At 41.2% G+C, this 72,089-nt stretch overlaps 2 protein-coding genes, 1 long non-coding RNA gene and 1 pseudogene across 4 annotated transcripts; all 4 read left to right on the top strand.

Moving 5' to 3' along the window:
- The first annotated feature begins 1,617 nt into the window (after positions 1-1,617).
- On the top strand, positions 1,618-2,143 carry LOC147634372 (uncharacterized; annotated as a pseudogene).
- Positions 2,144-22,799: 20,656 nt separating this feature from the next.
- Positions 22,800-23,587, top strand: LOC147634371 (uncharacterized). The gene is made up of 2 exons (XR_015266889.1): positions 22,800-23,138; positions 23,455-23,587. It is a non-coding gene; the product is annotated as an uncharacterized LOC147634371 (long non-coding RNA).
- A 9,943-nt stretch (positions 23,588-33,530) lies between these two features.
- On the top strand, positions 33,531-35,081 carry LOC147634370 (plasmodesmata-located protein 8-like). The gene is made up of 3 exons (XM_086805514.1): positions 33,531-34,343; positions 34,669-34,797; positions 34,920-35,081. Exons 1-3 carry the CDS (start codon positions 33,542-33,544, stop codon positions 34,940-34,942), a joined length of 954 nt encoding a protein of 317 aa, XP_086661640.1. The 5' UTR covers positions 33,531-33,541; the 3' UTR covers positions 34,943-35,081.
- LOC147634369 (putative LRR receptor-like serine/threonine-protein kinase At1g56130) lies at positions 35,058-36,825 on the top strand. 2 transcript variants are annotated; one of them, XM_086805513.1, is made up of 5 exons: positions 35,058-35,255; positions 35,337-35,547; positions 35,657-35,909; positions 36,073-36,223; positions 36,321-36,825. In XM_086805513.1, the coding sequence occupies exons 1-5, from the start codon at positions 35,058-35,060 to the stop codon at positions 36,687-36,689; spliced, it is 1,182 nt and encodes a 393-aa protein (XP_086661639.1). In that variant the 3' UTR covers positions 36,690-36,825. The 2 variants fall into 2 exon arrangements, with proteins under 2 accessions (XP_086661639.1, XP_086661638.1); XM_086805512.1 differs by having other exon boundaries at positions 35,337-35,556.
- The last annotated feature ends 35,264 nt before the right edge of the window (positions 36,826-72,089 follow it).

Here is a 72,089-nt window from a genome sequence, read left to right as displayed (position 1 = left end):
TCCAATCGGAGATGGAGCTTTGGTGGGTTGATGCAACTCAGATACCAACTGAAAATCATCAAACCCTCAAATGGTTGTTCTCCCACACAGGTATCCCTAATATCTTTCAATCCCAAAGTAATGGAGATATGTTAATAGTTAATGGAGTCGGAAATTTCAAAGTGGAATGGCATTTGGGTGCTCACTTAAAGACTATCAAATGTATGCTTGGAATATGTAACGAGGCTAATGCAAAGTTTCCATGTAGGCATAGAGAGCTCTCCCTTCACTCCATTAGCAAAGCAGATTTCTCTTCACCCCAGTGGTGGCAAAGGAGCATTTTGGCATGACAAGAAGTGAGGACGCGAGATGGACGAGGCTAGTGCACCCACATAGAGAAGTTACATTTATGGCTTGATGGAAAGACCCAACAACACATGCCTCGACAAGATTAACGTAATCTTTTGAATTGAACAAGAGTGGATATGATGTAAGGAAAATAAATGGGAGGTGACTTGGTGGTGGGACTAAAAGTGGGAATAGGGAGAGTAGAGAGAAAAGTAAAGGGTGGGGAGACAAGATCATCTAAAAGATATGGGAGATATGCCGACCATATCCCCTTTTTTAGGTTATTAATAACATTTTTTTAATTTCACTATCCCATTTTTAAAGGCTATTAATAAAATTTAATATTTTTTTATATTAACCCATTTTCTATGTCAGGACCTTTATGAAGCTTGGAGAACGAAATCTAATTCTAAATCACAAAAATTAAAGTATAACATATACTTGCACAAATTAAAAGCATTAGCCTTAATAAACAAAATTAAATAAACAGTAAAATGGAGAATAGAGTAGAGGTTGCTGCCAACACAAGATTCGGTTGAATCTCCCCTGGATGAGTGTGACCCTTGTACCACTCACTCATATTTATCTATATTAGAAAAGGCTTTCTTTTCAAAAAGATAACTTTCAAAAATAAAGTATAAGTGCTTTTGAGTTTTTGAGCATAAAAGCTCTATAAAAATATAGCAAGATATAACTAAAAGTCTTAGGCCTACCAAAAGTATAAATTGCTATTTGATATGTTCAAAGGTATGAGGCCTTAGCCTTACAAAAATATTGATGCCTAAATATGAAAACATAAAAGGTGTTCACATGTACTCCAAAATATCTCAGTGATCCAACACATGTTCCACCCACGATTAACACATAATCTACCTGTCAATCATTGTCTTCATCCGAAATAATATTAGTCAGTGTACATAGTTGATTAAAAACATTAACCCTGATCATAACATACCAATGCATAAACACAACTGATGAAACACATTAACCTTGGTAAATGATATAAATAAAAGGCATATCCAAATAAAATATCTTGAAATAAAATAATGGGTGTCAGCCCCATAGAGATTATGACTAACCTTCCTTCTAGCTTGGGTTACAATTGACCTCAATTGCATGGATGGTAAGAGTGGATAAGATTTAGATAAGAACTCAAAAATCTTTTTAGCATCCATTTATCATAAGATACTTAACATAAGTGTTGCAATCCTAGAGGCCAGCAATCATTAGTCCTCTCCACTGCTAGCACTCTGACGGTGCGATTAATCCAGACCTTTTGCACTGCTCAAGATGGTTGCAACCTCTACAAACTTATCCAAATACTACCACATAGAAAAACTCAATGGTCCTAACTATTTACCCTGGAGTCTTTGAATAAAAATGCTTCTTGAGAAAGTAGGAAATTGGGGGGTTGTCGATGGAACTGTTGCTAGGCCTACAACAAGAAGTGCCCAACCAGATATTGATGCTTGGTTAAAGAAATACTTATATTCGCACCGAGATAATATTGTATCTCGGGGACCGACAAGTTCAACTTGTCCATCAATCCACTATGTCCCAGGACATGTGGCTACTGCTGCAACAACAATATCAATGAACCAATGTAGTTTCCCGTGTACTGCTGCATAAACAGTGAAAGGAAATTCATCACAAAAATTACCCAAATATGGAAGCCGTCATCGAAGCATGACAAGAAGCCAACGATAACCTTCACATCTCAGGCCTAACCCTAACAATAGAAATTCAAGTCACTACCTTATTAGTTGCCCTCCGACTCATGGCAATCATTCATATCAACCCATTCAACCAATGCTAACCTAATGGTTAATGAATTGTTTGCCTTAATCAGGTAGGAAGACCAATTGTTGCGAGGAAAGGATACTCCGGCCACCTCTACGGCCATGCTTGCTGGAGACTCACGGTTCCCCTTTCGATTCTGGTCTAGGCCAACCTACAATAGGCCTAACTATACAAGATCCTTCACACCACATCAAAACAACTCGTGGAGGTCGTATGGTCGGGGTAAGCCTTCATATAATCCTAATCAGTCTAGATTCTTAAATCAGTCTAGATTCTCAAATCCCTCGAGTGGCAACCATAGCCATGGATTATCATCATATAATGGCCAATTAACTTACAACTTTTGCAAGCGAAGAGGCCATTTAGAGAAGGACTGTCGCCAAACAAAAGGTGCAAGGAAACAGATCAAGATCTAGATATCATGCCAATCTAGCCGAAGCACATGAAACCCCTCCTGAGGAGTCTGACTCCCTGCAGCTATATACGGTTGCAAACACACATACCGATACCACGATGTGGTACCTGGATACGGGCATAATATGATGGGAAGACTAACATGGCTGCATGAAGTTATACACCGCTCACCTCCAAAATGGAGGTCAGAGTTGGGGATGACGGCCTCTACCATGCCCAAGGTTTTGGCAACATCAAATTACAATTGCCATCTGGAATGCAACACTCATCAAACGAGTTTATTACATACCCAGCTTGGCAAAAAAATTTCTCTCAGTAAGTGACCTCACACAAGGTGGAAGTTCAATTGAATTCTTCCACAGTTATTGCATCATCAAAGCTGTCACCATGTCTGGTGAGCATATGCGGGTGATATGCCCTCAACAAGGCAAACTATATCCTTTTGGCAAAGCCATTCTGTCTATCTCGCTTCAGGCACATGTTGCTACAGCAACTAGCAACCAACAAGTTGATACCTTGAGGTGGCATTACAGACTTGGGCACCCACACTTACAGGCAATGAAAACCCTCCAAAGGTATCATATGGTGGATGGCTTCATGAGTAGTTTTCCTAGATGATATTCTTGTGTACAGTAAGACACAGAAAGAACACATAGAGCATTTGCGTCTAGTGTTCGAGTTGTTGCGAGAGCACAAATTATTTACGAAGAAGAGCAAATGTGAATTTTTTGAAACAGAAATTCACTATCTTGGCCATATTATATCCGCCGATGGTATGCGGATGGAGCCAGAAAAAGTAGAGGCTATTCTTAAATGGCCAGCGCCGAAGAATCTCGAGGAACTGCAGATTTTTCTTGGCATGTCGGGGTTCTACCGACAGTATGTGAAGGACTACGCGAAGATCGCAGTCCCGTTGGACTGACCAGTTATACGGTCAAAAACAAAAAACATTAGTTGGGGGGAAGCCCAACAGAAAAGCTTTGATAAGCTTAAGGTGACCGTATAGCAGCTGCACCTGTTTTGACTATTGTGGATCCAAATGAGCCGTTTGTTTTGGAAACAAACGCTAGTAATGAGGCCATTGGGGCCGTACTTATGCAAAGGGGACACCCAATTGCATTTGAGAGTAAAAAGTTAGATCGTGCACAGCGTAACTACTCGGCTTACGAGCGAGAGTTACTAGCGATAGTTCATGCACTGAAAAAGTGGAGACACTATTTATATGGTACTACTTTTGAGGTCCGGACAGATCATGAAAGTCTGAAATGGCTTTCAAGTCAAAATGAACTGAAGGGTAGAAAAGCTCGGTGGGTGGAGATTCTACAGGAGTTTGACCTTCAGATACGTTACCAGAAAGGTAAGTATAACGTGGTGGCAGATGCACTTAGTCGCATGCCACAGATTAATGAACTTAGTTTCACAGTCTTCAAGAATGATTTCTTGGAGTCACTACGTGGTTTATGTGAGCACGATCCATCTTTTACAGAGGTTTGGCGCGCTGTACGCGTACGCACTTCTTAACAAACGCGACCACCTCCCTCGTTGGTACGTATTGCTAGTCCGGAGAGACTGGCCGAAGGTGCAACAGGAAGGGAAGCGAGAGTTAGTCCGGAGAGACTAGCCGTGTCTTCTGGGTATAGTTTGGAGCCGGAGAGTTCTGACGTAGGCCCTTCATCACCTTTGACTGCCACGGCTTCAAAGGGGAGTGATAAACTTCGTCGGGGGGAGAAATATGCTAATTACTCCATTGACGACGGGTACTTACTCTACAAGGGTAGAATATGTGTACCAACTATTGGTGACTTTCGGGCCCAAATTCTTAAAGAAAGTCATGATAGTCCAAGTGCGGGTCATCCTCGGATTCAGAAGACCTATGCACTAGTAAAAAGACAGTTTTATTGGCCTAGTTTGTTTAAGGACGTCCACACTTATGTGCTGAAATGCAATAAGTGCGAGGTCAATAAACATGAACGTCTTAAGGTTGGAGGACTACTCTATCCGCTGGAGATTCCTCAAGGGAAATGGAAAAGTATTTCCATGGATTTCATTACCAGTTTAAGACGAGTCGAGGGAATGACTCAGTGTGGGTGGTAGTGGACAGGTTAACTAAAATGGCAAAGTTTATTGCCACAAAGAAAACTGTTAAAACGAAAGATCTTGGTGAGTTGAGATACTTCCTTGGAATTGAAGTGGTAAAAGATCATGCAGGTACTTGGTTAGTACAGCGCCAATATGCATTGGATATGTTGGCAAAGTATGGCATGACAGGGTGTAAGTCTATGAGTACACCTTTGGAGCAAAATGTGAAGTTGCGGGCTGATTATGGCGAGGAATTGAATGATCCTTCTATGTACAGGAAGATGGTTGGTAGTCTCATATACATGACTATCACACACCCGGATTTGAGTTATGCTGTGGGGCTAGTAAGCCAGTTTATGCAGAGGAAACCACATTTGGATGCAGTGAGACGCATCATGAGATATGTGAAGACCACTGCACATTATGGTTTATTTTATGAGAGTGGTAAAAGCTTGGACATACATGGCTACACAGATGCTGATTGGGCAGGTAGCGCATATGACAGGAGGTCTACTAGTGGATATGCTTTTACACTTGGAAGTGCTGTGGTGAGTTGGAGTAGCAAGAAGCAACCTACAGTTGCTTTATCCAGTACAGAGGCTGAGTACAGGGGTGCAGCCATTGCTACTTGTTGTGAGGCTATATGGTTAAAGAGTCTCTTGGCAGATTTATGTGAGCCTATTGATGGCAAAGTTGTCATTCATTGTGTCAACATGAGCAGTATACAGTTGGCAAAGAATCCAGTGTTTCATGCGAGGACCAAACACATAGAGGTCCATTATCACTTTGTCAGAGAGAAGGTGCTGGATGGTACAGTTGATCTTCAATATGTGAAGACTGATGAGCAAGTGGCTGATATCTTCACAAAGCCACTTAGCAGGGAGAAGTTTGAGTACTTCCGGACTATGTTGGGAGTACATGGGATGAGCTTGAGGGGGAGTGTTGAGAGTCTTGATATCCCAAGGAGATCCCAAGCTCATCTACATCTTCATCGGCAGTACATCATGAGCTTGAGAGGGGCTGTTGAGATTCAAGCTCGATGTCAGTATGAGCCAGCTTTACTATGTGCTGGCACATTAGGTAGGAACATGTGTGAGACATAAATGACCGCGTGTCCAGCTGGTCATAGTGTTTGGACATTAGCTAGGGTTAGTAGAGTGTGGACACAACTCATAGTGTGTTGTGTGGATTATGGATTATGGCATTATGCTTTGTGTGAGAGTTGAGATGGCTTCCCTCTATGGTTAGGATTTGCAATATACATTAGGGTTTGCTCCTGTGTGTGTGTCTCCTCCTCCTCTACCGTTCTTTCAACAAAGAAGAATCTCTCCCTTTCATAGAGCAGGAAGTCCCCCTCCTTGGCAGTAGTAAAACAGGTCATGAGAAACAAAGGAAAGTCTAACATTGATCAAATTGCTTTGAAAAGAAGGCAATCTCAGGTAGGAGGAATGACTTCCTGAATCCCTTCAAAAAGAAGAGACCTCAAGAGTCATCAAAACCCTCACCTAAAAATCATAAGTTATGACTGAATTCAATATTTTATCCTACAATACCAAAGGACTAACTGATGGCAATAGAGCTATCATAATCTGCTTCCAAGAAGTCAAAGCTGCAGACCAACGCATCTTACCTAACGAAGGTGTAATTAGTTCTGTCGGAAGCCCCACCAATCAAAGGGAAAGGGGAAGAGGCTGACGAGCCAAAATCCAGTATCAAAGGGAAAGGGGAAGGGGAAGGGGCTGACAAGTTCTAGAAATCCCGCATCAAAGGGAAAGCGGCTGACAAGAAGTCCCGAATCAAAGGGCAAAGGCCGGGCACGCTAGGGACTGGGTCCGGACCAGCCTTTTAATTTAACCCAAATCACTTCACAGCCTTCTACGCATGGATTATTAGCCTTTTAATATAACCAATATCACATCATAGCCTTCTACGCATGGATTATTAGCCCAAGATATAGAAGGCATTGTTAGGTCGTGTAACATACCCATTGTAAATAACACTGTACTTGCTTCAGAGTTGAAAAATATAACTTAGTTTGTCATTTTTACGATCAAAAAACTTCTATTTTTGGAAAATGAGCCATTTTTGCTTAGAAATTTGTAATTTTGAATCCAAATTTGAAATCTACGCGTAATTTTACGCTTAAAATAGTTTTTTCTGAATTAAAAACGGGCACCCGGAATGGGTTTAATTAAGCTTTTAAGCCTTTAATCTGCGAACTTCCGACCAAAAATAGTAACTATCCAGGCATCTAATCAACGAATGAAACACGCCCCCATGGTTACGGGGCAAGGCCGGACATTTCCGTCAAAAAATATTTTTGACCCCCCCGGACGATGGCGGGCGGGCGGCGTGGGCCCCACCAAACGGGCGCCGCCCGTGAAAAAAACCGACAATCCGCCCGGGACACCCAAGCGTGTACACGACCTAGACGCACCCTCCAGCACACCCCTACACGTACCCCCTCCTCCCAGAACCCTCTATCCACAGGTGTCGCGCTCTCTCTCTCTTGGGGACACCTCCACCCCCATGTGTCACACTTTCTCTCTCCTCGAGACACCTCCACCCCCAGGTGTCTCACGCCCACACCCTCTCCCGGACACCTACACCACCCAGGTGTCACCTTCCCGTACCCGGACGTCCACCCTCCAGCACCTATAAAAGGACCCTCCCAGCCCCCTTCTCCAGACAAGCCCCCAGCAAGCCCCTACGCGCAAGCTCTCTCTCAAGCTCTAGGACATGTCCTACACTCTTCTCCCCCCCCGTGTGAATAGACTTAAAGTGTGCCTCTCCTCCAACCCTTGCCTTACTCTTCCCTAGGCCTCCCTAGACGTACACTCTTCTCAAGAGCTCTCCAAGTTAAGGACACCCCTCTCAATTCCCCCCCCATATGCGGCGACTTAAACTTAGGCTAAGAGGTCGTTCCTGCCCATAAGCCCGCTACCCCAAACGGACTCCGTTTTCGAATCCGTTTGAACCAGTAGAATTCTCTCTTTTCTCTCCACGCTCCCAACCTCTTATATTCACCTCGTTTTCTCTCTATCCTCTTAAAACTCTAGTGCTCCTATGGCGCCGAAACGCCGCCGAATTGAAGAACCACGCGCTGCCCAAAGAGGGAATGAAGCAAATCGCGTCCCTGCAATCGACTTCGCCCCTCTTGAAGTGAATAGGCATGAAAACGATAACCAGGTTGGTCATTTAAACAGTTTTAAGTAAAATTCTCTCTTATGAAGCTTAATGCAAAGATTCGTAATAATAGGAAAGGAACCAAGGTTAAACCCCTAGTATAGATGGCCTAAAGTACCTTATGGTTACTCTTAAGTAAAGTTATAGGAAAGTAATATTCTTGCTTTTGAATCATTGTCTTTCCGAAACGATGGTTTTTGTTAATGCGTGAATTCATTGAATAAAGGCTATGTCTCTTTTTATTGGATATACTGTTGCTTTATTGCTAACATGCAGGTACAGCTTCTCCCCCCCTTAGCTAACTCCGTGCTTGCCTGTGTAGCCGGGCGGAGGATATAGCGAGGCCGGGAGTCGGCCCAGGGCAATCCCCTCCTATGCCACTGGGAATTGGTTTTCACCACCAGGGTGATGTATATATGCTGCCTAGTTCTGTGGGTCCAGGCTAGCGCGGTGACTTAACCCCCACCTCATGAGGAGACGTCCCCTCCGAAGAGCGAGAGGGTTTGGTACAAGCGTCAGTACCTGAGGGGGTGACAGGACGGCTTGGCCCTCATCGGCTGGCTGACGACGAGGGGAGACGGTCCGTGAGGTTTACCCAGCTGGTTGAGGCTGGAAGATCGAATTCTAGATTATCGATGTAGTTGTGGTTATGGTTATGGTTTGGACATGAGTTTGGATTGGAATATCGGCCCGGTTTCAGGGTCTTTGTAAATATTTTTCACTATAAGTATGCTCGTTGATTTCAATGTTGTGCTAAGAAAGACTTTCTTTAAGGAATCAAGTGTAATTAATTAACAAAGGAATTTGTTTTTAAGTGTTTCACAGTGTGGTAGGACTTAATTAGGAAACAATTGAACGGGTGAGTGTGTGGAAAGTGGGAGAATGGATGCCCTGACGGTACCATTCTAAGGATGGGTGGACCCGATCAGTCGGGTAGCTTTCTACTAGTCGTAACCTACGATATTTAGGGAATAGTAGAGTCACGAACAAGACTTGTTTTAGGGGACCGAGCCAGCGGCCGTGCCTCATGAATACGGGGGAAAAAGGCGTTGGCTTCCTTGAACCAAGTGTGGGTCTTGTTCCATCTCCACGCACATTCCGTGCTGGAGGTTAGAATTTCCTTCAGGATGACTACGCTTCCCCTGCGAGATAGAATTAGGTCCGTCCGTTTGCTCGTAACCTCATATTTCTACGAGATCGAGGTGTCGTCAATCGGAAAATAACACGAGACTTAACTGCCTATCAAAAGGATTCCCCCGCCCTACGGGTCGGGGGTATTACACGTGGTATCAGAGCAGGTTTAGACTTGGGAGATTTTTATATTGTATTCTCTTATTGCTCTAGGAATTATTGTTAAACTAATCTAGTTATGGCTGGATGCAGGAGGACGAGATGGATCCCTATTCTCGCTTCCTGGTATTCCAATGCATGTTCATGACTGCTTGTCGCTCTTCCGAATTCGAGTTCCGTGACACTATGATGCACATTGTAGACAAGCTAACCCTTCCTCTTTACACTCGCATCGAAAGGGGATGGAACAGAACTGAGTATTGGCATCGTCGATCTACCTACTTCATCATTCGAGCTGAGCACGTCGGCAATCTCACCAACGACTTGAGGCGGATCCGTTATGCCGAGATGTTGCGGATGGTTCGCCTGTTCTGGTTTATTGGCACTCCTCGTAACACCTATGTCACTATTGATGGGAATCGCATGCTGCAGAATCGTTGGGTTTATGATAAGGTGACTCAAGTTGTATCCCCTGATAGAGTAGCCGTTACCCGTCTTTCTAGACGAGGTTTACCTCCCCTACCAGAGACTTATCGAGTTCTTGAAACCATGGGAGAACCCCCCTACTTTTTCAATGCTACCACCGCAGATCTTTATTAGGTTCCCTAGAGGACTACCATGTAAATAAATAAGATTGGATTTAGTCCAATCCTTGTAAATGGCTTGGTTCACTTGTAAATATTAAAGCTTGGAATAAAAGGTTTTGATTTTCACACTCATTGTCTTATGTGTATTAAACCGCCTAAGTGACATGATTCTAAATCTAGCTTCATATTGATAACCAGGATCGTCAACTTCTTGCTCCCAATGCATTATATACAGATACACAGGAGAAGAAGCTTCTCCTCAAACAAATGCAACCTCCCTCATTTAATGGGGCAGGTCCAAAGATTGAAAGGGATGCAGAAGTTTGGATAGAAGCCATGGACGATTACTTTTCGGCTGTGCTGGTACAAGAATTGGGAATCAATCCATGCTTGCCAGATTCCGTCTTACCGGGGACGCCAAACTTTGGTGGAAGCAATGGTGCCGAGATAAGGGCGTCACTGAAGATACCCAAACCTGGAGTGACATTAAGCAAGCTGTGAAGGGCCGTTATCTTCCCCCATCTCATGAATCTATTAAGATGAACGAGTTCTTCAGCCTCAAGCAGCTTAGCTTAACCTTGGAGGAATACTACTCAAAATTTGTCACACTTGGCAAATATGCTCCACCTATGTCGATCACTCAACAAGTGGCCCGATTTTGCCAAGGGCTAAATGAACCTTTGGATTCTCGCCTTGAAGCAATGAGGCCAACTACCTTGCAAGATGCTCTTACCTGAGCCAAACCTCTGGCTAAAGAAGTAAAGAGTGGTCAAGTAAAGAAGAGAGTCTATCCTGAGTCTAACCCAAGGGGGCGCCTTCAGAGGAATTACCAATCGAATTTCCGCCACAACACTATTGGTCAGTACCCCAATAATTTTGTCCCCCGCAGTTATGCTAATTCCACTTCAGAATCCTATGGGGACCAAAGGTGCTTTTATTGCAATGAAGTTGGCCACTTCCGGAATGAATGCCCCAAACTTGCAAGACCCTCTCTCAATCCTAGTGTCACTGCTGCTCCACAAGGCGGCCGGGTAGTTCAAGGTCGTGGGATTCCTAATAACCGCCAGGCTAGACGAGGTGGTGGTGGACGTGGTAGAGGTCGTGGAGTGACTACCCGTGTCTGCTCTATGATTGGTGAACCGACTTTAGAGATGGAAGAAGAAGAGCAAGCCACCATTCATGCAGCTATAGAACATCAAGGACCTAATCAGCAGTTTTCTGTTATCCAAGCTCCGGCTACTTATCAAGGTAGATCTTTCCAGCTTTTGGTTGATTGTGGTAGTACGCATTCATTTCTTTCTCCAAAATGCTTGCGTAAGTTACAGTTAGATCAAAAACCAGCCCAAGCAATGATTGTTGAGTTAGCTAGTGGAAAAGAAGAAGTATCCCGACATTGTGTGGGAGATCTTGAATTTGAATTGGATGGTGAATCAACCCATGGGTATTTTAGAAGCTTACCATTAGGGATTTATGATGGAATCCTTGGTATGGATTGGTTAATTGCAAACAATGCTGACATTCACTGTGCTGAAGGAAGCATCACCTTTAAGAATAGTCAAGGACAGGTAGTATCAGCCCAGGGAAAAACAGGTAAACCCAAATTTCATTTGGTCAAAGCTAATCGTCTTCTTAAGGGAGTGCGCAAGGGCCAATAGATCTTCCTTGTCAAACTCAACAAGGTAGAAGAAAGCAACCCAGATTTAGAACCCTCTTGGCTCCAGGAGTTTTCAGATATCTTTCCAGAGGAACTTACAAAACTACCCCCATCTCGAGAAGTAGATCATGGGATTGAGTTAATCCCTGGTGCTGAATCAGTTTCAAGGAGACCTTACAAAATGTCTCTTCCCGAAGCCATAGAGCTCAAGGAACAACTTAGGCAGCTCATTGAGCAAGGATTCATTCGCCCTAGTAATTCCCCATGGGGAGCGCCTGTTCTTTTCCAGAGAAAGAAGGATGGCTCGCTTCGGCTTTGTATTGACTATCGAGGCCTAAACAAGGTCACTGTCAAAAACAAATACCCCATTCCTCGCATCGACGAACTTCTTGACAGACTTTATGGATCCAAAGTTTTCTCCAAGATGGATTTAAGGTCTGGTTACTATCAAATTAGGATCAAGGAATCAGATATCTCCAAAACCGCTTTCAATACCCGCTATGGCCACTATGAATTTACAGTCATGCCATTCGGATTAACCAATGCTCCCGCCACCTTCAACCGCTTGATGCAGGATATCTTCCGACCCTACTTGGATGAATTTGTCCTTGTCTTCTTCGATGACATCTTGGTCTATTCTCAGTCAAAAGAGGAACATGAGGAGCATGTACGCAAAGTATTGCAAATACTGCGCGAACATAAGCTCTATGCCAAGAAAAGCAAATGTACCTTCTTCACTTCCCAAATTGAATATCTAGGGTTCATTGTCTCCTCAAAGGGCATCTCAGTAGACCCTGCCAAAGTCAAGGATATATTGGAATGGCCACCCCCTAGGACAGTCAGAGAAATCCGTGGGTTTCTAGGCATCACAGGATGGTATAGGATCTTCATCAAGGATTATGCCAAGATAGCTGCACCCTTAACTGATCTCCTCAAGAAGGAATGCAAGATAGTATGGTTACCAATCCACCAAATCAGTTTTAGCCAACTTAAAGCTATCCTCACCTCAGCACCAGTTCTGAAGCTCCCTGACTTCACCAAAGAGTTTGAGGTTGTCACTGATGCTAGTGGCCTTGCACTTGGTGGTGTCTTAATTCAAGAAGGAAGGCCTGTGGCTTACACTTCTCGTAAGCTTAAATCCTATGAAGTCAATTATGCCACCCATGATTTGGAACTCCTTGCAGTTGTTCATTGTTTCAAGTTATGGAGACACTATCTCCTAGGCCGTAAGTTTCTGCTTGTAACTGACCACCAGAGTTTAAAGTGGATCTTCACCCAGCCCAATCTCAACATGAGGCAAAGAAGGTGGATTGAGATTCTGCAAGAGTTTGATTTTGATATCAAATTTCGTCCTGGAAAGGATAATGTTGTAGCAGATGCCCTCAGTCGCAAATCCTTCCTAAGTGCAATCTCTATGCCAAATAACCCCATCCTAGAGAAGGTAAAGCAGGTTTCACTTCATGACCCTGATTACCAAAAGCTAGTAAGCCTGGTTCACAAGGAGGCACCCACAGAAAAGGAAAAAATATTGACCAAGGGATACACCCTCGATGATGAATGCCTCTACTTCATGCATAGGTTATGTATCCCCAAAGATCTTGCACTAAAGAAGATGATCTTGTATGAAGCTCATGATAGCCCCGTAGCAGGACACCCAGGTTATGCAAAAACCTTGAATGCCTTAAGGAGAAGTTACTTTTGGCCTGGAATGAAGAGAGATATCCTTCAATACATCAGACAATGCCTTTCATGTCAAAGGATTAAAGCTGAAAGAATCAAAATGCCCGGGAAACTCCAACCTCTGGACATTCCTCAGATGAAGTGGGAATGTATCAGTATGGATTTTGTCACAAGTCTTCCCACAACACAAGGAGGATATGATTCTATTTTAGTAGTTGTGGATATGCTTACCAAAGTCACCCATATTATCCCAGTAAAGAAGACATTTAAATCTTCTGATATTGCTCGCCTTTTCATCAAGGAAATCTTTAGGCTTCATGGATTGCCAAAAAGAATAGTCAGTGATCGGGACTCTGACTTCACTTCAAAGTTCTGGACATCATTATTCCAGGCTATTGGAACACAACTTTGTTTCAGTACAGCTTACCACCCAGAAACAGATGGTCAAACTGAGAGAGTTAATCAGGTTATAGAAGACATCCTGAGAGCCTATTGTGGGCGTGAACCAAAGAAGTGGATTCAGTATCTCTCTCTAGTGGAATTCTCTTACAATACATCCTATCACCAAAGCATAGGGATGTCACCATTCAAAGCTCTTTATGGTCAGGAATGTTTGTCTCCCTTAAATTTCTCTGACCCCACACTCAAGGTTGAAGCCTCCAGGATAATGCTTGAAGAAATGGAAGAACAAACCAAAGCTATTCGTAAGGATATTAAAGCCGCCCAGGATCGACAGAAGCATTATGCTGATACCAAAAGATCTGAAAGAATTTTCCAGCAAGGAGACAAAGTTTTTCTTCGAGTACGGCCAAAGAAAAGTTCTTTATCTCTTGGAAAATTTAGAAAGCTGAGTCCAAGGTATTGTGGGCCTTATGAAGTCATCAAATGTTTGGGAAAACATGCCTACAAACTTCGCCTCCCAACCCACCTCAAAATCCATGATGTATTCCATGTAAGCTTACTAAAGCCATATGTGCCTCATCCTGATCATGTTCTTGATGATGAACAAATTGTAATGCCAACCCAGGGAGTCCTTGAAATGAGACCTAATAGAATCATCGACTCTAGAGAAAGAGTGCTTCGCAATAGAATCCTTAGGGAACATTTAGTGGAATGGAAGGATTACCCTGAGGAGGATGCCACTTGGGAGGAAGAGTCAACCCTCCAAAAGAATTACCCAGAGTTCGTGCCGAGATGAGGACATCTCGAGTTCTTTTAGTAGGGAAGGATGTAACATACCCATTGTAAATAACACTGTACTTGCTTCAGAGTTGAAAAATATAACTTAGTTTGTCATTTTTACGATAAAAAAACTTCTATTTTTGGAAAATGAGCCATTTTTGCTTAGAAATTTGTAATTTTGAATCTAAATTTGAAATCTACGCGTAATTTTACGCTTAAAATAGTTTTTTCTGAATTAAAAACGGGCACCCGGAATGGGTTTAATTAAGCTTTTAAGCCTTTAATCTGCGAACTTTCGACCAAAAATAGTAACTATCCAGGCATCTAATCAACGAATGAAACACGCCCCCATGGTCACGGGGCAAGGCCGGACATTTCCGTCAAAAAATATTTTTGACCCCCCCGGACGACGGCGGGCGGGCGGCGTGGGCCCCACCACGGGCGCCGCCCGTGAAAAAAACCGACAATCTGCCCAGGACACCCAAGCGTGTACGCGACCTAGACGCACCCTCCAGCACACCCCTACACGTACCCCCTCCTCCCAGAACCCTCTATCCACAGGTGTCGCGCTCTCTCTCTCTTGGGGACACCTCCACCCCCATGTGTCACACTTTCTCTCTCCTCGAGACACCTCCACCCCCAGGTGTCTCACGCCCACACCCTCTCCCGGACACCTACACCACCCAGGTGTCACCTTCCCGTACCCGGACGTCCACCCTCCAGCACCTATAAAAGGACCCTCCCAGCCCCCTTCTCCAGACAAGCCCCCAGCAAGCCCCTACGCGCAAGCTCTCTCTCAAGCTCTAGGACATGTCCTACACTCTTCTCCCCCCCCCCCCCCGTGTGAATAGACTTAAAGTGTGCCTCTCCTCCAACCCTTGCCTTACTCTTCCCTAGGCCTCCCTAGACGTACACTCTTCTCAAGAGCTCTCCAAGTTAAGGACACCCCTCTCAATTCCCCCCCCCATATGCGGCGACTTAAACTTAGGCTAAGAGGTCGTTCCTGCCCATAAGCCCAACAAGCTTTTCCTACCCCAAACGGACTCCGTTTTCGAATCCGTTTGAACCAGTAGAATTCTCTCTTTTCTCTCCACGCTCCCAACCTCTTATATTCACCTCGTTTTCTCTCTATCCTCTTAAAACTCTAGTGCTCCTATGGTGCCGAAACGCCGTCGAATTGAAGAACCACGCGCTGCCCAAGGAGGGAATGAAGCAAATCGCGTCCCTGCAATCGACTTCGCCCCTCTTGAAGTGAATAGGCATGAAAACGATAACCAGGTTGGTCATTTAAACAGTTTTAAGTAAAATTCTCTCTTATGAAGCTTAATGCAAAGATTCGTAATAATAGGAAAGGAACCAAGGTTAAACCCCTAGTATAGATGGCCTAAAGTACCTTATGGTTACTCTTAAGTAAAGTTATAGGAAAGTAATCTTGCTTTTGAATCATTGTCTTTCCGAAACGATGGTTTTTGTTAATGTGTGAATTCATTGAATAAAGGCTATGTCTCTTTTTATTGGATATACTGTTGCTTTATTGCTAACATGCAGGTACAGCTTCTCCCCCCCTTAGCTAACTCCGTGCTTGCCTGTGTAGCCGGGCGGAGGATATAGCGAGGCCGGGAGTCGGCCCAGGGCAATCCCCTCCTATGCCACTGGGAATTGGTTTTCACCACCAGGGTGATGTATATATGCTGCCTAGTTCTGTGGGTCCAGGCTAGCGCGGTGACTTAACCCCCACCTCATGAGGAGACGTCCCCTCCGAAGAGCGAGAGGGTTTGGTACAAGCGTCAGTACCTGAGGGGGTGACAGGACGGCTTGGCCCTCATCGGCTGGCTGACGACGAGGGGAGACGGTCCGTGAGGTTTACCCAGCTGGTTGAGGCTGGAAGATCGAATTCTAGATTATCGATGTAGTTGTGGTTATGGTTATGGTTTGGACATGAGTTTGGATTGGAATATCGGCCCGGTTTCAGGGTCTTTGTAAATATTTTTCACTATAAGTATGCTCGTTGATTTCAATGTTGTGCTAAGAAAGACTTTCTTTAAGGAATCAAGTGTAATTAATTAACAAAGGAATTTGTTTTTAAGTGTTTCACAGTGTGGTAGGACTTAATTAGGAAACAATTGAACGGGTGAGTGTGTGGAAAGTGGGAGAATGGATGCCCTGACGGTACCATTCTAAGGATGGGTGGACCCGATCAGTCGGGTAGCTTTCTACTAGTCGTAACCTACGATATTTAGGGAATAGTAGAGTCACGAACAAGACTTGTTTTAGGGGACCGAGCCAGCGGCCGTGCCTCATGAATACGGGGGAAAAAGGCGTTGGCTTCCTTGAACCAAGTGTGGGTCTTGTTCCATCTCCACGCACATTCCGTGCTGGAGGTTAGAATTTCCTTCAGGATGACTACGCTTCCCCTGCGAGATAGAATTAGGTCCGTCCGTTTGCTCGTAACCTCATATTTCTACGAGATCGAGGTGTCGTCAATCGGAAAATAACACGAGACTTAACTGCCTATCAAAAGGATTCCCCCGCCCTACGGGTCGGGGGTATTACACGTGGTATCAGAGCAGGTTTAGACTTGGGAGATTTTTATATTGTATTCTCTTATTGCTCTAGGAATTATTGTTAAACTAATCTAGTTATGGCTGGATGCAGGAGGACGAGATGGATCCCTATTCTCGCTTCCTGGTATTCCAATGCATGTTCATGACTGCTTGTCGCTCTTCCGAATTCGAGTTCCGTGACACTATGATGCACATTGTAGACAAGCTAACCCTTCCTCTTTACACTCGCATCGAAAGGGGATGGAACAGAACTGAGTATTGGCATCGTCGATCTACCTACTTCATCATTCGAGCTGAGCACGTCGGCAATCTCACCAACGACTTGAGGCGGATCCGTTATGCCGAGATGTTGCGGATGGTTCGCCTGTTCTGGTTTATTGGCACTCCTCGTAACACCTATGTCACTATTGATGGGAATCGCATGCTGCAGAATCGTTGGGTTTATGATAAGGTGACTCAAGTTGTATCCCCTGATAGAGTAGCCGTTACCCGTCTTTCTAGACGAGGTTTACCTCCCCTACCAGAGACTTATCGAGTTCTTGAAACCATGGGAGAACCCCCCTACTTTTTCAATGCTACCACCGCAGATCTTTATTAGGTTCCCTAGAGGACTACCATGTAAATAAATAAGATTGGATTTAGTCCAATCCTTGTAAATGGCTTGGTTCACTTGTAAATATTAAAGCTTGGAATAAAAGGTTTTGATTTTCACACTCATTGTCTTATGTGTATTAAACCGCCTAAGTGACATGATTCTAAATCTAGCTTCATATTGATAACCAGGATCGTCAACTTCTTGCTCCCAATGCATTATATACAGATACACAGGAGAAGAAGCTTCTCCTCAAACAAATGCAACCTCCCTCATTTAATGGGGCAGGTCCAAAGATTGAAAGGGATGCAGAAGTTTGGATAGAAGCCATGGACGATTACTTTTCGGCTGTGCTGGTACAAGAATTGGGAATCAATCCATGCTTGCCAGATTCCGTCTTACCGGGGACGCCAAACTTTGGTGGAAGCAATGGTGCCGAGATAAGGGCGTCACTGAAGATACCCAAACCTGGAGTGACATTAAGCAAGCTGTGAAGGGCCGTTATCTTCCCCCATCTCATGAATCTATTAAGATGAACGAGTTCTTCAGCCTCAAGCAGCTTAGCTTAACCTTGGAGGAATACTACTCAAAATTTGTCACACTTGGCAAATATGCTCCACCTATGTCGATCACTCAACAAGTGGCCCGATTTTGCCAAGGGCTAAATGAACCTTTGGATTCTCGCCTTGAAGCAATGAGGCCAACTACCTTGCAAGATGCTCTTACCCGAGCCAAACCTCTGGCTAAAGAAGTAAAGAGTGGTCAAGTAAAGAAGAGAGTCTATCCTGAGTCTAACCCAAGGGGGCGCCTTCAGAGGAATTACCAATCGAATTTCCGCCACAACACTATTGGTCAGTACCCCAATAATTTTGTCCCCCGCAGTTATGCTAATTCCACTTCAGAATCCTATGGGGACCAAAGGTGCTTTTATTGCAATGAAGTTGGCCACTTCCGGAATGAATGCCCCAAACTTGCAAGACCCTCTCTCAATCCTAGTGTCACTGCTGCTCCACAAGGCGGCCGGGTAGTTCAAGGTCGTGGGATTCCTAATAACCGCCAGGCTAGACGAGGTGGTGGTGGACGTGGTAGAGGTCGTGGAGTGACTACCCGTGTCTGCTCTATGATTGGTGAACCGACTTTAGAGATGGAAGAAGAAGAGCAAGCCACCATTCATGCAGCTATAGAACATCAAGGACCTAATCAGCAGTTTTCTGTTATCCAAGCTCCGGCTACTTATCAAGGTAGATCTTTCCAGCTTTTGGTTGATTGTGGTAGTACGCATTCATTTCTTTCTCCAAAATGCTTGCGTAAGTTACAGTTAGATCAAAAACCAGCCCAAGCAATGATTGTTGAGTTAGCTAGTGGAAAAGAAGAAGTATCCCGACATTGTGTGGGAGATCTTGAATTTGAATTGGATGGTGAATCAACCCATGGGTATTTTAGAAGCTTACCATTAGGGATTTATGATGGAATCCTTGGTATGGATTGGTTAATTGCAAACAATGCTGACATTCACTGTGCTGAAGGAAGCATCACCTTTAAGAATAGTCAAGGACAGGTAGTATCAGCCCAGGGAAAAACAGGTAAACCCAAATTTCATTTGGTCAAAGCTAATCGTCTTCTTAAGGGAGTGCGCAAGGGCCAATAGATCTTCCTTGTCAAACTCAACAAGGTAGAAGAAAGCAACCCAGATTTAGAACCCTCTTGGCTCCAGGAGTTTTCAGATATCTTTCCAGAGGAACTTACAAAACTACCCCCATCTCGAGAAGTAGATCATGGGATTGAGTTAATCCCTGGTGCTGAATCAGTTTCAAGGAGACCTTACAAAATGTCTCTTCCCGAAGCCATAGAGCTCAAGGAACAACTTAGGCAGCTCATTGAGCAAGGATTCATTCGCCCTAGTAATTCCCCATGGGGAGCGCCTGTTCTTTTCCAGAGAAAGAAGGATGGCTCGCTTCGGCTTTGTATTGACTATCGAGGCCTAAACAAGGTCACTGTCAAAAACAAATACCCCATTCCTCGCATCGACGAACTTCTTGACAGACTTTATGGATCCAAAGTTTTCTCCAAGATGGATTTAAGGTCTGGTTACTATCAAATTAGGATCAAGGAATCAGATATCTCCAAAACCGCTTTCAATACCCGCTATGGCCACTATGAATTTACAGTCATGCCATTCGGATTAACCAATGCTCCCGCCACCTTCAACCGCTTGATGCAGGATATCTTCCGACCCTACTTGGATGAATTTGTCCTTGTCTTCTTCGATGACATCTTGGTCTATTCTCAGTCAAAAGAGGAACATGAGGAGCATGTACGCAAAGTATTGCAAATACTGCGCGAACATAAGCTCTATGCCAAGAAAAGCAAATGTACCTTCTTCACTTCCCAAATTGAATATCTAGGGTTCATTGTCTCCTCAAAGGGCATCTCAGTAGACCCTGCCAAAGTCAAGGATATATTGGAATGGCCACCCCCTAGGACAGTCAGAGAAATCCGTGGGTTTCTAGGCATCACAGGATGGTATAGGATCTTCATCAAGGATTATGCCAAGATAGCTGCACCCTTAACTGATCTCCTCAAGAAGGAATGCAAGATAGTATGGTTACCAATCCACCAAATCAGTTTTAGCCAACTTAAAGCTATCCTCACCTCAGCACCAGTTCTGAAGCTCCCTGACTTCACCAAAGAGTTTGAGGTTGTCACTGATGCTAGTGGCCTTGCACTTGGTGGTGTCTTAATTCAAGAAGGAAGGCCTGTGGCTTACACTTCTCGTAAGCTTAAATCCTATGAAGTCAATTATGCCACCCATGATTTGGAACTCCTTGCAGTTGTTCATTGTTTCAAGTTATGGAGACACTATCTCCTAGGCCGTAAGTTTCTGCTTGTAACTGACCACCAGAGTTTAAAGTGGATCTTCACCCAGCCCAATCTCAACATGAGGCAAAGAAGGTGGATTGAGATTCTGCAAGAGTTTGATTTTGATATCAAATTTCGTCCTGGAAAGGATAATGTTGTAGCAGATGCCCTCAGTCGCAAATCCTTCCTAAGTGCAATCTCTATGCCAAATAACCCCATCCTAGAGAAGGTAAAGCAGGTTTCACTTCATGACCCTGATTACCAAAAGCTAGTAAGCCTGGTTCACAAGGAGGCACCCACAGAAAAGGAAAAAATATTGACCAAGGGATACACCCTCGATGATGAATGCCTCTACTTCATGCATAGGTTATGTATCCCCAAAGATCTTGCACTAAAGAAGATGATCTTGTATGAAGCTCATGATAGCCCCGTAGCAGGACACCCAGGTTATGCAAAAACCTTGAATGCCTTAAGGAGAAGTTACTTTTGGCCTGGAATGAAGAGAGATATCCTTCAATACATCAGACAATGCCTTTCATGTCAAAGGATTAAAGCTGAAAGAATCAAAATGCCCGGGAAACTCCAACCTCTGGACATTCCTCAGATGAAGTGGGAATGTATCAGTATGGATTTTGTCACAAGTCTTCCCACAACACAAGGAGGATATGATTCTATTTTAGTAGTTGTGGATATGCTTACCAAAGTCACCCATATTATCCCAGTAAAGAAGACATTTAAATCTTCTGATATTGCTCGCCTTTTCATCAAGGAAATCTTTAGGCTTCATGGATTGCCAAAAAGAATAGTCAGTGATCGGGACTCTGACTTCACTTCAAAGTTCTGGACATCATTATTCCAGGCTATTGGAACACAACTTTGTTTCAGTACAGCTTACCACCCAGAAACAGATGGTCAAACTGAGAGAGTTAATCAGGTTATAGAAGACATCCTGAGAGCCTATTGTGGGCGTGAACCAAAGAAGTGGATTCAGTATCTCTCTCTAGTGGAATTCTCTTACAATACATCCTATCACCAAAGCATAGGGATGTCACCATTCAAAGCTCTTTATGGTCAGGAATGTTTGTCTCCCTTAAATTTCTCTGACCCCACACTCAAGGTTGAAGCCTCCAGGATAATGCTTGAAGAAATGGAAGAACAAACCAAAGCTATTCGTAAGGATATTAAAGCCGCCCAGGATCGACAGAAGCATTATGCTGATACCAAAAGATCTGAAAGAATTTTCCAGCAAGGAGACAAAGTTTTTCTTCGAGTACGGCCAAAGAAAAGTTCTTTATCTCTTGGAAAATTTAGAAAGCTGAGTCCAAGGTATTGTGGGCCTTATGAAGTCATCAAATGTTTGGGAAAACATGCCTACAAACTTCGCCTCCCAACCCACCTCAAAATCCATGATGTATTCCATGTAAGCTTACTAAAGCCATATGTGCCTCATCCTGATCATGTTCTTGATGATGAACAAATTGTAATGCCAACCCAGGGAGTCCTTGAAATGAGACCTAATAGAATCATCGACTCTAGAGAAAGAGTGCTTCGCAATAGAATCCTTAGGGAACATTTAGTGGAATGGAAGGATTACCCTGAGGAGGATGCCACTTGGGAGGAAGAGTCAACCCTCCAAAAGAATTACCCAGAGTTCGTGCCGAGATGAGGACATCTCGAGTTCTTTTAGTAGGGAAGGATGTAACATACCCATTGTAAATAACACTGTACTTGCTTCAGAGTTGAAAAATATAACTTAGTTTGTCATTTTTACGATAAAAAAACTTCTATTTTTGGAAAATGAGCCATTTTTGCTTAGAAATTTGTAATTTTGAATCTAAATTTGAAATCTACGCGTAATTTTACGCTTAAAATAGTTTTTTCTGAATTAAAAACGGGCACCCGGAATGGGTTTAATTAAGCTTTTAAGCCTTTAATCTGCGAACTTTCGACCAAAAATAGTAACTATCCAGGCATCTAATCAACGAATGAAACACGCCCCCATGGTCACGGGGCAAGGCCGGACATTTCCGTCAAAAAATATTTTTGACCCCCCCGGACGACGGCGGGCGGGCGGCGTGGGCCCCACCACGGGCGCCGCCCGTGAAAAAAACCGACAATCTGCCCGGGACACCCAAGCGTGTACGCGACCTAGACGCACCCTCCAGCACACCCCTACACGTACCCCCTCCTCCCAGAACCCTCTATCCACAGGTGTCGCGCTCTCTCTCTCTTGGGGACACCTCCACCCCCATGTGTCACACTTTCTCTCTCCTCGAGACACCTCCACCCCCAGGTGTCTCACGCCCACACCCTCTCCCGGACACCTACACCACCCAGGTGTCACCTTCCCGTACCCGGACGTCCACCCTCCAGCACCTATAAAAGGACCCTCCCAGCCCCCTTCTCCAGACAAGCCCCCAGCAAGCCCCTACGCGCAAGCTCTCTCTCAAGCTCTAGGACATGTCCTACACTCTTCTCCCCCCCCCCGTGTGAATAGACTTAAAGTGTGCCTCTCCTCCAACCCTTGCCTTACTCTTCCCTAGGCCTCCCTAGACGTACACTCTTCTCAAGAGCTCTCCAAGTTAAGGACACCCCTCTCAATTCCCCCCCCCATATGCGGCGACTTAAACTTAGGCTAAGAGGTCGTTCCTGCCCATAAGCCCAACAAGCTTTTCCTACCCCAAACGGACTCCGTTTTCGAATCCGTTTGAACCAGTAGAATTCTCTCTTTTCTCTCCACGCTCCCAACCTCTTATATTCACCTCGTTTTCTCTCTATCCTCTTAAAACTCTAGTGCTCCTATGGCGCCGAAACGCCGCCGAATTGAAGAACCACGCGCTGCCCAAGGAGGGAATGAAGCAAATCGCGTCCCTGCAATCGACTTCGCCCCTCTTGAAGTGAATAGGCATGAAAACGATAACCAGGTTGGTCATTTAAACAGTTTTAAGTAAAATTCTCTCTTATGAAGCTTAATGCAAAGATTCGTAATAATAGGAAAGGAACCAAGGTTAAACCCCTAGTATAGATGGCCTAAAGTACCTTATGGTTACTCTTAAGTAAAGTTATAGGAAAGTAATCTTGCTTTTGAATCATTGTCTTTCCGAAACGATGGTTTTTGTTAATGTGTGAATTCATTGAATAAAGGCTATGTCTCTTTTTATTGGATATACTGTTGCTTTATTGCTAACATGCAGGTACAGCTTCTCCCCCCCTTAGCTAACTCCGTGCTTGCCTGTGTAGCCGGGCGGAGGATATAGCGAGGCCGGGAGTCGGCCCAGGGCAATCCCCTCCTATGCCACTGGGAATTGGTTTTCACCACCAGGGTGATGTATATATGCTGCCTAGTTCTGTGGGTCCAGGCTAGCGCGGTGACTTAACCCCCACCTCATGAGGAGACGTCCCCTCCGAAGAGCGAGAGGGTTTGGTACAAGCGTCAGTACCTGAGGGGGTGACAGGACGGCTTGGCCCTCATCGGCTGGCTGACGACGAGGGGAGACGGTCCGTGAGGTTTACCCAGCTGGTTGAGGCTGGAAGATCGAATTCTAGATTATCGATGTAGTTGTGGTTATGGTTATGGTTTGGACATGAGTTTGGATTGGAATATCGGCCCGGTTTCAGGGTCTTTGTAAATATTTTTCACTATAAGTATGCTCGTTGATTTCAATGTTGTGCTAAGAAAGACTTTCTTTAAGGAATCAAGTGTAATTAATTAACAAAGGAATTTGTTTTTAAGTGTTTCACAGTGTGGTAGGACTTAATTAGGAAACAATTGAACGGGTGAGTGTGTGGAAAGTGGGAGAATGGATGCCCTGACGGTACCATTCTAAGGATGGGTGGACCCGATCAGTCGGGTAGCTTTCTACTAGTCGTAACCTACGATATTTAGGGAATAGTAGAGTCACGAACAAGACTTGTTTTAGGGGACCGAGCCAGCGGCCGTGCCTCATGAATACGGGGGAAAAAGGCGTTGGCTTCCTTGAACCAAGTGTGGGTCTTGTTCCATCTCCACGCACATTCCGTGCTGGAGGTTAGAATTTCCTTCAGGATGACTACGCTTCCCCTGCGAGATAGAATTAGGTCCGTCCGTTTGCTCGTAACCTCGTATTTCTACGAGATCGAGGTGTCGTCAATCGGAAAATAACACGAGACTTAACTGCCTATCAAAAGGATTCCCCCGCCCTACGGGTCGGGGGTCTTACAGGTCGACCATTCAGGAAGCTGTCAAAGATATTCGTTTGGACTTTGAAGAGAAGCTACAAGCCGAACTACAGACCTTCGAAGAGAAGCTACAGGCCGATTTACTGAGGACTTTGCCGTGTCGAATGGTGGCTACGAAGCGAGCTTCCTGAGGAACCATCCATGTCGAATGGCAGAATCCGGGTTAACCGAGGGCTTGGTATCGTGTTCAGGGACCACAAAGATGACGAGATCTCAGTTTATGCCATGGGTCCGGCAAGCACCAAAGATAATCTTTGGGAGTCTCATCCATTTTGTGGACCCAATTATTCTTGTAGGAGACTTCAATATGGTGGAATCTCCACAAGATAGATTCTTGAATTTAGGTCAAACTATAAGAGGTATAGAAAGGACAAGTTGGCTTGATTTGAAAGGCATGCACTCCCTTCATGACATGGCATGTGACCATGATGTCACTTGGGGAAATGGGCTGCTTGAGAACCAACCAAGAAAGGCTGCTAGATCGCTGCTACTTTTCAACAATTCTATTTAATAGTTTCCTTAACACCAAAGTGAAAGTTTAATATACCATAGCACTCTTAGACCACTATCTTATCCTATGTTCCTTCTCCCAAGGAACCCACAAGGCTAGGTATGGATGGTTCCATACAGACCCTAAGCTATTCCAACTCCCAAATTGCTAGGAGCAATCTAGATTTAATATGGAAGTTACCAAAATAAGGGCAAATAGGAGGAATCAAAAATTCCAGGAGCTTCAATCTCTGGAATAGAGAATAAATCAAGGATAGCTCTGCCTCCAATACCCATTAATTTTAGTTACCGATCAGCTTAAAAAGAGGATGAGATGTAGTGTCAGCATTTAAAAATGTTCTTTAGGGAATGGTGGTGGGCAGGGAAATTGGAGAGACCCTCTAAAGAGATGTTCAATATCCTAAAAAGGAAGACAACATTTAAGACCATATCCCAATGCATAAGAAGCACAATGGCAATCGCGATGAATCGATAGGCTGAAAACCTAGGAATAGTCAAAGATCACTTCTCTGAGGTCTTTGCTATCAGAAAAGCCCCCTCAAAAGATCGATATAAGGCTATGCAAACTATTTCTAAATGTAGGAGAAAAATGATCCCTAAGAGTGTGGCAGAAACCATGGAGTGTGACCTCTCAAGAGGGGAGATTGAAGAAGCCATCATGGCTATGAAAAACAGCAATAGTCTTGGATTTGATGGCCTACCCAGAGAGTTCTTCAAAACTTTTAAACATTTTCGTACTTCCCCCCTTCTAGAGGTATGGAAAGAATACATCACTTTTGGATCTCTCCCAATCTCCATAAATTAACGAGTCATCAAACTTATCCACAAGAGAAGGGCTAAAAAAGATATAGCTAACTGGTGACCTATCACCATGCTCTCTACAGCTTATTAAATTTTTGCCAAAGCTCTAGCCAAACCTTATCAGGCCATTTGCAAGAATGGATAAGACCTGAACATAAAGGATTTATCAAAGGAAGATTCATTCTGGATGCCATTATAGCTCTCTGGGATGGAGTTAAGTATGCCCAACAAACACAACAAGATTTTATCTTTTTCAAAATTGATTTTGAAAAAACCTATAACAAACTGCAATGAGAAAGTTTTGTTTTACTATCCCTCAAAGACATGGGGCTAGGGCCCCACTTCATTAAAATGGTGCATGTTTTGTTTGGTAATGCATGGGCCAAGGTTATAGTGACTTGTACTCTAATAGAATCCTTTGAGTTATGTAGATACATTAGACAGGGCTGCCCTCTTGTCCCACTGCTATTTGCAATAAGAGCTGATGCTCTAACATAAAGCTAAAACAATCACTTCCACTTTCATCTGTGCATGTAGAGTTTTGTCTCAGTGCATTGTTATTCTATGCAATTCTTTTGTTTATGGATGTATAACTAAAATAAACGATTCGATGCCACACATGATAATTGTATCTTGAAAAAATAGAAAGGTTGTTGTATGCCTTTACTTCCCTGTCATTAATTTGTCCCTTCATTTATTTATTTTTAGGAAGCATATGAGGTGAAACTTTAGTTTCAATAGGTTTAGACATATCTGGATCATCAAAAATACCTTCATGTGCAGAATTACCCTCTTGCTCGAAAGAGAAGTCGCCATTCTCATGGTTGAATCTTGCAAAAAAAGCAACACTTGATGAAATTTGCAAAAAAAAAAACACCACCCAACAACACCGAAACATAACCCGACTAGAAGCGATGGACCTAGTGGAGGGGAAGCTGTAATAAACAAAAACGATAAGGTTTCAGTCACTCTTCCTATTAATCTAGTGCAGGAATGGCTGAAAACTTACCATTCTAGAGCCCTAATTGGTCTATGCTATGGACCTAGGCCTCCGGCGGCACAGAAACCCTAAAATCATGGATTAGAAAAAACAATTGGTCCCTTGCATGGCTTGGTAGTCGAATGTACCCAATATTTACCTAATAAATATTTTTGCTTTGTGTTTAAAGAAGAAGGGATAGCTCTTCATGGTTTGGGTGTAGGACAATGAGTCCTCAGAAACTCCCCCCTTTCTCTCTTCCCGTGGACCCCTGAGTTCTCTCCGATAGGCACCAAACCCTCCCTGTGTCCTATTTGGGTAAAACTTTCCAATCTTCCACTGCATCTCCATCCTCTTACTAAGCTACTGCTAGAACCATTAGGAAGTCTTTTGGGGGTAAGGGCAAACTCAGAGCTTAACCCCAGGTGGCACCCTCTAGATCTAATTGAGATTGATCTAAGTAAGGAACTCCCTTCATCTCTATATATAAATGTAGGATCAGACACAATCTTAGAACAACCTCTGGTTTTCAAGAATGTGCCCAACACTTGCTTCCACTGTGGCTCAAAGGAACACTTCATTAGGAGAACTGCCCGATTAAGTTTCCCCCACCACCTCTGGGGCCCGTTCAACAACCGACCACAAAGGAGGACAGCCAAGGCTTTCAATAGGTAGGTAGAAGGGGAAAGGTATCAAATCACAATCAGCCCCCTAGGAATCTCCCTAGAAGAATCAACCATAATAGATTCTCCCCTCTTCTAGTAGATTTAACAGACCCCTCCCAAGTCAACAAGGATTCATCAAGTGAAGACAAGGATGAAGAAGTCCCGAGCACACATCTCCAGGATAGTGACCTAGAAAAGGAAGTAGAAGACATGGACTTCCAAGATGCAACAAAAGTTAATTTAAAGCCAGGCCGCTCTCAAGCTAAAGAAGAATCTCTCCCTTTCATAGAGCAGGAAGTCCCCCTCCTTGGCAGTAGTAAAACAGGTCATGAGAAAAAAAGGGAAGTCTAACATTGATCAAATTGCTTTGAGAAGAAGGCAATCTCAGGTAGGAGGAATGACTTCCCCAATCCCTTCAAAGAAGAGACCTCAAGGGTCATCAAAACCCTCACCTAAAAATCATAAGTTATGAGACTGAATTCAATATTTTATCCTACAATACCAAAGGACTAACTGATGGCAATAGAGCTATCATAATCTGCTTCCAAGAAGTCAAAGCTGCAGACCAAAGCTGCAGACCAACGCATCTTACCTAACGAAGGTGTAATTAGTTCTGTCGAAAGCCCCACCAATCAAAGGGAAAGGGGAAGAGGCTGACGAGCCAAAAACCAGTATCAAAGGGAAAGAGGAAGGGGAAGGGGCTGACAAGTTCTAGAAATACCGTATCAAAGGGAAAGCAGCTGACAAGAAGTCCCGAATCAAAGGGTAGAGGCCGGGCACGCTAGGGACCGGCCTTTTAATTTAACCCAAATCACTTCACAGCCTTCTACGCATGGATTATTAGCCTTTTCATTTAACCAAAATCACTTCACAGCCTTCTACGCTTGGATTATAAGCCCAAGATATAGAAGGCATTGTTAGGTCGGCCGTTCAGGAAGCTCTCAAAGATATTCGTTTGGACTTTGAAGAGAAGCTACAAGCCGAACTACAGACCTTCGAAGAGAAGCTACAGGTCATGTGTCGAATGGTGGCTACGAAGCGAGCTTCCTGAGGAACCATGTCGAATGGCAGAATCCAGGTCAACCGAGGGCTTGCTATCCTGTTCCAAGGCCAATCCCAGATCGTAAAGCTGCAGACCAACAACTGCTGACTCAGGATTGAAACAACTGGAGAAACTATGCATATATTTTTTATGGTTCAAAAATGCAGAAGAAGATAAATTCCCAAAAGTGGCTTGGAATGTATGTACACAACCCAAGAATCAGGGGGGTTTGGATCTGCCAAATATTACAGGCATTGCGGACCATATGGCAGCCAAGTAGATTGTTTGAAGTTTTAATATGCCAGATGCTGATTGGGCAATTCTACTGTACCACAATCTCGACCAATTCAGTTTAGCAAAGTTCCCTAGATGGAAAAAGTTACCTCTCATGACAATTTTTTTAAATCACCATCAAACCTCAGGGAAGTGCGTTGGTCAAATCAATATGGCATGCATGGAATAGAAGTAAACCAAAAATTATACTACACAGAAATACTCGAAAACATGCCCACATTTTACACTTGGACTCCATTTGGTTCTCTTCAGCGCTATCTGACAACATCTATGCAGAACAATATAAACATGCTTTTAAGCTCCATAAAAAAGGCATACAGATGTGGAAAGATATACGGAATAATTCTGAATGCAGGTGGCTTACGGAACAAGAGCTAAAATATATCTTTTGAGTTTCAGATGAAGACACTCTCCTGATTCAGAGCAGAATGTAGTTGTGGCTTGATGATAGAAAGACTCAAATCCAACTCAGGGGGGCCTTTACCCACAAAGCTTTTGCGTGGAAGACTCAAATCCAACTCAGGGCGGCCTTTACACAAAGCTTTTATGTGGAAAACCAAAATGCATCACAACTCATTTGTTTTCATTTGAGTAAAATTCTCATTGTTGATGTGTCAATATTGGATGGTATATTCTTTAAAAAGAAAGGTTGTTGATGGCTTAGATTTATTTTCCCAAGAAGCTTGACCAAAGACCCAAGACCCAAGACCAAAGACCATGATGGCCTCTAAAGGGTTCAAATTTCAGTACTGGAAGCCCTAGTTTCTTGAAACCAAAAGTAAACCAGCTGTGCGTTGAAAAGAGGTGGTGAAGTGGACTACAATCAATTGTGAGGTTGCTGAGAGAACCCTCAACCTTGGGGACATTACTTAAATTTGAAGCCCATTTTAGGCTTCAATGGCCCTTTTAGGCTTAAAAGGATGCTTCAAATTTTACTAAAGGTTGCAACTATGAAGTGTCATATTGAAGCCCAAGCCAGGTATAGGGTGTAAAAACTTTAGGGGATATAAAAGCATGTGTGTGGACGCCTATGTGTGTGTGTGATAATTCATTGGGACAAATCTCAGTCAAAATTGAGAAGAAGAGATATTAAATTTAGCTATGAAAAAGGGTAGAGATTAAGTATATCTTGGATGATGTAAGGACACATGGACCTTTACATGATTTGTATGGGATTCACTTATTGAGAGGAAGAGATAAATGTAGCTATGAAAAAGGGTAGAGATTAAGTATATCTTCGATGATGGACACATGGAACCTTTACATAATTTGTGTGGGAGTCACTTATTGATAGGAAGAGATAAATGTGCATTGGAAAAAGGGTTCCGATGAGGTCGTATAAGAGTACATTTGTCTTCCCATGGTTTTTTGTGGGGGTTAGATGTTGGACATAAGTGCAATACTTTAATGGAGACATAATGAACATCCATGTAAGATCCATTAGACGCAAGTAATGTAGTACATTGTTGGAGAAGTAATGCAATTCAATGTGAGATCCATTGGACATAAGTGTAGTATATTTTTGGAGAAGTAATGCAATTCAATAAGAGATCCATTGGACATAAGTGTAGTATATTTTTGGAGAAGTAATGTAGTTCCATGTGAGATCCATTGGACATAAGTGTAGTACACTGTTGAATAATGAACATCTATGTGAGATCCAGTGGACAAGTGTAGTACATTGTTAGAGAAGTAATGAAGTTTCATGTGAGATCCAAAGGACTACATCGAAAGGCTATGCAAGCTTGTACTTGTTGACTTTTCTTGCTTGAACTCTATCTTTTAATCTTTGTACTTTAAGCTTTTGAATGATGAAAAATTTAATTTACTTTGGCCCACAAAGTATGTGGATATGAGGGTAAGTGAAATGTTTCTACATAGATATTAATAGTGTTTGTATATGTATATATTATCTCTTCACACACACACACACACACACACACACACACACAACAATAACAACAACAAAACATATATGTGTAAAGATTTCCTTTCTATGTAAACTCAAGCAACTCATTTCAAAAGTGTGGCATTGTACTATTGCTAGCAACGTTTTTTCAAATGTACCCTTGTTCTCCCCCAATGGTGACCTTTATTGGCACTTTTAATAGCAGTGTACAAGTATATAACTTGTCAGCATACTAATGCCAAAAAGTTTACCTTGTCATTGTGAAATTGAATATCAAATTATTTTCCAAAATAAGCTTACTTTGGACCCTAGCATAGCATTTTGGGTTGCTTTTGTTAGATGAACTCATGATTATCATAGTTAGCGTAATGTGTTGAAGATTAAAACAAATCACCATCTTGAAGTCCAAAGTAAATAGGAAAAGTTTCAAAAACTTTTGGATGAAACCTTCCATTGGGCTTCAAATTCAAGGCCTACTTGGGGATTTCAAAATTGAACAAGCTTTCCAGCTTTCAAAGGTAGCCAATAATTGAAGTGTTCGAATTTCAGCACTGCCTTTGGCAGCGGGCGGGCGGCCGGGTGTCTTTGTAACATATTTTAGCAACCGCCAGGCCTTAAATTTTAAAGCCCATTCTGGGCTTCACAAGCATTTTAGGCTTCATTTGACACTTTTATAAATAAAGAAAAGGTTGCAAAAGCAGCACCTTTCAAAAATGATAAAGTGTCAAAATGAAGCCCAAGGTTGAGGTGTGGGGTTTCATCAGATATAGGACCCTAGAGGTATATATATATCCCGAGGTTTATATATGTATTGTGTGTGTTTGGCCATGGATGTGTGTCTAATACAATGACAATGTACTTTACATGTTAATACATTTAAGTCACAAGTTAATAGTTAGTCACATTTGTTACTTGTAAAAATGATATAAGGTACTAGGTAGTGTGTAGACTGTAAAAATAGCCTATTTAAGATAGAACAACGTAAGGTCATAAGGGCCAACATCTAAGTGGAAAAAAGTTTAGGATGCATTTTGGATAGGACTGAGATGCTTTCAAATTTAAAGAACAAGCTTGAATAAATTTGTATAGGATCAAGACATTTTGAAATTTCGGCATTGTTGAATTAAGCTTGAAGAGTTGTAACATGACTTCTAAGGTGCATTTTGGATATGACTGAGATGTTTTGAAAAAGCTTGATTGAAATTTAGACAGGATTGGTGAAATTCTGACTAAGCTTGATTGAAATTTAGATAGGATTGGTGAAATTCTGACTAAGCTTGAAAAAAATGCAAAGTTTGAAAAAAGTCGAACGAACCTTTAAAATAATGTAAAGTTCCAAATTGACTTCTAAATGGACCGAGGGTGCGTTTTGGATACAATTGAGATGTAAAGTTCCAAATTGACTTCTAAATGGACCGAGGGTGCGTTTTGGATACAATTGAGATGTTTTAAAATTTTTAAGACAAGATTGAATTAATTTTGGTTAGGTTTGAGGTGTTTTGAAATCTCGACAATGAAGCTTGAAAAAAATCAGGATTTGTTTGAGATATGTTGAAATTTAGAAAATGAAGCCTGAAAAAAACATGCAAAGTTGCAAATTGATGTCCGCAATTTAAACCAAGTTTTCAAAATTAAACACACATTAAACCTTAGGCTAGGCTTCAAATTTAAGGCCTGGCAACCGCTCCTTATACTTCCGTAGCATCCGACACGTCACGACTTTGAAGTCAAGACACCTCATTAAGACGCAGTCACCTACACGCCTCAAATTGCCCCTCCGTAATTGAACGCGGCCTCTATTGTAACAAAGGTCTCTTCTTCAAAGCTGGGGGCTTGAAATTTGCAGCGCTAACCCCTCGAATTTAAAAAATTTCACTTTCCTCAACGCCTTGGGTTTATATATATAATATAATATGAACAGCAAGTTCTGGAAAACAATTTTTGGGAAAAGGAACTAAATCTTTTTCACCACTAAATGAGAAGGAAATTGTTATTTTTGAGATGGCATTTTCTATGTGAACTTAGAAAATATAACTAAAACTTGTAAAATTTGAAAGGGTTTTATTTCCTTCTCATAAGAATTTGAGAAGGATTTTCCAGAAGTTGAACAAGTTCTAGACTAAAGCGAACCCGTCTTTTCCCGAACCCTGATGAACAGTCTTTTACAAAAAAGTCTATCTTGACAACTCAAAAGCTCAAAAGGTAACAACCCAACAAACCTGTCTTTTACAAAGTCTATCACAACTCAAAAGCTCAAAAGGTAACAACGAGTCTTAATGCATGTATGACCTAGTAAATCTATTATTATTTATCCTATTGATATAATACATGGCCCAACAAAAATGTACACTTTTGAACATAATTTCAGCGGCCTGTATTCCTTGTGCCAAAAATTAGTTCATTCCTAAAAACCCAAAGCACCCACATACACAGATACTTAATGATACAGAAAATCAAATCAATCTCATCAGCTTTTCCAAAACCCAATCCCACCATTGCCCTCTCACTCCTAAGTTATCCTCCACCCACCTACCAATCTTCCCCTAGAACTCCCTCAAGGCACCCACCTACCAATCTTCCCCTAGAACTCCCTCAAGGCAGGACATTCTGAGAAGGCATGTCTCCCATCTTCTATGACTGCTTTGCACCTGGGACATATTCCTCTGAAGAACCTGAGGGTTTTTTTCAGTTCTTGCCACCCAGCCTTAGGGGGGTTTTTTGCTGCGCCAGCCTTCAAATTTCAGCGCTGGTTGTAAGCGGGCGTCTGAATTATTGTGTTCTGTAACATGCAGTAGTAGTTCTGTAGCTGAGAGCGACGCTAGGGGATCGCTACCATCATCTGCAATGCTAGCTACTGACTCGTGAGAATGTCTAATCTTCCAGCGCGAGCTTTTCTACGACGCCTGATCATGGCGTTTCTTATCTGCGGGGCGCCAATATTGATGATACCCATCGACGCCCAGCTCTATCTAGATGATTTTATATATGGCTTCTGCAACACGGCTACTTATGCGAGCAACAGCTCTTTTGCTCGAAACCTTGATACTCTCTTGAGCACCTTTCCACAGCAGGCGGAGTCATCGTTATACCACACCGCCACCATCAGCTCAACTGATTCCTCCTACATTAATGCCACCAACGTGTATGCCATGTACCAGTGCCGCGGCGACCTCTCCTTCTCCGACTGCGCCACATGCGTCTCTCAGATCATCAGCGTTGACTGGTGCCCTGCATCTGTCGGGACCAGAATCCAGCTCCGAGGTTGCTATTTTCGAATGGAGAGTTACAGCTTTACTCAAGACACTAGTGATGACACGGTGCATGTGCACTCAAACTGTTCTTCATCTCGAGACCGAGACTACATTTACCAACAGAATCTAGCCATTGCGCTGAACGCCACAGAAAGAGAGGCTCCTAATAGTCAGAGTGGCTTCGCCTCTAATAGCAGCGGTGACGTTAATGGGCACAACGGTACGTCTTCCAAGCTAGCCTATGCAATTGCGCAGTGCGTAGGCTATCTCAATGCGTCGAAGTGTGCCTCTTGCCTCTCCCAGGGTCTCTTGAGCCTCACCCAGGTCTGTAACAACTCTCTGTCTGGTGAGATGTACTACGTCGGCTGCTACTACCTCTTCGGCAGAACTCCCCTCACCCTCATACAGAGACCACCTGCACCAGCGCCTGCTCCGACGTTCCAGCAATTTCCCACCAACGGTAAATCATCTGCACCAGCGCCTGCTCCTACCTTCCAGCAATTTCCCACCAACTGTAAATCATCCGCTTTTGAGAGTACCCGATCAGGCCGTAATTTTAGCTGGCTAGAAAGAAAGATTTCTTCAAAAAAATATATATTAACTTTTGTTTAAGGAATAATTTAAAACACTTGAGGCCTGCTTTGACCCTTATCAGGATTTTTTTTTTTTACAATTTGATCTTTTAAGAGGGGTTCGTTTTGTTATGCATTATAATATATATATATATATATGTTTTTTTCCCAACTTTCAACCCTTTTCAAACAATAATACTTATGCTTTTCCAGATTCCAAGACAAAACGGAGGATTACGATTTCCGTATCTTTGTTGGGAGTTTTTTTTCTCTTGCTTTCAACTTTCGGTGCAGCCATCTTTGTGTACAGAAGAAAGAGAACCAACTGCAACCACGAGCCAGGTTGGCTCCTCCCATCTTAATCTCAGTATATATTGCTAGGCATAAGGAAGTTTCATTTAATAATTAGTGATGAAAACTCCATGACAACATTATCATTAATAGGGTTCATTTCTCGTTGGCAGCCATGCCTGACTTTGCATTTTGATCGTCAATTACTCGTAAATATTTCGAGGGTCGTGAGAGAATACGTGGCGTAAAACGTTTTCAAACAAACTTCACCTAAATTGCTTCCATCTCTCCATTTAGCACAGCTGGTCCTTATGATTGATACTTGTGTAATTATTGCAACGTCAATTTGTTTTGGTAAAATTATAGATCGTGGGTGCAACCAACTACCAGACGATCTTCAGGTACAGGGCCTCCCAACAAAGTTCTCCTTGAAGGCCTTGCGGAAGGCAACGAATGACTTTGACCCTATGAACAAATTAGGAGAGGGAGGTTTTGGTCCTGTCTTCAAGGTCCGTGTGTTTACAGCATTTCGAACAACCTTAAGATTAAGAATAATTATCACTCACGTCCAATCTGATTCGCTGTTCCAGGGAAATCTAGAGTGTGGAAGAGAAGTGGCAATCAAAATGCTATCTTCTGGAAGCCGTCAAGGGAAACGCGAATTCGTGAACGAGGTAGAGCTCATCACTAGTGTACAACACCGAAACTTGATCCAACTACTGGGATACTGCGTGAAAGGATCAAAAAGGCTTCTAGTTTATGAGTACCTTCCACATGGGAGCCTTGACTTCCTCTTATTTGGTAAAATCGGTACACCGCAATATTCCTTCTTCATCAACCTTTGCTTTTTTTGATTCGTTTATAAGTTCGGTACAGCTATTACATTTGTATTTTGTTAGTTATGGTGCAGATCATGCTATGGGAACGGATAATCATTCAGTTTTAGCATTAGATTGGCCCACTCGATTTGAAATAATCCTTGGCGTAGCAAGGGGCTTGTGTTACCTTCATGAAGATTTGCACGCGAGGATTGTACACAGAGATATTAAAGCTAGCAACATTCTGTTGGGCAGTAATATGAATCCCAAGATCTCGGATTTTGGATTGGCCAAGCTTTTTGGGGACGATGTCACCCATATTACCACAAGGATAGCAGGCACCATGTAAACTTTCACACGACTACATACTAACAGCTTAGTACGATTATGGAGCTTCTCACTGAACATTATTTATATATGTTTGATTCGACTTGTGACATTACATGCTTAACTTTTACTGACTTGGATTTTGTTTCATATTGCTTGATTGTACCTTTTGATGGGTCAGTGGATACCTTGCACCGGAGTATGCCATCAACGGGCAATTGACACAGAAAGCTGATGTTTACAGCTTTGGTCTAGTAGTGCTGGAAATTGTTAGCGGCAGAAGAGTCATAGACTATAGATTGCCATTAGAAAACCAACACTTGCTGGAATGGGTAAGTGCTGCTGTGACAACTTGCTCCATATATGAGGGCTTTGAAAGTGCAGGTTGATCGTCGTTTTTGAAAGGATCGATCTCTGTATAATTTGCAGGCATGGAGATTACGTGAACGGCAGCAGCAATTGCTCCTACTGGATTCAAGGGTCCCTAACACAATAGAAAACGGAGGTGAAGTAATGAAAGTAGTACATGTAGCTCTTTTGTGCACTCAAACCACGGCACAATTGAGGCCATCCATGTCACGAGTGTGCACGATGCTATGCGGTCAAACTGAGATCTTGGCACAACCTACCAAACCAACCCTCATTAGTTTGAATCCTAGTCCAGAGTCCGCAACAACAAAAGCAGCGTACCCAATATGGGAACTCGAGACCCCCTCCTCAAGGTGTGGCTCTAGTCATGGAAATCCAAGTGCCTCCCAGATAGACCCTCGACCCTCGTTAGAGGCATTTATACCTTAGGATGATGTATTACTGCATGATTGATTGAGACTGAGGTAGCTCCTAAGCAGTGGCAAAGGTCACCTTCTTGTATATATACAGTACCCACTTGGGTCGTGATAATATTAACAACCTAATTCGGTATTCTTTTTGCACACTTTGTATATGCCTTGTGCTCAGTCTAGTTTTCTCACATGATGTCACTTTGAGAGAAAGGCTATCACATTCTCCATCACTTATTTTTTTGAAGTAGGACTTTTTGAAGTTGCTTCAAAGTAAATCAAGCGACCAACCATCTTTTCAACGAGCTCTAAGCGACGTTCTTGTTGCAACTCTCGACGGTGTTTGTTCGACCTTCACGTCAACAAGTGGCTCCTCATGACCAGAAAGAGAGGAGTGAGCATCTCCTCTAAGCATTGAAGTAGATGTAGCAGCTGGTCTTAAGAGATAAGGGTTTGTAATGTGCAATGTGAATAATCCCCTCTTCACATAAACTTTGTGGAAGTCACTACATAGCAAGTGTAGCTAGTGTGCAAATGCCTAAGTGGAGGCATATTTGTTTTTTTGGTGGTATTGAAAACTACTTTACTCATAAAGATGAGGTGTCATCATCATGAACAACAAAGAATCAACACAGATATCAAGATAGACTTTCTTTTGCAACCGAGGTTAAGTTTCCCTTGTCGAGGCCAGTTCATCATAAGGGCATGCAACCCTGGCCACGACACAGCTAGGCTTTCGAGAAGGACCTTGAGAGAATCCATGTTTGAGTGGGTGGCATGTGTGACCAAAGTGTGAGATTAAGAGAGGACTAGGTGAGTCCTGTTATCAATTTAAGGGAGAGTGTTAAAAGATAAAGTGCAAAGAGAGAGCATGTGCATATTGAGAGTGTGTGTGTGTGTGTGTGTGTGTGTGTGTGTGTGCACGCGCGCGCTCGCACCATCATGAGAGCACAATATTATGTATGAATTTGAATGGTTTGGGTTAGCATGAGGTGTAAAAATTTGAGTGGTTTGATGACTAGGATGATAGGATAGGGTGTGACTAGGATAAAGTGATGTGAAGTATGTGGTCAAGTGAGTTATATGATGTAGAGTGAAGCCCTTGTGGCTATAAAGGTTGATGTACTTGTCTCATTTGAAAAAGATACTTTGAGTGATGATTGTGTTATTACCTTTTGAGTGTACCCATTAGTTATTAATCTTTGCTATAGAAGTCTCTTCATTTCCTTAATCTTCTTTGTATGACTAGATTTGATCCACCATATTATCTATTCTTAGATAAAGGACTCTTGCACCAATCAACTCTGTGCCATGCTTCCTTCTAGCCTATCTCTTTGCCTCACAAAACTTGATCCTTGTTCAACATCTATGATCAAAACTAGTTTGCGAGAAGCTTTCTAAGTTGACGACGCCACTAAACTTGTGAATATGTCCATATCATAAACGAAGTCGGAGAAAGAAAACATGGCATACATGTTGGTGGCATTAATGTAGGAGGGATCAGATGGACTCGTGGTGGCGGTATCGTATAACGAAGACTCCGCTTACTGTGGAAAGCTGCTTCACTGGAGTTTCAAGGTTTCGAGCAAAAGAGTTGTTGCTCCCATAATTAGTAGCCGTGTTGCAAAGGCCATATACAGCTTCATCGCGATGGGAAATCAGGCATGTTCACGAGCAACGCGCAGTCAATCAGTGATGGAACCGATTCCTTCCCTAGCGTAGTATCCCTAACTCAACTAGAAGACGAAATCCACCATGTTACCCCGGCCACCCCCGCCGGCATTCGAACCTTTCAAAGTGCATCAAAGCCCTTCAGACCTAAGAAGGCAAATAGGGCCACTATTTCAAAAATTTCTACACATAGATACACATATTTACTTGATTTAAGCTAGTTTATGGCTTTCAAATTAACGGTTGGGACAGGCCTTTAAATATCACGGAAGTCGTGATGGTGTCCTAAAAGAATGACACCAAAATATACTTATGGAAGTGACTATAGGGGCCATGGGCGCCTAGCAAAGCTCCAGGCTAGGCCTTTAACAAATATGACTTGTTATTTTTACAACCTTCAATATATAAAGTAAAATTTGAAAAAGGCGCATCATTATCCCTACTAAACACACATTTCAAAGAGTAACCCCACGAATCAAAATCCATCCATGGTGCCCCCCCATCACATTTCTAGAGTTGACATCTCTATATTATATAAAGGAAAAGTTGAACACAAAACTACCATGTGGCAACAATTTGGACGGTCAGGAAGAGAGGAGGAAGTTTGAGGAGGTTAGGGTACAATTTGAATTTAGAGGTTTGAAAAGACGTGTGAAGCACGGATATCAAGATAGACTTTTTTTTCCAACCAAGGTTAAGTTGCTCTTGTCAAAGCAAGTTCATATAAGGGTGTGCCACTCGGGCCAAGACACAGCCAAGCGTGAGAGAAAGACCTTGAAAGAGTCCATGTTTGAGTGGGTGGCATGTGTGACCAAGGTGTGAGATTTAGAGAGGACTAGGGGAGTCCTCTTATCACTTTAAAGGAGAGTGTTAAAAGATAAAGCGCCAAGAGAGACATGTGCATATTGAGTGTGTGTGTGTGTGTGTGCGCGCGCGCGCACGCGCGCTCGCACCATCATGATAGCACAATATTATGTATAAATTTGAATGGTTTGGGTTAGCATGAGGTGTAAAAATTTGAGTGGTTTGATGACTAGGATGATAGGATTAGGATAAAGTGATGTGAAGTATGTGGTCAAGTGGGTTATATAAGTGAAGATGTCGAGTGAAGCCCTTGTGGCTATAAAGGTTGATATACTTGTCTCATTTGAAAAAGATAATTTGAGTGATGATTGTGTTATTAGCTTGAGGGTACCCATTAGTTATTAATCTTTGCTATATTACTCTCTTCATTTCCTTAATCTTCTTTGTATGACAAGATTTGATCCACCATATTGTCCATTCTTAGATAAAGGACTCTTGCACCAATCAACTCTCTGCCATGCTTCCTTCTAGCCTAGCTCTTTGCCTCACAAAGTACTTTGAGGTCTTCAAGAAGCACTTAAGAAAAAACATCCATCTTGTACGAGCAACACCCGCAATGGCTACCTCATCCACCAAGTGGACTACAAAATGTAATTGGCTAGTGAGAATAGACATGCATGGAAAGACCCCCTTGATGGCACACACTACCTTCACAGCTATGAGATGTGCCCTATCAAGAAAAACAAGATCATCTCATTTAAACTTATGAATCTACAAGACAATCAACACATGCATATGAGCTTAGGGAAGCCAATATGATTGATTAGGCCAACAATTCACCTCACTACTTCACCTTATAACTTGTAGACGTTTGGTCTATATCATCATTTTTACATGCACACAATCAATGTGCTGTGTTTGGTCTAATTCTTTTTGTTAAAACTCTATATTCTATCATTTGTATTAACAAACTCTTATCAAAAGAACAAGTATACTCACATGTTATTGATGAAATAATATCTAATTAAACCCCGATCTAAATTTTAATCAAGAGAATGAGTGAATATAGAAAATATATATGGCTCTGAGTAATACAATGGCACTGACAATGGCACAAACTTGATCCTTGTTCAACATCTATGATCAAAACTAGTTTGCGAGAAGATTTCTATGTCGACAACGCCACTAAACTTGTGAATATGTCCATATCATAAACGAAGTCAGAGAAGGAGAACATGGCATGCACGTTGGTGGCATTAATGTAGGAGGAGGAATCAGATGGACTCGTGGTGGCGGTATTGTATAACGAAGACTCCGCTTACTATGGAAAGCTTCTTTAGAGAGTTTCAAGGTTTCGAGCAAAAGAGTTGTTGCTTTGCATAAGTAGCCGCGAATTGCAAAGGCCATCTACGGCTTCATCGCCATGGGAAATCGGGCATGTTCACGAGTAACGCACAGTGATGGAACCGATTCCGTCCCTAGCGTAGCATTAGGAGAAATGTGGACTCAATTTTGGACCCTATAAGAAGAGCCAACTCAGCTTAGAGAGAGAAAATAAAAAAGGTTTAAAACATATCCAAATTTGCGATTTGGCTCATTTTTTTACTATGATAATAGTAAGTTTAAATATATTAAAATATATATATTATTTCAATGAGGTTTCATCATGAGGTGGCATTCTTTGTTGGATGCACGTAAAACTTGTCAGAACCAAGATTTCACAGATTTGAGGTAGTTATGCATTTAATAGATTCGAGGAAAGATTTAATCATCATCTCGACCGTGGGGGTTTTCCTATTGAAATTATAAAAAAACGTCCTTATACTAATCAAGTTAATTCTTGTTTCAATTCTTTAATATGTTTGATGACAGAAAATACTAGCTTTGCAAATGAGAACATTAATCCAAATTTGGGGATTCCAATTAATCCACCTTCAACAACACATAGAGACACCAAATTCTCAGTAACATTAGTAGAAATGGTGTATGTAAAAGAACATATGATACTTACCATCTTCATGTGGACATACAATCTGAGTGTACGAGCCTTTAAAGAAATGAAATAAGAGATTTTTTTAATGTAAGGAGCAAAAAGAGCAAAGGAGGAATAATGGAGAGCGTCATTTGGACTTGTAGACCGATGGGTCAATGTATCCCAAGGATCCATTTACAAATGCACCACCTCCATTTTACAACATTACAAACCTACTACATTTCACAGGTGATGGTAGACAAGGTTTGCTGGGTTATGCCCAACACTTGGAAACAAAAGCGATGGTTGCAGAACAGCAGAGGGATTTTCTACAGATAGAGAACACTGAAATAAAAAAACTAAATGGGTTGTATGCAGAGAAGCTTATGGCAAACAAAGAAACAATTCAAGACTTGGAGAAAAAGATTGATGCTTTAAGGAGGAGAAAGGACACAGCACTAGGGCCACGTAAAAGAAGAAGGCAACTTTGCAACATAGAGAAAATGAAAGTTGGAAGTAGAGGGATGAAGAAGCGAGTGTACAGGCTGTAAGGTAATGTTAACTCTTGTTTCATATATATTTCTCTTTTTATATTAGGTTCTTTGTTTGAAACTAGACATAAGTAATCAGATTTGATGTTATTCTATTTTTAGATCTTTACTTCATCCAGAGTCCAAGGTACATTCCAAAGCTGGAGTGCATTATAGTCATTTGGTACCAAAAGAAATAGTGGAAGAGATGTTGTATCAAAAGAAGTTTCAAAAAATCAATGAGAAGCATGTGTCTTCTTTTATGAACAAGAACCAGCTCAATGCAACTAAGGTGCAAGCAATGCTGGATAAGACTGGCATCTCTCAGAAAGCATATAGTATATTGTTTAAGGCACTAGCAGAGAAATGTCAAAGTAAGAAGTAAAAGGTTTGTTACTTCCAAAACCAATGCAAATAAAGTCTGCACGCCAACATGTGAACTCAGAGGTGTTTAAGAATCTTGGTTCATCAATACATATTGAAGCAACATTCGTTGCTAAAGATAGAGAGGTACTCTTTAACCAGCACAACAATATTTTCTTTGATCTTGAAGCTTTGCAAAGGTACGGAGATCAGTTCTTTGAGATTAGTCAAGAAGAATGTGAAGGAGTTCTAAAATTTATTTTGAAATTGGACGAGTGAGATTTTAAAGAACAGAAAAATGGAGAGGGTTACTATCACTCTAATGAACAGGACCTTAGACACATCAATTACAAAAGATGATGCAAGATATTTCAGTGTTCAATCGGAGAATAACATATTGCCACTTGGATCTTTTGAGGTATCTTCTTTATCATTGAATATGATTGTGTATTATGTTGAAATAATTTAAACAAGAAACTTATATTAAACATGAGATTCTTCTTAATGACATAGGTGGATAAACAAGACTTCAAAATTTTACATTGGGTGTTTCATCAAACTACAATTCCATCATTGATTAGTGAGCAAAGAAATGGAAGGGCCCTTCATGTGCTTGGGTTTGGTGACTATAAAGTGGAATGGCACATGGCAGGTGATTAAAGACTCTAAAATGCATGTATAACATAAGCAAAGGTGCAAATGCAAAGAGTCCATGTCTATATTGCATGTCAAGTGCCAAGACTTTAGATCATGTACTATGGAACAAAGCTCCTAACAGGCATTTAAAAGATAAAGATTTCAAAGCAATGCTTGATATTCCTCTATCCAGAGTGCATATATGCAAATTGCATGCATTATGTAGAATTGTAGAGAAGCTGGTGCATTTGTATATATGCTTTGCATGGACGTTAAAGCCTAAAAAAGAATCTTTAAAAGCAATCAAAGAAATAGAAAAAGTGCTATCAGACATTGGCTTGCATGGGGGCATGTTAAAATTGAGGAGGATGACAAACGGTCACAAGGGAGGATGACAAACGGTCACAAGGGAGCAGCAAAGTACCAAAAAAACCCTCAATAGGTGGTGTGAAAGCTAAAAGTTTTTTGTCATACTACCTCAAATATTGTCGAGATAAAAACAAGAAAAAGATGTTTAATCGATGGAAAGATCTACATAATGCAGTCAAGGACATTGGAAATGAAGGTTCAATCCAAAATTGGAAGGCAGATGTGTGGATTTCACTTGACAAGATCTTTGCATTCATGGAGAAAAAGAGTTGGAGAAATAGTGAGATAAAATTATTTGAAAACATATTAGAGACTTGGAGGAAGGCATTCATTTCAGGATGGTGTGATCAATGTAACTCATTATATGGTAAGAACTTTAAAAACTGCTGCAATCTCAATACTGTGAGACCAACTTATACATACATCTGATATTTTTATGTTTTGTCATTGATTGCAGCATATACTATATAATCATACACCATATTTAGCAAAGACATATGGTTCATTATCAATATGGTCAACTCAAGGCATAGAGAAGTCACATTACAAGGCAAGAACATGTTACTTTAAGCACACTAGACATGGTGGAGGCAAGAATCAAGCCAATAGTCTTTTAGAATTACGTCAATGGAATTACAAGAAATTGATTCACAAAGCAAAACAAAAAGAGACATTCAAGTCCTCATCATTGACATGTGCAATACAATTGATTAATAAAGAAAAGAGACAATGTGCTTGGAATCAGTCAACTGCAAGAGAGCGCCATCAGTTGTGGCGTCGCCGCTCAAGAGTCAGGGTTGGGAGAAGGTGGTCTAGATGAGGTGGGCTTGATCTTCTTTAGTTGTCTTCCTTCTTCGTCTTCCTTTTCCTCTTCTTCCTCTTCATCTGCCGAGAGATCTATTTTTGGCATTTGCACCGTTGGAGGCAACATTTCCGACTGGCTTTTTCTTATCCTTATTAGATATCTTTTTCCATATGGATGCAATGTGTGTGGGTTCTCGCTACAATAGCATGCATTGTATATGACAGGTAGTAGGGGCATCTTAGTACTTGGCAACCATACCCCTGACTAAACACCTGCAGGTAGTAGGGGCATCTTAGTACTTGGCAACCATACCCCTGACTAAACACCTGCAGTGCAAACTGTTTCTCAACAAGCACCACCTTCTCAGCATTTAAAGGCACTTCGTGTCCACCACAAAACCTGGATAGTACTTTGAATGAAAATAAAGGGAATTTTGCATTGTCTTTTGAGAACTCCTTGTGAAATATCGTATTAAAATTGTAAAACCCTGGTACCAATGTTATATACAAAACCCTGGTACCATGTTATATGTTTTAATTGACACAAGTCCACGTAAATCAGATTCTTATAGTTTGAAAAATCTTTGGCTTTATTACCTATTGATTTTTATCACCCTCAAGCATAGATCTTGTCCACAAAGGGATCGAGGACTTACTGTCTTCATACACAACAGTAGGTGCCAAAAATTTACCCATATCTGCCAAAGCAAGACGGTCGACAATTACTGCAGCCTCCTCCTTAGAAGGCAATTGCGTTTCACATGTCCTAGCTTCATCAAACATCTTCTTTAATATCTCCTTGCCAAGTAGGTACTTGGAGTCCTGGACTATAGAATCAGCTACTAGTAGATAATTGTCAACTCCTTCGTCTATCTAGCCCATGTCTGCTTCACTAAAATTTGCTAAGGCAACCAAGCAATAGTCTTCACGAATATTGAAATGTTGCATAATGTCTGTTAATAATACATAATTAGTTTGGCTGCCATAGTAAAGCTGGGCAAGGAAGGTAGTGACAACTCCCCATGTTCATTCTCATTAGATTGACTGTCTTGCACAATGAAATAGGTGCTGCATCGAAGGGGATAAGGGATGCATTAGCTGCCACAAAGGTTTCCTTTTCGGCCTCTACCCTCCTCTGCTAGGTCTACAGCCACCTCTTCCTCAACCCCATCATCCTTGATTGGCACTTGAGTGCTTGCCAAAGTCACTGTCTCGGGCTTAAAAAAAAAAAGAAGATGCAGAAAACAAAGAAAACCATAACTAAATTGGAGCAAGCGACACTTCTTAAATTGAGTGTATTTCTCCTCTACTCTATTGCTGCAGCTGTGCTGGGAATCTTTTCAAGAAAACAGCTAAGGCTCCTCTTCATGACTTTGTCTGTTGCAAAATCAAATGGATGAACATATCGTTCAAAAATCGGACATAACGATATTGGCAGAAACAGTGTCTTCATACTCCTGCTCACGGTCACCGAGAACAATCCTACAAGAATTAATGACGTTCTCAAGAGAAAGTGCCTTGTTGAATATTGAAGACAACTCATGCAAACACTCGTGGGCTTGTGCATTGTACAAGAACATAAACAACTTTTTTACATGACTCCCTAGCCGCGTCATCCGATTCGTAGACAATGTCCAACTCTTTCGAAGACATGCCTAAAAAAAATATTTCACTCAATTAAAACATGCATGGTCTAGTGATAAGGATATGTGGATATACACATGCAAGCCCCCTATCGCTTGGTACTAGCACCAAAAAAAGAGGGGTCACTACCAAGCAGTAGAGGGCTCATGCGGAATTCACGAGCCCATCACCGCTTGTTGGTACTAACCCCTAAATTTAAAGAGACTTAAAGGTGTCAATAAGTTTTTTTTTGAGATGAAGCCTTTATATATTAAATAAAAAACATACAAGCGAAATATTTTGTATTTTAGTTGTATTTTGTAAGCTGAAATAGTCTGTCTTCCAGGCCTGAAAATTGATGGCCTGCCTAACCTTCAACGTGAAAGCCTAAAAACTTACTTGGCCTCCTTCATAAAGTTATAGAAAACATATGAAGGTTTTTGCTTTAGTGGAGGGGGGCTCAAACCGGCTCGCCCCCCCACCTCATCGTGTGTGTGTGTGTGTGTGTGTGTGTGTGTGTGTGTGTGTGTGTGTGTGTGTGTGTTCTTGAGAGAGAGAGAGAGAGAGAGATGGGCATACCTGCAGAAAAAATTGAAAGCTTCAGTTTTCCAAGATGAAGGGGCCGATGGCGTTGGCGATGCAGAGGGGTGTCTCAGCTTATCAAAGAGCCGGTTAGCTTTGAGGATTTCGTATTAGACTTAAACCTAGAATTATTTTAGCTTGCAAAGAAAATTTTTGACATAGGGTAAAGTTCTAAAAATGTATGTCCCAAATTGCTTAATTTGCTAGTTTGAGAAGAGTCCAATGGGAATTTGGGTATGTTTCTCAAAAGTATTTTCCCCGAACACTGCTCCCAAGGGAGATTTGGGACGTTATCAACTCATACCACTCGTACGGACATTTAAAAGGTCGAACGCCTCAATATGGTATGTACTATGTGCTCACTCCTCTCCTTTCTTGCATGTGTTTATTTTTTTCACCTTTGAGTCTCTAAAAAAATAGTAAGAGCCAAACGCCATCGCTGCTGCATCCATCGTCCCCTCCGAGTCTCCAACTACATCAGCCTCCTCAAGGACCCCCAAACTGAGCCAAACGCCATCGGCCTCTACATCCATTGCAGGTATTTCAGAGTTCTTTCAGACCCTCTATTGACATTTTGCTATGTATTTTATGAATGTTGATAATAGTGTCGAGGGATATCGCATATCGATGTGCATATCGCTTGGTTCCGACCTATGGGTTTTTGTCTATGCATATCTATTTTATGAATGTTGATAATAGTGTCGAGGGATATCACATATCGATGTGCATATCGCTTGGTTCTGACCTATGGGTTTTTGTCTATGCATATCGATGTGCATATCGCTTGGTTCCGACCTATGGGTTTTTGTCTATGCATAAAGCTTCGTTCCGACCCCATTGTCATAATGTTTTTTGTGGTGTCAGTACCAAGCGTTTGGAAGCCCTCTGGAGTCCTGTTTGTTTTATATCGCTTGGTGGCAACCCCATTGTCATAATGTTTTTCATGGGGTCAGTACCAAGCGATTCAAAGACCTCTGGAATCCTGTCTACTTTATATCGCTTGGTACAGATCCCACTATGATAATGTTGGTCATCATGGGGTTAGTAACAAGCAATTCTAAGCCCTCTGGACTCCTATTTGTTTCATATCGCTTGGTTACAACCCCATTGTCTATCATGTTTTCCATGGGGTCAGTACGAAAAGCGATTTGAAGCCCTCTAGAGTCCTGTTTGTTTTATTGTCATAATGTTTTTCATGGGGTCAGTACCAAAAGCGATTTGAAGCCCTCTGGAGTCCTGTTTGTTTTATTGTCATAATGTTTTTCATGGGGTCAGTACCAAGCAATTCAAAGGCCTCCGGAATCTTGTCTGCTTTATATCGCTTGGTTTTGACGCCACTATCATATTGTTTATCGTGGGGTAAGTACCAAGCAATTCGAAGCCCTCTAGAGTCATGTTTGCTTTATATCGCTTGGTGGCGACCATTGTCATAATGTTTTTCATGGGGTCAGTACCAAGAGATTCAAAGGCCTCCGGAATCTTGTCTACTTTATATCGCTTGGTACCGAACCCATTGTCATAATGTTTTTCGTGGGGTCAGTACCAAGCGATTCGAAAGCCCTCTGGACTTTTGTTTGTTTCATATCGCTTGGTGGTGACCCCATTGTCATAATGTTTTCCATTAGGAACTCAATGGAGTCTTTTTGGGCCCTTTAATTTGCCATGAGATTATGGAAACGTTTAACTTTTTGACAAATAGGAGCCCGCCATGTAAGCAAAAACCAATGGTTTGTAAGAGAGGTGTAAGAGTGGTCAAAGGGTGCACTTTTTTCCCCAAAAAGGGGAGGGGGCAATTTTACAATTTTCGGACCTCCATAATTTCTACATACAAGCTCCGATTTGAGCGGAGGTTACAGATCCGTGATCTACGCATCAAGAGCTTTCCATAGATATGTTACATGATATGGTTTTATCCGCTAGATTTTAAATTCCATTTTCCTCCCAAAATTCAAATTCGAATAAAGTAGCCGTTTTGAAGCTTCAAATTAGAAAACGTTTCTTCTTAAGAGAAAAGGTTTGACTTCCTTAAACTGCCAAATAAAAGGGCCCAAGAAGACTCCATTGAGTTCCTAATGCATGGGGTCAGTACCGAGCGATTCAAAGGCCTCCAGAATCTTGTTTGCTTTATATCGCTTGGTATCGACCCCACTGTGATAACGTTGGTCATGGGGTCAGTACCACGTGTACAATGTGCTCTGGAATCCTATTTGTGTTATATCGCTTGGTACTGACTTTTTTAAATGCGTTTCTCATCACGCTTTGTTTATTTGTTTAGATGGCTCGTACCAAGGCAATTGCCCAGAGGCTTGAAAGACCTACCGAGTCACTACAGGCGCAAGGCAGAACAAGGAGGTATCAAGCTCATAGGGAAGTTTTGTAGGAGCTTCGTCGCATTGAGTTACACATGCAGCCTACGATATCCAGGCTCCCTTTCCAAAGGATTGTGCATGAAATTTGTGAGCAATGGAGTATTGGCATGCAATGGTAGGCATCTTCATTATTATGTCTTCAAGAAATCACTGATGGACTCGATCATCGAGTTTTTTGAAGCTCCCGTGCTCCTCATGACAGGGACACCCGTTTGCAAAGTAGGTTAACACTAGAACACCCCAGTGATGATGCCCCTCAAGCAGAACCTCACACACAGCTAGAATCGGAGGCACAACCACAACTAGAGGACCAAACACAACCAGAGGCTACTGCAGCAGCATAGCAATAGCCCTCTGCTAAACTTCAATTTGTTGCAGAAGAAGAAGATGAAGATAGGATAGAGAGGGAATTAAATCTAGTTGAAGTAGAGAATATCAAAGAATTGAGAGTTTTGGAGGCTACTGCGCTGGTTAGATTGGCATTTTCACTTCGGGGCAAAAGACTTGTCAGGCCTCTGGATGGATACGATTTACCTGTTTTGATGAATGACGCAATGGAAATCACAGATAACATTGTGAATATTTTACTATGGTATGTATAGTATATATAACGCATGATGTATATAGTATGATGCATGACTTAGTTGTAAGTACCAGTGGACTAATTCTTTATTCTTTTCATTGTTGCCTTTAGGTATTGTATATTACTACTACTAGAAGAGGTCCAAAACTGTACATATAATGTGGATCCTCTCATTTATGCGGCATTACAAAATGATAGCTCATCATTTTTGAGTCTTATGTCCTGGTTTGAACCAGTGAACCTAGATTTGGCAAGACTTATTTTCACGGCTTACCATGAAGAGTGAGTCTCATGTTAAGTTTTAAATTAACATCAAATATTTGGTAATCTATATGTGTTTTCTTTAACAACACCTAAGTCCTCTTTGTGTTTTTTCAGTTGACACTGGAGTTTGCTTTTGTACGACATTGAGCAAAACACGTGTTATTTTACAAACTCTGTTCAACAATATCATGGCCGCATTAGAGAGTAAGTCCCTATTGACATTTCCCTCTTCCACAACCATGTAGATTTATATAAGCAGGATAAGGTGATGCTTGTTTTTTTGGCCTCTCAAATGTGCTCAAAAATTTGTATATGTGGAACGTCTCTTAATGAGACCGAACCTTGTACAAAACATGACATATCATAGGATAAGGGTGCTGGTCCAGCCCGAAGATGTCAGTTGTTGTGGATGAAGGACAACCCTCAACGCCTACCTTTTAATAAAGAAATTTTTTTATATTCCTGATGTAAGTGATGTTTGTTAACTGATGTCTGTAACAACGTAGGCTTTCATAATCTAATGTAGCTATAATGTCCCTAACAAAGCTTTTCTCTATGTATAGGAAATAATTCTGAACAAATACGCTCCCTTGCACGTAAAATAGTTCAGGACCAAAGCTGTACAAAGAATTATTTTGGTTGTCCACATGATCATGCAGAAGAAGAGATCAGGAGGGCAGACAAATTTGCAAGGGAAGTTGCAGAGAGAGTACGTCAGCGTGACGAGGAGCGGCAAAGACAATTCAAAGCACATATGGCTACCCTCAATGATTATGACAAGCTCCAAGCTGAGGTGGATGAATGGGTGGAATCCAGGAGGCAGGTCGAGAATGCAAGCGGAGAGGGGAAGAGAAGAAAGACTATGGGAAGAAATGGAAAGATTGCAAGAGGACCAAAATCAAAGGCCGTCTCAGTCCCAAGCATACTCGAGTTCTCAATCACGGCGTCGCTTCCGTGCCCCAGAGTCTTCTTATCAACGTCAGCATCATTAGACTTTTATTTACATTTGTAACATTAACATTAATTTTGTAAGAGACCTGACATTGTTTTGTAACAAAAAAAATCTTTCATATATTAAATTTCTTTTGGAGTTACAACGTTTTGATTGTCATCATTCAACTACTAATCAAGTGAATAGTATGAGAGACAGATTCTTTGCAGAAAGTCATTTTCTCTTTTCACCTTGGCACCTGTAAAAGAAGGGTTTTATTAGTGGTATCTTATATAATGTTCTACACAGCATACTAAATGGTGAATGTAAATATAAATGGTTTACCTTTTTAGTATCCATTATAAATGTATAATCTTTTGGCAATTTTTCAATCTCCTCGTATGTAAGGTCTTCTCTAAATTGAGAAAGAGATGTTTTTAGATAGTGTGTTCAGCATTATAAGCAATTACCCTTCCAAATATATCTCCATTACTAGAGGCATATTCTCAGGATCTGACTCCAAATATTGATCTAATGGAATAAGGTTGTCATTAACATAATGATATCTGGTGTAGTGAAAAGTTGCAACAATGAAGTTTTGAGAGCCAATAATCTACTTGCAAACTATTGACTTCTTCTCCAAAATAGAAATGATGCCTTCTCTCTTTCTCCTGTCCCAACCATTGTCCAATAAGTCCAGTGCCTTACTTGACTTGTAGATAAACATTGTTGAAATCCCAATTTTGATTTACCACTCTCTAGAATTTTTTTATCTCAATAGGCAAAACAAGGAAAAATGATATTTTCTTGTATTTAGAATCATAGAATGATTACAAGGGATTGAAGTAGAGGCTTATTTCATATTCAGGCAGCTGAGAAGGAATCTTACAAGATATAAAACAAACAGGACTCCAGAGGGCTTTGAATCGCTTGGTATACTGACCCCACAAAAAACATTATGACAATGGGGTTGGAACCAAGCGATATGAAACAAACAAGAGTCCAGAGGGCTTAGAATTGCTTGTTTTACTGACCCCATGACCAACGTTATCATCACAGTGGGATTGGTACCAAGTGATATAAAGTAGACAGGATTTCAGAGGCCTTTCATTAGGAACTCAATGGAGTCTTTTTGGGCCGTTTAATTTGCCATGAGGTTATGCAAACGTTTAAATTTTTGACAAATAGGAGCCCGCCATGTAAGCAAAAACCATGGGTGATTAAGAGAGGTGTAAGAGTGGTCAAAGGGTGCACTTTTCCCCCCAAAAAGGGGGGGGGGGGATTTTACAATTTTCGGACCTCCATAACTTCTACATACAAGCTCCGATTTGAGCGGAGATTACAGATCTGTGATCTACGCATCAAGAGCTTTCCATAGAGATGTTACATGATACGGTTTTATCCGCTAGATTTTAAATTCCATTTTTCCCCCAAAATTCAAATTCGAATAAAGTAGCCGTTTTGAAGCTTCAAATTAGAAAACGTTTCTTCTTAAGAGAAAAGGTTTGACTCCCTTAAACTGCCAAATAAAAGGGCCCAAGAAGACTCCATTGAGGTCCTAATGGAATCGCTTGGTATACTGACCCCATGAAAAACATTATGACAATGGGGTTGCCACCAAGCGATATAAAACAAACAGGACTCCAGAGGGCTTCGAATCGCTTGGTACTAACACCATGAAAAACATTATGACAATGGGTTTGGAACCAAGCGATATGCACATCAATATGCGATATCCCTCGACACTATTATCAACATTCACAAAACAGACAACAAAACGTTAATAGAGGAAAGAACTTTGAAATACCTGCAATGGATATAGAGGCCGATGGCATTGGGCTCAGTTTGGGGGTCATTGAGGAGGCTGATGTAATTGGAGACTCGGAGGACAATGGATGTAGCAGGGATGGCATTTGGCTCTTTCTATTTTTTCAGAGACTCAGAGGTGAAAAAAATAAACACATGCAAGAAAGGAGAGGAGTGAGCACATAGTACATACCATATTGATGTGTCCGACCTTTTAAATGTCCGCACGAGTGGTATGAGTTGATAACGTCCCAAATCTCCCTTGGGAGGAGCAGTGTTCGGGGAAAATATTTTTGAGAAACGTACCCAAATTCCCATGGACTCTTCTCAAACCAGCAAATTAAGCAATTTGGGACATACATTTTTTGAACTTTTTACTATTTCAAAAAATTTCTTTACAAGCTAAAATCCTTCTAGGTTTAAGTCTAATACGAAGTCCTCAAAGCTAACCGGCTCTATGATAAACTGAGACACCCCTTTGCATCGCCAACACCATTTCCCCTTCGTCTTGGAAAACTGAAGCTTTCAATGTTTTCTGCAGGTATGCCCATCTCTCTCTCTCTCTCTCTCTCTCTCTCTCTCTCTCTCTCTCTCCTTGTAAGATTCCTCCTCAGCCTAAATATCAATTAAACCTCTACTTCAATCCCTTCTAATCATTCTATGTTTCTTCTAAATATAAGAAAATATCATTTTTCCTTATTTTGCCTAGTGAGATAAAAAAATTCTAGAGAGTGGTAAATTAAAATTCGGATACTTTTAGATAAATAAATTCTTCAAATATCAAAAAAATGTTTTCTTGAAAGAGAAAATCAAGATAGATTTTCCAAGGTGCAATTGGAATTAATTAAAATTAATTCAGAAGACCTTAGCCTAAGGGTTTAGATTTTTGAGATTTTTTGATTATGGTCCAATTAAGGTTCCTATGGACCAATAAGATTAATCCAAGTGTTGGAACAAGATAAATTAAAAGAATAAAAGAAAATACCCAAAAATGAGTAAATGCCCACATAAGATGAAGAGTTGACCAAGTACTAGGTCTATTAGTTAAAAATTATAGTGTATTAATAAAAATGAGATATTTTAGAGTAATCATTCATTTTTGACACATGTGTAGGGAAAAGGGAGACCTTCAAGGAGGCACCTATTTCATATGCTTGGATGAGTTTAAAACTCAAAAATAATAGGATATTTTTATCTCTCCTCTCTCCTAAATCAAACCAAATCAAAAAGGTAGCCAAAACTAGTCCAAAACTTGTCCAAATTCAGCCAAACTGAAGCTGGAAAATTCTAGAACTTAGTTGGACTCAATTAGTGGCCTCCCTCTCCTATAAATAAACCCTCATTCTTGAGAGGGAGGAGATCAGAGAGGGAGAGACACCTACAGAGACAGATTACAGACTTCTTTCGACCAGAGATTGAGCAGTCAGGCTAGCAGGCATTGCAGCTAGCCCCAGAGTATATAGCTGCACCAGAGGTACACTGAGGTACACTGATTGATCGGGCTATTGTTGAAATAACGGTAGAGGGAGAGGAGACACACACATACAGGAGCAAACCCTATTATATATTGCAAACCCTAACCATAGAGGGAAGCCATCTCCCTTCTCATACAATGCATAAAGCTATAATCCATAATACACACAACACACTATGAGTTTTGTCCACACTCTACTAACCCTAGCTAATGTCCACACACTATGACCAACTGGACACGCGGTCATTTATGTCTCACACATGTTCCTACCTAACATGCGAGCACATAGCATAGCTGGCTCACACTGACATCGAGCTTGAATCTCAACAGCCCCTCTCAAGCTCATGATGTACTGCCATAGATGAAGATGATCTTGGGATATCAAAGCTCTCAACACTCTCCCTCAAGCTCATCCCATGTACTCCAACATAGTACGGAAGTACTCAAACTTCTCCCTGCTAAGTGGTTTTGTAAAGATGTCTGCCACCTGCTCGTTAGTCTTCACATACTGTAGATCAACTGTACCATCAACCAAGCACCTTCTCTCTGACAACATGATAATGGACCTCTATGTGTTTGGTCCTCGCATGAAATACTGGATTCTTGGCCAACTGTATACTGCTCATGTTGTCATAATGAATGACAACTTTGCCATCAATAGGCTCACCCAAATCTGCCATAATCAGTCCGCAACTTCACATTTTGCTCCAAAGGTGTACTCATAGGCTTACACCTTGTCATGCCATATTTTGCCAACATATCCAATGCATATTGGCGTTGCATTAACCATGTACCTACATGATCTTTGATCACTTCAATTCCAAGAAAGTATCTCAACTCACCAAGGACTTTCATGTCAAATTGCCCACTCAAAGCTTTCTTGACATACATCACATCTGCACCATGATCACCTATGATAATCAAGTCATCCACATAGATAACGAGTAAAACAATCCCATGTTCTGTCTTCTTCACATAGAGTGAAGAATCTGCTGTAGAAATTTGAAAACCAAGAGAGATAAGATATCTGCTCATCTTATCACTCCAAGCACGAGGTGCTTGTTTCAAACCATATAGTGCCTTTTTCAATCTGCATACATGAGTGGGATATCTTGGGTGTACATAACCTTCTGGCTGTGCCATATACACTTCCTCTTGGAGATCTCCATTTAGAAATGCATTTTTGACATCCATTTGATGCATTTCCCAACCATTAGCTGCAGCCATAGCAATGACTGCTCTTACTATTCCCATCTTAGCCACTGGACTGAATGTTTCATCATAGTCCAGACCTTGGGTTTGTGCATAACCTTTTGTTACCAATCTTGCTTTATGTCTCTCAATGGAACCATCAGATTTACACTTCACTTTGTAAACCCATTTACAGCCAATAACATTCTTGTCCTTTGGTAATGCAACCAAATCCCATGTATCATTATGAACCAATGCGTCCATACATCCATTGCTTTCTCCCATACATGCTTTTTCCAATAGCTTCTGTATAGCATGTAGGTTCCACATGCTTTACCATAGATGTCATATATGCATAGTGCATAGCAAAATCTGGATATGTCAACCTATCAACAGGATATCTGACTCTCTAGGATCTCTGCAATGCATGCGGGTCACTCTGTACACCTGTAACTCTAGCATGTGGTGGCACATATCTATCCTGCCTAGCACCAGGTGTGCGTAAAATAGGTATGCCAAGCTCCTCATCCAGCCTTAAACGTCCTAACCATGGACGTACACTGCTACTCTCAGCCTTAAACGTCCTGACCATGGACGTACACTGCTACTCTCAGCCTACGCTACTACTGGAGTGGCCCAGACATAGTAGTAGAACTAGAACTTGCTTGTGGCAAGTTCACATGCACATCAGCATCAAGTGACTCAATGACATCCTCATCTTTTGCTTTGTACCAACTAGCAAGCTCATCAAACACCTCATCTCGTGAGATGACCACTTGTCTAGTTTGTGGATTGTAACATTTGTATGCCTTTCGATCCTGTGCATATCCAACAAATACACATTTCTCTGCCTTAGGATCCAACTTCCTTCTTCTTTCATCAGGCACATGTACATAAGCTATGCATCCAAAAACTTTGAGGTGTCCAATGTCTGGCCTATAACCTGTAAGCCGCATCTCTGGCGTACTTCCATGAATGGCTACTGTAGGTGTTTTGTTCAGTATATACACTGCAGTAGCACATGCTTCTACCCAATAATAATCTGGCATGCTCTTTTCATTGAGCATCGCCCTAGCCACTTCACATATGACTCTATTCTTTCTCTCAGCCACACCATTCTGCTGAGGTGTATACCTGCAAGTCAATTGTCTTCTTATTCCATGCTTCCTCAAGAAATGGTCAAAAGCTTTTGAGGTGTATTCACCACCTCCATCTGTCCTCAAACATTTAATCCAACAGCCATATTGCTTTTCTGCAAAAGCTTTGAAATCCATGAACTTTTCCAACACTTCACTTTTCTCTCTGAGAAAGTATATCCATGTCATCCTGCTGAAATCATCTATGAATGTTACATAGTATAAACTGCCTTTGATAGATGGGTTTTGTGCAGGACCCCATACATCACTGTGTACTATCTCAAGTGGCCTGCTACTCATATTTCCTTCTCTAGGAAACCGCAACCTTGCCTTCTTTCCAAACTGACAGGCTTCACAAACATGCATATTCCCATCATACTTGAATCTAGGCAATCCACTGACAATGCCTCTTGTCTGCATGTTCTTTAACCTTTGTATATTGACATGTCCAATCCTCTTATGCCACATATCAATGTCATGTACCACATTTTTGCTTTTAGAGAACATGGCTGATTTTAGCTCAGGAATTCCAGCATCCAGTTTAAACAACCTGCCTTCTTTCTTACCTTCAGCAATAACTCTACATCCATGTTTGAAGTCCTCAACGAAGCAACCATGCTCGTTGAAACGAACCTGTAATCCCTGTTCCACCATTTGACCAACTGAGGCCAAGCTTTTTGTGATAGAAGGCACATAAAATACATCTGACATAGATTTTGTTTGACCATTGTGCATGACCAATGGTACACTTCCAACATGTGTAATGGCATGCTGAGTATCATCTCCTGTTTCCACATAGCCTTTCAAATCCATAGGATTCATATGCTCAAACCATTCACCATGACATGTCATATGGTTTGATGCTCCAGAGTCCATATACCATGTATCATCATTCTCAGCATTTGTCATCATCGATCCCACAACATGTTTCATGGCAAACACGTGATTTGCTGTGCTATCATTATTACTTGATGCATAATTTCCACCACCATGTTGTGCATAATTTCCACCATAATGACCACCACGTTGTGCATAATTTCCACCATAATGACCACCACGTTGTGCTCTACCCCCTCTCAAATCATTCTGTTTGCGAAAACAATCTCTTGCCATATGACCAAATTTCCCACAATAATGGCATTCCACATCTTGCATAGATGTTTGTTGGCCTTGCCAACATCCTCTACCACCACGGGGGTTACCTCTACCTCTCTGAGGTGTATATCCACAACCACCTCTAGCACCATATGTGGGCTGAAAATTCTGTTGTGGTGACCTGTCCTGCCATCCACGACCATTACCACCACGGCCACGTGATGTGAATCTCCCCCTGCCTCTAAAACCTCTCTGCGAATAGAAAGCCTGATTTCTGCCATTATCATCATGGCTAGTAGATGCATCCAAAAATGAATCACTGAGTTTGATTTCCTCAACAAGTAAGAGTGAAACCAACTCATCAAAGTCTGGTAAACTTGATCTCCTCACTGAGATAGATGTATCAAAAGATTTATATTCCTTTGCCAAGACCACGCAAGGTAATATCATCATCAGACATGGGGGCATTTATTGTTGCCAATGCATCTGCAAACTTCTTTATTTCTTGCACATAATCATGTATGCTCCTTCTATTCCACTTCACATTATGTATTTGTTGTCACAATTGAGACTTGCGAGCACTCGTGTCTGTATCAAACATCTTTACCAAAGTATCCCATGCGTCTTTGGGATTCTCAGCATCCTGTATGTGTATGAGCATAGCATCCGAAATACATATAGACAGATAATGCAGCACTTTGAATGCTCTTTCTGACCATTGCTTATGAGCAATAACCTGCTCTGCTGTGTAGGTTGTCGAGGTAGCTCTCAAGCTCTGGCTTAGCACCTGTAATGAGATTCCAAAAACCTTTTCCTTTCAAGAAACTCTTGATCCTGTACTTCCATGCCTGGAAGTTCTTCCCATCCAGCTTTTCACTAACAATCTGTACTAGATTATCCGACATATTTGCTCAATGCAAAACACCTTCCGCACAATTCCAAATCTATAAATGAGACTTCCTCAGCTCAACCACACTCCAATGAATGTTCTAGATACTCCAAAGTAGCCAACAATCTTCAAATTTGATGTACAAAATCAACCTGTATGCATCCAAAATCAACTGACTCACGCAGTCCGAGATACCTTGCTTTGATGCGCTTTCAAAGGCTCCAAATCACAATGTAGTGGTGCAATCAAGTATGGACAACTTGCATTGACCCTAAACAATCTCAATGTTGAATATCAACACCATCTGACATGTGTACATATCAATTTTTGAAAACTCCTTTCTCTGTTTTGGGAAAAACCAGAAAAACTAGAAAAACCAGTAGTAATTTGGCTCTAATTTCTTCAATCTTTGTCCAAATTGAGCAACTAGGCATTCATTAGCTTAGCAATGATGTCCACTAACTCCATGTAAGAGGAATTTGTCCAATTGTTTAAGACCAAATATTAATTGCTCAATTAAAATTGCTCTGTTTCTCTACAACCAGTAGACAGGCTTTTTAATCAGCTCATGCCCAGCTCAATTAAGCATAATTGATCAAACCAACCATGTAGCCCTCTTCTCCAATGTGTATAGCAACCAATTGCTAAAGCAATTGTGAAATATATCAAGCAACCAAGTAGAATTTGATCCTCCACCTGTCAAATACTATGGAAAAAGCTCTGTTTCTACAGTCCAGTCAGCGCCGCCTGCATTTGAGGGATTTGGGAGTGATTTAATTGTTAATTGATGAGGTATTCAAGTCCCCAACACACTTGGGTATGTGTGCAACCAGTCAATGCTTGGATTTTTGCCAAAAACATGCTCCAAATGCATCAATTCTTGACCTCCTTTTCTCTATTTTGTGAGAGCTCTCCACTCATTCAAATGCATTCAAATTACTCCAAAATCAGTATAGGGCTTGCATAGGAGTTGCCAATACATTCCTTCTTGTCAAATACATGTGTCTTTTGCCAGATGAGTGCCAGATTTGCATGTATTTCCACCATACATTAGTGTTTCCAAGCTTTAATGGAAAGCTTCCAAAAACCAAAATTTTGCTTTGCTTTGAGTTGCTCTAAATTGCTTTGTTTTTGCCTGTATCACCTATAATCCGCTCAAGGATGTTTAGAAGACCTTACCCATTAGGCCAAGCTCTCAGATCTGATAAAAGTTGGTGTGCTCCAAGCTTCACAGCTTCAATGGCAAGCTTCACAGCTTCTTCTCCCTCTTCACTCACTCACTCATAAACCCTAATAAACAGCACAAGGCTGTGATACCATGTTGAAAGAACGGTAGAGGGAGAGGAGACACACACACAAGAGCAAACCCTAATGTATATTGCAAACCCTAACCATAGAGGGAAGCCATCTCCCTTCTCACACAATGCATAAAGCCATAATCCATAATACACACAACACACTATGAGTTGTGTCCACACTCTACTAACCCTAGCTAATGTCCACACACTATGACCAGCTGGACATGCGGTCATTTATGTCTCACACATGTTCCTACCTAACATGCCAGCACATAGCATAGCTGGCTCACACTGACATCAAGCTTGATTCTCAACAGCTATAGAGCTGGGGCAGTCCAGGAGCCCCAAGATGAGAGGCCCATCTCGACACCGACGGAGACTACAATAGAGGATCAGGACCATACTAGCATGGCATGGGAGACGTCCAGTCAGAGTACTCACCATGGAGGACATTGAAGATATCCGCCATCGACCAATGAGAGACATCTTTGGATAGTGATGTGTATGATGCTTACCTTTGTTGCTAGAGTTTTCCTCCCAGATGTTATCCATTCGGAGCTCCTAGTACCGTACTTTTCCTCATAGTCGTTTCAGTTTCAGTTAGTTGTTTGGTTGTTTTTAGCTTTTCTTACATAGACATTCTATCAGATCCACTAATTGTTGTAACCTTTTTGGTCTCATAGGTCATTTTGGCCTTTTGAAGACGTTAATATATCATTTCATTTCATTTTCATTTCTCACTCTCTCTCTCTCTCTCTCTATCTATCTATCTCCCTCTGAGGATCTCTCTACTTTAGCTTCTTCCTCTACTTAGCTATGGAGCCTTTGCAAGTTCTGTGTGTAGCCCCTTCTGAAGCTAGAAAACGGAAGGTTGATTTACACATTCGTATGGCAGCTCTTAAAAAATCCATCCTACTGATGCACAATTTGTCCAAGCTCATAGGATAGCTAAGGAGAAAATTGTAGATCTTTGGGTTGATGGGCGTCTCTATCCAATTGACCCTCCATTAAGAGCAAACCCTCCTTTCCGCGATTTATCATCTTTTATGCAATTTGTTGGTGAAGGAGAGCTTGGCTTGTTAGGATACTGAAGAAGATTGACTACAAGTGGAGCTTGGCAAACCCATATTCTCCACTCTCAATTGCAAGCATCACAATTCACCCTTTTACAATGTCAAGGACTTAAAATATCATCAGATAAAATGAAACAGATCCTTGCAGAGAATGTGGAGAAGGATGCAAAGATTCAAAGGCTAGAGGAACTTATCAACAAACGACTCAAAGCAACTCCAAATGGTGCACGTGAACGTAAAAATACATTAGTTGGTATAGAATCTCTTGCATTAAAAGGTGGAGCACAGAAGAAAAGGATTCGTAAAACAAAGTAAGTAACATAAACTTTCATTATCACTCTCACTGATTTAAACAAAATAGTCATGAGTTGTGTTCTACAAGAGGTGTGAACGAAGAGGGATGGAAGGGTTTGGTCAAAGCCATTCTGAATACCAAGGATATTCTCTCAATTATTACTCACCCTCATCGTCCTAAAATATGCCACGCTATTGTCAGCAATGTGGTGAGCGAGATTACCACCTCCAGCGATTCATCAGTTCAACATGCTTGTGATGCGGTTGGAATCCACATGAAAGGGTACCAAGCAATCCATCAGGTTGTAGAAGATGCATTTCTAAGACAAGGGATCACTGGCACTCTATTTCCTACACTCAAGGTGGTTCACAATGTCAAGCGTATCAATAATGATGATGTGTAGTGAGCTATAGGACAGTTTTATCACGTTGAGGGCACACTAACATTAGACACAGGGTCGAGCAAACAGAAAAGCAAGATAACAAGTACAGAATTTCACTATGATGTATACAATAACATCTTTGTTCATATTGAGAGACTACAATAAGCTATGGTGAAGTTCTATGGTCTTTCACTAGAAGGTGAGAACTTGCAATTGCTACTATTCATGTTTTTTAGTATAAAATGAAGACGATTATTGTGTTTTGAATATTGTAAATTACCATTTATTTATAGTTTTGGGGAGCACACTTTCATTTGTGCTCAAGCTAGATGAGTGTAAGATTCCTCCCCAGCCTCTCAAGATGTCCATCATCTTCCCCTGTAATTAAATCCCTCTTCAGAAATATAAAAGATCTTGTTTCTACCTGTTTTGGCCTCGAGAGAGAGAAAATGTTCTAGAGAGAGACTATTCAGATTTTGAATATTTTTGGATGGAAAAATATCTCTTCTTATTAAAATAAGTTCCCCCGAAACAAAAGTTCAAAAAGATTCTCAGAAGGTGCATTAGAAATCAAGTATAATCTGTTCAAGAGGCCTTATCCTAGGGGTCCACATTTTTTGAAAATTTTAAATTAAGGTTTTGAGGGGCCAATCAGATTCATCCAAATGTGTGGAGAAGATAAATAGAAGAAATAAAGAAAATCCTCCCAAAAATGAGTAAATACTCACATAAGATGAAAAGTGGACTAAGGACCAAAGGAAATACTAAAACAAATGGATTTTTATGCATAAATAGATGCATAAAAGAACATTTTTTATTATAAAAAGGTTACTTTCATCAATATTGATTTTTTATGCATAAATAGATGCATAAAAGAATATATTTTTTAATTATAAAAGTGTTACTTTTATAAAAATAGATTTTTATTTATAAATAGATGCATAAAAGAATATTTTTATTATAAAAGTGTTACTTTCATCAAAATGGATTTTTATGCATAAATAGATGCATAAAAGAATATGTTTTATTATAAAAGTGTTACTTTCATCAATATTGATTTGTTATGTATAAATAGATGCATAAAAGAATATTTTTTTATTATAAAAGTGTTACTTTCATCAAACTGGATTTTTATGCATAAATAGATGCATAAAAGAAATTTTTTTATTATTAAAGTGTTACTTTCATGAATATTGATTTTTATGCATAAATAGATGCATAAAAGAATTTTTTATTATTATAAAAGTGTTACTTTTATCAATATTGATTTTTATGCATAAATAGATGCATAAAAAGATTTTTTATTATTATAAAAGTGTTACTTTCATCAATATTGATTTTTATGCATAAAATGATGCATAAAAGAATTTGTTTTTAATTATAAAAGTGTTACTTTCATCAATATTGATTTTTATGCATAAATAGCTGCATAAAAGGATTTTCTTTTATATAAAAGTGTTATTTCCATAGAAGTTGGATTTTATGCATAAACAGATGCATACATAATTTTTATATCAAAACAAGAGTTATCTTTAATCCTTTGTTTAAATCCCATGAATATTGATAAATGAATAAGTAAATACTTTGTGAAAGAAAATTCTACCATTTCATATTCTCTAGGATGGTAATGAGAAAATTCAAAAAATCTATCGAAGTCAAAATTTTAGTTAAACGATTAATTTATCCCTCATAGGAATTCATGATTAGTTTTAAATTCAGTTAAGCAAATACTCACTGAATGAAATTCAGTAAAGTAGTAATTGAAATATTACCCTTCGATAAAGATAGTTCAGGGAGGAGAACCTTCCCAGACTCAATCCCCTGAATCAGACTATGACCAAGACATAACTCCTTCATCAATTTCAAGAAATAACGATGTGACCAGTTCAGTAATCTACACTCAAATCACCCACCGAATCTGAAACTAAGTTGAGATCTTTGATTTTAATATGAGGATCAAGAATTCAGAATTCAAGGAATTCCTCTTGGGAATCCAGACCTGTGATCTAGAAGTCTTGGGATACGGAATTAAGATATACTTATTGTATTCAAAAGAAAATCAAAACTGAAAACTTGCATAGAAACCCTATTTTCTTAAAGGACTATCTTATGCCAGAATGCTGGAGGGAGAATTTGGTATATGTGTTTTTCTAAGGGAAGTTCGGTTGCAACAGCTGGTGGAGAGTGTTCAAAGGATGGCTCATGCGGTGAAAACCTGCCCAGGTCTTGACCAGCCTGGGTATGGTGTAAAATGGTGTGCTTTCGGTACAATGGGCGAGGGCCCACGAAACGGTCCGTGAGGATCCTGGAGGGTTTTGACCAGGCGATGCACGGGCTCGCGGTGCTGAGGACACCCATGCATATGTCGTGGAAGATATATATGAATGATGACAAGAAAATTATTGTAATCTATTACTAGATCTCGTTTCTGACCCGCTAGTCTCAACGGAGAGTCCAGAGTGATACTGTTTTGTGAGAAACAAGGATTGAATGGAGTGTGAGTATCTGTATTCTAAAGCAAAAGTTTTGAAAGGCTTTCAATTATGGGTGGGTGAGTATTTGTTTGGTTCTACCAATTCCAGTGGTTGGGCGGTGGCTAACCCATGGGCCGATGGGTAGGTTGGAATCAGTAGAGTTTTAATAATAAAATTGATCAATAGGAATACGCTTAGAACTCGAATAGTTAAATAATAACCTGAAGACTTCTCAAATTAATAGATCAACGGCTGTGCCTAATTCAATTAGGAAAAAAGGGTTGATTTCTTCAAGTTAAGTCTATTATAGTTTCCCTTCTATCTGGTTTATTCAGAAGGTTAGTTCAGTCTTGACTTCATTAGAAAAATTCGTTAAGAAATTCAAAATGGTGGAATTGTCCCGGTTTTTCGAGCATGGAAAATTCTCCCGGTTTTAGTTTTCGGAATGACCACCAGCTTAGTCTCGTGCCCGGACATTCGAGGGCGAGGCCCCGAGTAGGAAACCCTACCCCGTGCAAGAGGGAGCAGCTTCCATTGTGCCAACAATCGGGAATCCGCCGGTGCATGGAGGGGGGCAGTGGGCTCTCACAATGAGTGCCAAATTGTGAAAGGTCAGAAGCTAGAATGTATGACCATTACGCTCATGAATAGGCCATGATATGTGCATGGGAAAAGACTACCAAACCAAGTTTTATTAGTGTGCAATATGAGAAAGAGGTCTAGTGGCTTGGTGCATTCGAGGTACCGAAGGAGACACATGAGATATTGACATGGATGTTTGAACTCCCTGGTAATCAAAAAGCAAATTGATGGTCTACTTTTGGATGTAGAAAACATAGGAAAGTTCAAGGTAGATTGGCATCTTGGGGGAGATTTGAAGACAAATAAATGCATGATGGGTTGTGCTCAAGGCGCGACATCAAGATGGCCTTGTCCATACTGCAATGCTCAGATCGATATTCCTAGGCACAAAAAGACAAATGGAAAAGGTATGGTATAGGTTGGTTCTATTGGGAAGGATGCCTCAAAAGGTCCCAAGAGAGGGAAGAAGCAACAGGAAGATGTAGTAGATCCAACCGAGTCAACTGACGAGATGAAGATGACGAACAACCAAATGCAAGATGGGTGGAAGGTGTCATGTCTCCTGATATGCTAGGAGAACTAAACAGGAATTCAAATTGGAGCCCCATCATTAATTTTACACTAAAGAATATTCACTTTTGCACACTTCATGCATTCATGAGAATCTTCGATCGATTCCTTAAGTGCCATATCGTTATGCATTCACAATGCCTACACAAGAGAGGAAAGTTGTAGCCCTTGGTAAATTAGAGCATCTTTTAAATTCTGTGGACTGCCATGCTTGAAACATGAAAATTGAAGTGAAAAAGAAGGCCTCTAGTATGTCATACGAGGTTTCTCAAAAGGTCTCCATGACTGGAGCAAAGGCAAGGAGATTTTTAGAGAAGCCAGCAAACATAGAGAATTCAATGAAGACTAGGGGACTCTAGAGAGACGTGTGCAATCACCACAAATGTAGATTTTCCAATGCCAGCTCTTGTAAATATGCGCAAATAGCTTTGGATAAATTTCAATAATGTGGTTCGCATTATGAATCAAAGTAGCACAACTACCCAAGAATGAGCATCATTCCAACAAAATATAGAATTCACGAAAAAGTGTGCTAGGTGCTTGGGGAGAGAGTAAAGTAAAACACTATATAGTAAGTTGTACAATAAAAAAATAAACTAGTGTTTTAACTTGGACTTTTTCTAATTAAATTTTATTGTCATGTATACAACACATAGTTTATGCGCATGGTGCATATTTCATGAACAAGTATGGATCGCTCGACACTGTGGAGTACCCAAGGGATGGAGAAATCACATTATAAAGCAAGAGGGGTTTATTTAAAAAATACAAGACATGGAGGTGGACCTTGTGTAGGAGGAACATGTATAAACTATCTACAAGAGATGTTCAATTGGTTTTATCGCACAACCTTTGGAAGGGTATTTGTTAGGGAGCGGGCCCAACAAATAAAGCTTGCGCAAGAGGCACACAAAGACTGTAAAAAGTCATGCTCGGCTTGAATGGTTGCACTCCCCGTAGGCATGGTGCTTAGCATGCACAAATGAGAAGACAAGGGAGGCATTGGGTTGTGCATGCACCAGCACAAATCTAGATGTAATAAGGCTAAGAAAATAAGTTTAGTTACGTTTTTTTTGCCCTAAAAAGCGTGTACACGGTGTCAGTCTCCCTCATAAAGGTATAACGAGTGTGTGTGGAGACCTGTCCCAATGGAGCAGTGCGAAACTGAAATGTGAGAGAGTGAAGGACAAGATTGCATGATCCAATGCTATTCCAACCGGCCTAGTGCCTACCATAAAATCCTGAAAAGAGGGAATGAGACTGGGCGGAGCCATAACATAGTCCACTGTACTAGCACCATGCCGATGCGGAAAGCTAGTGAAACCACCAGATGTTGGGAATCTCTGTAGGCCATTCAGGATGGCCAATCCATGTGCAGTCCCCATGTCTATCAAATATCGCCCATACACTGTATGTTCCTCATCTTGTGAGAGTCTAGATAGGCCCATATCCCTAACATCAAGCTCCCTCAACATCTCCTCTGAGGTATCATAAAATACTATCTGGTTATGGGCGGTCCTGGCATTGAAGTCCCCTAGGAGAATGATGTCACCATCCCTAGAGAACTCCCAAATGTCATCATCCAAAATAGAAAAGGGAGACTGCCCGTGCTAGGTGATGCATACACTGATGTACTAGGAGCAAAATAGCATATAGCAATGTAGAGATATCTGCCCGTCTCTGCCCTCCTCAGTCTTAGCCACATGTACCTAGCGTGCTCATCTATGTGGACTATATGTATCAGTGGCTGTAGCTCCTCTCTAAACAATACTGCCACTCCTCCTGAGCCCTGTCCTCTATGTTTTGAACGAGTCTCCTATCTCCCATCGGTATCCACCACTAACATGTGGCATGGACTCTCTAGGAGCCTGATGCGTCTCACAGTAGAAGATGATGTTCCTCCCAGTGAAACTATCCTCAAAAGCCCCTACATCACAGTAGAAGATGATGTTCCTCACATTAGAAGATGATGTTCCTCCCAGTGAAACTATCCTCAAAAGCCCCTACATCAAGGCGTAGAGATCCATTACAATTCCAAGTCGCAACTTTGAGTGTAGTCCCATAGGTCTCACGCTGTCATGAAGAGCGCCTCTCCATAATCACTACTCTACCATCTCTATAGAAGGCCACTTTCCCTTTCTCTCGGGTTGCCCTTATCTCGGGCATAACTTCTTTCATGTGGGCAAGTTGTGAGAGTGTGAGGTCATCTCCAAGAAATATTCCTATCTTCTTGAGTGTAGGACGTCTCTTCAAGAAGTCCTTCTTTGCTTCCATGGAGGGGAAATGAATGATAAGTGCTCTCTCCTTAGAAGATTCGCCACTACCTTCTCTCTTCTTTCCCACTCTCCATGCCTTTGTGTGCGTGGCTTCAATGCCTATCATAGAGAAGAGCACTTTGGTTTCCCCTTCCGCATCATCATGGTCTTTTAGACTGGACACTTGTACATGTAAGGCTCGGGTCTTCCTCCTTTATGTTGATGATGGGTGGGAGAGTGGGGATGGGTGGCGATTCTTTACCTTTCCCTTTCTTGGCGACCTTGATCCATTTCTTCGCCTCGTCCATCTTCTTTTGTGTCTTTGTGATCACCTCCACCCATGAAGATGTCTTTTCTTTATGTTTTCCTCCTCCTCTCAAATGATCCTCATTTGTTTCTTGATGGTATTCAGCTCTTCAATAAAGGAGGGCTGAAATTTCCCATCCTCAAGCTTTCTTTTTGAAGTGGCTTCCAACTCCTTTTTGAGGGTTGATATTTCAGCCGCTTGACTTTTAGCATGCAATTTGGCCTCCACTAGTTCCTCCTTTAAGGCTGAAATCTCAGCCTCTTGCTTGGATGTTCTCTCTTAAAGCTCTTGGATTTTGTCAAATCCCTTGCTCGAGTTTGGAGAGGCAGTTTATGATTGTGGAAGAGTCAACCATCTTCTTGTTTTCTTTGATAATTGTGCTGTGCTTGTCCTCCACCTTCACGAGCTCCTCTTTAAACCCGGTCTTGGCCATGACTTTTTGCAGAACTTCCCATAGCCAATGGATTGGAAATTAATCCATGACACCAGGGCGAAACAGTAGCAGCAAACAGGCAGGGGGGGTTCAAGCCATGTAGGGGAAAGAGAAAGAGAGAAGAGATTCAGCAGAGAGAGAGTTATGTTGCTGCCTTGGGGGCCTAAGGAAGGGTGGGTAGGAAGAGGGAGGCGGAGGGACGGGCCAGCCCAGGCGGGCAAACAGCGAAGAGGGAGAGAGAGAGAGAGAGAGAGAGAGAGAGAGAGAGAGAGAGAGAGAGAGAGGGGGGGGGGAGAGTGAAGCGACATGCAACAGTGAAGCGACGGGCACAGGGCGGCAAAGGAGAGAGGCGAATAGCGAGAGAGGGGTGGCGGCGGAAGCGAAAAAGTGAAGCGACGGGCAGAACAGCGAACAGTGAACACAAGGCAGAGGAGAGAGGCGAACAGTGAGAGACGGGGCGACGGAAGCGAAACAGTGAAGTGATTGGGCAAACAGCGAACAGTGAAGCGAGAGAGAGAGAGCGGGGGTGGCGGAAGCGAACAGAGAGAGAGAGACGGGAGAGAGGGCGGCAAGCAGGGGTGAACAGTGAAGAGAGAGAGAGAGAGAGAGACTGTTAAAACTTTGCTGTTGGATATTTGTTGTTGGAGGTTTAACACAAATCTATTTTTTTGAGTAGAAAATGATATTTTTAATATACAAATATACTAACATGGAGTTTTTCATCAATAAATTGCATTTATGATATTTTTTTGGGGTCCCCACAATTTCAGGATCTCATGGACGTAGTGGTTCTTCCTGATAGTTAGTTATGTTTATGGGGTTGTGGAGACCTGACAGTTAGTTATGGATGTACTGGCTCTTGATAGGCTTTTGATGTGACCCTTGAATTACAAGCTTTTTGGAGGGAATTTTCTTTTTCATTATACATATTGGTTGGGTGGTGTTTTTTCCACCTCAAAATATAAAAAATTAAAAAATTAAAATTTTTCACTTTTTGGGGCCCACCTAAATACACGAGAATGTTTTGCTGATGTGAAAGGGAGATATGGTGGCAGTTAATGAGGAAAGAGATTTCAAACTAACAAGAAATATACAATTTGTAGAGAGTGAAGATAAAAAATTCAAAAAGTAACAGAGAAAGTATGAGAAAAGTCAAAAAGTAAGAGAGAGAGTATGAGAATATTCCCTTTAAAACGTGAAACTAGGGGGTATGGCTGATGTGGCAAGGTAAAAAATAGGGGTCATCATAGCCTTTGTCTCCCTTAAGCCCAACTTTTTAAGCTTTAATCCCTTAAAATTAGGAATTCTTAGGAGGCCCTTTTTGGGTCCGAAAAATTCCTAATGCATTTTTGTTAAAGGCCTAGCTTGAAGCTTTTCTAGAGGCCCATGGTCCCTATAGTGGTTGGTACACTTGCATAAGTATATTTTTGATGTCATTTAAGGACATTCCATGATATTCAAAGGCCTATCCTAGCCTTTAATTTGAAGGCCATAAACTAGTTTCAATTAACTAAATATGTGTATCTATGTGTAGAAGTTTTTGAAATAATGGCTCTATTTCCTTCTTAGGTCTGAAGGGCTTTGATGCATTCTAAAAGGTTCGAATGCCGGCGGGGGCGGTTGGGGTGTCTTTGTAACATGGTGGATTTTGTCTTCTAGTTGAGTTAGGGATACATTAGGAGAAATGTGGGCTCATTTTCGGGCCTTTTAGTTTTAGAGAGAGAGTGGCGCTCAACCAAATTATGAGGAAGAGGCTTCCATAATGGAGAAATTTGGCATTTTAAAGCAAGAATTCAGGTAAATAGAGTAAAATTATGCTCAAATTGCACTTAAAATAACATTTACTCAACTTAAAATAATAATAAAATAATACTACCGAATCTTTGCACGTAAGCTAGAAGATAGTGGTAGTTAATGATTCGGTAGTATTATTTTATTATTATTTTAAGTTGAGTAAATGTTTCCTCCCAAAACTAGCTCTAATCTTCTTCATCTCTAACATAGTCGGCAAGATAGTGGTAGTTAATGATAGAGAATCTCTAAGTTTCCCCCCAAAACTAGCTCTGATCTTCTTCGTCTCCAACATAGTCGTTCTTTCTTTTTCTAAGCCTCCTCCAAATTAAGCTCTCATCTTCTTCTTCTGTGTGTCTTTTGCTACATAAAATGGCAACTTGTAGAAAGTCTCGTACTACTAGCATTTGAGCTATTACTGTATTCAATAGTTATAATATAGATGATGGGACATGGATACCATCTACAATTACAATCGAGAGCTGGGTACTTTTACAGAGAAGGAAGAGGAAGAGGAGAAATGCTAATGAATTTGTGGAGCCATTCAAGGGACAAGTTAAAGAGTTCAAGGTATGTGACAGAGGCACTAATACAACATGTTTTCTAGCATGTAGACTTGAGGGTGAAAAAATTTCCTCCTAGTCTTCCACGATATCGTCCCAACTATGAGTAGTATCTCAGTCAAAGCTTTTTTTGTTTTAAAAGTGTCTAATTGTTGTTATTATGCAGTTGTTTATCCATTCAATCATGTCTCTTTATTGTTTTAAAAGTGTCTAATTGTTGTTTTAAAAATGTCTAGTCTTTTGGTTTTATGTACATATTTATCCATCCAATAGGATAGACTCGCAACTAGTGGAGAGTATAAGTGGTATTTTTACACTTTCCATGCATATGTAGGAGAACAAATTTACAAAGGAAGAACTCATAGAGATCTTGCAGACCACGGCATATTTTCTATGATATGCATTACTTTGAACCAACTGGATGGGGTCGTTTGACTCCATTACCCCTCCCATTATTTGGAAACAAAGATTGGCCATTGCCAACTTCACAAACTAGTGAAAGTTATAGGATCAGGTTGTATCACGACATACATAAGTCTCTTAAGGCATCTGTTGCACAACAAAGAATGTCAAGTTTACTATTTTTATGCCTATTGAAGTGTTTGTTGACTTTTACTTTGATGAAGAAATAAGAAATACTTCAACAATGTTTATTTGCAAGTCAAGTAAGGCACTAGACTTTTTGGACAATGGTTGGGACAGGAGAAAACAAAAGGCATCATTTTTGTTTTGGAGAAGAAGTCAATAGTTTGCAAGTACATTAATGGGTCTCAAAACTTCATTGCAACTTTTCACTACACTAGATATCATTATGTTAATGACAACCTTATTCCATTAGATCAAGATTTGGAGTCAGATCCCGAGAATACGCCTCTAGTAATGGAGATATATTTGGAAGGGAAATTGCTTACAATGCTGAACACACTATCTAAAACATCTCTTTCAACAATTGCCAAAAGATTATACATTTACAATGGATACTAAAAAGGTAAACCATTTATATTTACATTCACCATTTAGTATGCTGTGTAGAACATTATGTAGGATACCACTAACAAAACCCTTCTTTTAGAGGTGCCAAGGCGAAAAGAGAAAATGACTTTCTACAAAGAATCTGTCTCTCATACTATTCACTTGAGTAGTAGTTGAATGATGACAATCAAAACGTTGTAACTCCAAAAGTAATTTAATATATGAAAGATTTTTTTCTTACAAAACAATGTCACGTCTCTTACAAAATTAATGTTAATGTTAAAAATGTAAATAAAAGTCTAATGATGCTGACATCGATCAAAAAACCCTGGGGCACGAAAGCGACGCCGCCGTGATTGAGAACTCGACTATGATTGGGAGGCGGCCATCGATTTTGGTCCTCTTGCAATCTTTCCATTTCTTCCCATAGTCTTTCTTCTCTTCCCCTCTCCACTTGCATCTCGACCCGCCTCCTGGATTCCACCCATTCATCCACTCAGCTTGCAGCTTGTCATAATCATTGAGGGCAGCCATATGTGCTTCAAATTATCTTTGCCGCTCCTCGTCTTGCTGACGTACTTTCTCTGCAGCTTCCCTTGCAAATTCATCTGCCCTCCTGATCTCTTCTTCTACACGATCATGGGGACAACCAAAATAATTCTTTGTACAACTTTGGTCTTGAACTGTTTTATGTGTAAGGGAGCATATTTGTTCAGAGTTATCTCCTGTACATAGAGAAAAGCTTTGTTAGGGACATTATAGCTACATTAGATTATGAAAGTCTACGTTACAAACATTAGTTAACAAACATCAGGAATATAAGAAATTTTCTTTATTAAAAGGTAGGTGTTTAGGGCCATCCTCCATCCACAACTGACATCTGGGGGGTGGACCGGCACCCTTATCCTATGATATGTCATGTTTTGTACAAGGTTCGGCTTCATTAAGAGATGTTCCAATGCGTATACAAATTTTTGAGCACATCTGAGAGGCCAAGAAAACAAGCATCATCTTATCCTGCTTAAATAAATCTACATGCTTGTGGAAGAGGGAAATGTCAATAGGGACTTACTCTCTAACGCGGCCATGATATTGTTGAACAGAGTTTGCAAAATAACACGTGTTTTGCTCAATGTCGTACAAAAGCAAACTCTAGTGTCAATTGAAAAAATACAAAGAGGACATAGGTGTTATTAAAGAAAACACATATAGATTACCAAATATTTGATGTCAATTTAAAACTTAACATGAGACTCACTCTTCATGGTAAGCCGTGAAAATAAGTCTCACCAAATCTAGGTTCATTGGTTCAAACTAGGACATAAGACTCAA

This window comes from Cibotium barometz, chromosome 11 (assembly GCF_041138505.1).
Source record: "Cibotium barometz isolate CiBa-2024 chromosome 11, ASM4113850v1, whole genome shotgun sequence".
In the NCBI taxonomy this organism is placed as follows: Eukaryota; Viridiplantae; Streptophyta; class Polypodiopsida; order Cyatheales; family Cibotiaceae; genus Cibotium; species Cibotium barometz.
This window is presented reverse-complemented; position numbering and strand designations above follow the sequence as displayed.

What these genes read in the sequence shown, in the direction of transcription:
- LOC147634370 (XM_086805514.1), top strand. Translation starts at nt 33,542, where the DNA reads ATGGCGTTTCTTATCTGCGGGGCGCCAATATTGATGATACCCATCGAC. An exon ending in CCAGCAATTTCCCACCAACG is followed by an intron (nt 34,344 to 34,668) that starts GTAAATCATCTG and finishes ATGCTTTTCCAG; the next exon opens with ATTCCAAGACAAAACGGAGG. An exon ending in CAACTGCAACCACGAGCCAG is followed by an intron (nt 34,798 to 34,919) that starts GTTGGCTCCTCC and finishes TCTCGTTGGCAG; the next exon opens with CCATGCCTGACTTTGCATTT.
- LOC147634369 (XM_086805512.1), top strand. Translation starts at nt 35,058, where the DNA reads ATGATTGATACTTGTGTAATTATTGCAACGTCAATTTGTTTTGGTAAA. An exon ending in GTTTTGGTCCTGTCTTCAAG is followed by an intron (nt 35,256 to 35,336) that starts GTCCGTGTGTTT and finishes TCGCTGTTCCAG; the next exon opens with GGAAATCTAGAGTGTGGAAG. An exon ending in ACCAACACTTGCTGGAATGG is followed by an intron (nt 36,224 to 36,320) that starts GTAAGTGCTGCT and finishes TATAATTTGCAG; the next exon opens with GCATGGAGATTACGTGAACG.